This window comes from Bactrocera oleae, chromosome 5 (genome assembly GCF_042242935.1).
Source record: "Bactrocera oleae isolate idBacOlea1 chromosome 5, idBacOlea1, whole genome shotgun sequence".
In the NCBI taxonomy this organism is placed as follows: Eukaryota; Metazoa; Arthropoda; class Insecta; order Diptera; family Tephritidae; genus Bactrocera; species Bactrocera oleae.
The window spans coordinates 73,509,748-73,581,836 of NC_091539.1; the positions used below are offsets into that span (position 1 = coordinate 73,509,748).

The following is a 72,089-nucleotide window of genomic DNA, read 5'->3' on the forward strand; positions in this document are numbered from 1 at the left end:
CGAGACTGTCTTGTAGTTGTGAGGGACGTTTTGATGATAACGCAGGAGTCCACATGTTTTGAGCCAACTTCAAATGGCTTACAGATTTTTAAGATGCAGAATATGCTAAGTGATATGACAGGCTTTAAAAATGCGTTTGATAGCAGTCGAAATTAGGTTTAAAAGCGTTCAATAACTATATGCATATACCGAAGAAAACCGAAGACATCTTATCCCTTTATTTCTCATTTGCACTTTTTTCATTAGCCTTATTTCTCAGTTTGACAGGGATACATGTGATGTTGCATATGAAATTAGGCGCAACTCATTTTCTCCCACCCACAACAAATTGATATTGAATTTCCATTTCGTATTCTCCCTCTCCAGAAACTAATTCTTCGCCTTGCTGGATTATTTATGTGGCAACAGGGAAAAGAAAAATATGTCACAACATCAACCACCCGCTCCATGTATTGCTTGCACGCATGAAAATGAAGTCCCGCAACGGAACATAGTGGCGGCTGAGCGGCCCCCGCTACCTCACCTTTCTTCGAGATAATGCCGTACAAGGGTGTTGGCATCGGAGTGTATTAAGCATGCATTGCCCTAAAGTGTTTGCCAATATATCCACTAAGTATCCTTATCCATATTCTTATAACGTGGTAATCGTTCGCGCAAAAAGCGACAAATCATTTCGGGTTTCCCTTCCGCCCTTCCTCGTGCACTGCCAACGAGTAAGGGACGATGAAGTTGCACGTTACTATCGTGTTCTAGTGCTTTCATATGGATACACACATATTTACATACACATACATAGAACACAAGAGAAGGAATACTCAGAAAGTGTCTAGGTTTATATAAGATGGGTGGCAAAGCGTTGCAAATCCTTTCTGAACAGCTAAAATCCAATGCCGTCTATGTGGGTACTTAACGAATTTGTCATAGTTCTTTTCCATGCCATTTAACCCTTTCAGCTTTTTAAACTTAGACGGCTACCGGTGTTGCCTTCGGACGTGAAATTACGTAAGTACAAGCACAGGCACATCTGTATGAGTGGTATGTAGCTCCGTGTTTTGTCCACTTTGTGGCATCGCCCAATTCGGGTTGCTGGTGTTTTCAATATTGATCCTTGCTTTTCTTAAGGGCAAATGTATAGAAATGAATCTCTTTTTTGCTATAGAAAACATAAAAATAAAAATTGTTATTTTATGTCATTTTTGCGGGTCCGAAATGAGCAATAAAATATTACAACTCCAGAGGGAGGCTGGAAAGGATTTCCCTGCACAAAATCAGAAAAGAAGTAACGGGTAGAAGAATATTTGGAGAGTGAAGCGAGTGTGGCTAGCGAGTATTCAGGCGATAATGATAAATGCGCCATTATGCACTTATCGTAATTGGAAAAGAAAGAGCCCTTGGACACAAGTGTACACTAGCAGACATCGGGGATGGACGAGAAGGCGGAAAAATATGTAAGTATATGTTACTATTTAGTGAATATTTGTGCTTTGTAGATTTGTTAACACTTTGTGGGGAGCCATATTTTTTTATTATTCTTTCAATTAACAACCCCGTTTGTATAAAATAAAAAAGTCTGCATAACAACTATAAGGAAGCCCAATCAAAGCAGGACCCAACCGTAATACTAATTTCAAAAAAGTATCACTTTAATGCATTTACTTATTATCTATCAAAATATGGTAAAAGCAGTAAAGCATTTTATTGAGATCCTTTTAGAGATAATATGAGCAATGTAGTTCATTGTAAAAAAAACTAGAAAAGACTGAACAACTGATTTGTTCTCCCCCTTGGTGTTACACAAATACTAGCTTTTTACTATTGGATCGACAGTAATTTCTGCTGACTTCAAGTTTCTACGAGTATAATCAGAGAACTCTGTCCTTAAAATTTGCAAATTGTGTTAGAAACCAGAACAAATTCTTCGCTTTGCCTCGAAAATGTCTTAATTTCCGAATCCACCAGCAATGTTAATGCTCTCGAGCTTCTACCACCTGCGCTATTAATCTTCCATATCGTTTGATGCCAACGTATGATCATATCATGCTTTAATAAAGCCTTTCAATCCAATCCGAAACTTGCGGAAACATACTAGGCAAACAACAGCAATTGCTCATAATAAAAGTCGCCTGTTAGCAGTAGGGGTTTCGACAATTTTTCATTGGTGTCAGCAAGCAAACATATTAAATTTAAAACTACTGTTGACAATGACGTATGACAGACATGACATTTCACACTCAAGCTCATTCGCCTCTTAACAACTTATAGCAAGCGTTTTCAAATGTTCAGTATCCTTAACAGTTCATAACCAAACTGTGAATGCCACGTTCGTGTAGTTTGTGCCGCGTGACTGATCTGAACCCCCCCCCCCCCCACACACCTTTGTACCGAGCGATGTCGTGTCATCGTCATCCGTCGGAACTTCATTAGAAAGCGTTTAGAAAACTCTCACCTCCAACCACTCACCCAACCCTGTCACATCTCCCAGTTGAATGTGGGCTGCGGAAAATTGCTGTGATGGATTTCCTTGGCATTTCTGCTCGTCAGTTTTCACACCCTTCACAAATTAAACAATTGCCGCGCCCCTCCGATGGGTGGGAGTCCCTCAGCACTGCTTTTGTTTTGCTGCGATAAGGCATCGCAACAATTGTTGACAATTACTCGAACGAACACGACTGCTTGTGTGCCCGTCGTTCGCTGGTATTCCGGGAAGCGATTTAAGCGTAGCTATGCGACAAGCGGCCGCTCACGTTTGCATGCAAATCCGTCGCTAGTAGCCGGGCTGCGTTGTTCTGCTGATTTTCCTTTCAACGTGATTCTCTGTTCGCTGCGCGTCAGCGGCAACGCGGTAAGCAGTAGCTCGCGTGTCTTGATTGATGAATATAACGGCATTTGTTTGCAAACACTTGACACGAGCCTTGATTAAAAAACTCCACTGCCCACATGGGACTTGCTCGCCATTTCTCACTGCATCTGGGCCGCTGCTTTCGCTCCTGCCGCTTATGTGACTCGTCAGTTGTGTGCCTCGGTTGTCAACGACGGTTTTATCGCTGACTTTGTTGTTTTCGGGGATGTTGTGCAGTTAATATCGCTGGGATTATCGCACTTCTTTATTATTTTGTTAAACATGCAAATTGCTTGTTATAAAGTACCAACCGTACAACATACATACTTACACAGTTTCGCATGTAAATTCTTTTACAGTTGCGAGTGTGGACACTCGAAATTATTTCGGAATGCAACAGCTATTTGTCAAGTACCAACCAGAAGTTGACGGCATTTTTTATATAATTTTGCTGCTACAAGTACATAGATAATGCATACATATATAATATATCATCTACAAAAACAAATATGTATTTATCTATATGGCACTATGGTTATTCCAGAATATGAGCTGGATTTCAGCCATGCTCCCAAAACATTACTATTCCAAAATATAAAGCGGTGGAGTCTGTTACCTGTTACTTGCAACCAGACTACAACGATATTGAAATCATTAAAAGTGAACGCGGCCATAATATCATTCCGATTTTAATTTTCTTTAATGTCCATGGTTTGGCTGCTATTCTCCATTAAATCAATTAATCGGCACCTAATTGTAATTTAAAGCCATGATTGCTAGTTGTACTCATCACTCAGCGAATATGCTTCTGCCCAATGAACATTCCCATTGAACTCGTCAAAGCCCATTAAAAAACCTGCCATTTGTATGGTCGCTATTGGTATCGTTGGTATCATATTACATGCAATGAGAATATCAAGAACGTACGCGGCAGCAGAGGAAGATGCTAAATGTATGTAGAAATTGAAAACAGTAGCTGCAAACAATAACAATGGTAATAATAACCGACATGGAAATGTTAATGAGGACCACCAACCGGACGCTGGGCCTCACTGCCACCCGACATCTCCTTACAACTGTTTAGCTCACAGCCAAAGTCATAGTCGTAGTCAAAGTGATCACCTTGGCGTCGGCCTCACACCGTTGAGGCGATCATATCGCTGGTAATTTGTTTCAACGCTTTTCAAATCGCTACTGTAAAAAAATGAAGCGGCCACGATCAAAAAATATAAATTTATAAACGAAAAAAGAAATTAGACGGAACGAAAACGAAAACGAAACTGAAACCCGATGCGCAACAAACGACATCAACCAGGCGGCAAATAGTTGGCGACCGGCTGCATTCACATATACAGGGCAGAGCTTAGTGTCTTCGCGGATCTCCGGCAAGAGCAAGCTAAGTGATCAGAGAAATGCTCACAATGCGATCCTTTCAGCTTGCCGGAGCAGCGATTTTACAGATTAAGATGAGATTATTGTTATAGTCTGACAAAGATGAGGCGAACGGTGCAATTGTATTTGCTTTTGTATGGGAATTTTATGCGATTGTGGTATAACTTCTTTGTCGACCAGCGAGCGAAGCGTCAGGATCAGAACTAAAAGCCAGCAACTGGCTAAACAGCGGCAAATAGTGTTGGTGTCCAGTGTTTTCCTTTCGCAGATGCGTCTGTGCATTACCCCCGTGATGGCGATAAATGCTGTTATGTACATATGTATGTATGTGCTCGTACTTGTATATGTGTGGCGGGCAATTGTCGTTGCAACGAAGCGCGAAATTTAATTTGAAACTCAACTGTAACTAGCGAACAATAAGCATTCAAAAGCAACAACAACGCATACAGACACAGACACACACACACACACAGTACAACATTAGCCACACTCGAAGGGATCCTGTTGCACATGATTTGGTGCACTTCAGAGCGATTTCGCAGAGATGAATAGTCTTCAATGAAAAATGTTGTAGTCAGTTAGTCGACAAGAGTGCCCAGTAGCTGTAAAAATTATCTGTAAATCATTTAAAATTCCACTTATTTAAATGGGTGAACTTAAGGGAGCTACAATTCGGACTCGTGTTTGCAAACAGCGTCGGCGACGCTCAACGAAAGAGACACAATCGGCGGTGTCCCTATTGCCGCAGCTTCTCATCAACAAGCTCATTGTTCGTTGGCTAAGATGCCACACGATGGCCGCCTTGTCGGGCCTTTTGTTGCCGCTAGCGTTGATAATTTCGTGACATTAGTTTTTGTAACCTCTGCAACACTAACAAACACAGTTCACAAGAACACAATTCTACTGTTGTCCCCGTTAAGAACGTAAACGTCAACATCATTTTCTGAAAAAAATAAACAAATTACGTAACTTCCACTGGTTATTCAACCTCCCAGTTATCAACGCTTGAAACTGCAATGGCAAATCACTGTCACCCATCTCTTATGTGTGTTCTCATTCTCCAGCAGATAAGCCGCGCTTACCAACTCCATCAGTTTCTTTTGCTGATGTCGCATTGCCGCCGCATTTGTCTCATTACGTTGACAGCTGTGACGCAGTTATAAATCAAAAAGCGACTATCTTCAATCTGTCAGCGGTGAAATTTGTGTCACTCAATTTGCTGGCGATAAGACTTGGCTGTCGATTGCTTTCCTTGAGTATAAGCGAAGCGCAAAAATGAGCTTCCAAGAGCAAATACGAGTACACACCACAATATTTGCGTGTTTGCGAGAAAGAGACCTGGCAACCCTTCATTCGTCCCACTGCCCGTGGTTTGCAGTCGATTTTATTTTATGTTGCACAATTAAAATATTTTATTTGTTTTCCCTGCAGAGCACTTTCACCTTTTGTGCAAACAAGCCAACAACGGTCTTCCTTGTTGTCCTGCTGGCTTTTGTCGCCGCCATCTTCATGCTGGCATAAGGATGTTGCAATGTCTCCAAGGAGCAATAACTTAATGCTGTAAACAAATTTTAATTATATTCAGCAACTCAGTCGACTCGAAAGCGTGTGAGGAGCAGAGCGGAGAAAGTCTTCTCGTCACACTACACTTATGAAACGCTAAAACATATTTATAAATTATTGTTCGTGGGCAGGCAAGTGGAATTAAGCTTTGTTAAGTACAAAGAACGGATCAGTTTGGCATGTCGGCAATACCTTGTGTTCCTTGGTTACCCGGACGAAGAAATTGACTGCATGTCAGCGAGCTTTTCGCAATATCAAACTCTATTTTAGCCAGTGATATATTTTCAAACAGCCAGATGCCTAATTAAAAGATTTACCTAAATAAATTCTTGATATTAATTTTTGTAACATTAAGACCTGAAAATTTAAAATATTAGCTTAAGTCAACGGCTTTTCCAAAGCAAATGGCCATTTACGGGTAACACATTTGGAGAGAAAGAAGTTGAAGAACTGTTCCGTTGTCCACTCCGCCCCTTTTGCCAGACATCTGCGGCATGCAAGATGACACCGTTCAAAAATAGCGGATTGTGCGTGCTGAAAGTGAAAATATGCGAGCGCAATGCTACGACTTCTGTGGCAACCCGTCGCCGTTATTGTGCACAAGTGTGACCTGGGCACGTTTCTGCAAATAAATTCCTCTGAATATTGCATCGTTTCTGGCGAATACACTGAATGGGTGACCACTTGGAAGGGAGAGCAAATAGCTCAAGATAACGGGGATGTGTGCTTGCCACAAGAGAAAATGTAACAGTACTAATTGCAGCGAATTGTTTTTAATTACGGGAAGTCTAAGATTGTTGAAGGGATTTTTCTTTATTTGGAAATGCAATAAAGTACAATAACTTATTGTAATATGCGAAGGCGTAGTGAGAGTGGATGGATAGAAGATGCTTTTACCGAATTGTTTTACTATTGTTTGCAAGACGAATTTCCAGTTATGACTGCAGTTATACATACCTTATGAACTCGTTCACCAAGATACCGTTACTAGTTCCGTTATGTAACGTTATGTAAGCGTCTGAAACCTCACCGTGCATAAAATAACGCAAAAGTAACCTTTTTGTATTGACACAACAAACAACTGATAAATATGTAGATCATATTTTATTTGTATATGTACATACATATGTAAGTACTGTCTGTTATGTATATGTAAGTACTGTCTGACTGTCTGTTACAAGCAGGTATTACCTATAAATCCTAGAGTGTTTACATATGTATACGTATGTATATTTACTAAACATGTTTCTTTTTAATTCTTTATAACACTAGTTTAGTTTAACTAGGTCACAATATACTTTGTCTCACCTTTGCATTTACATATTAGCCAAGAACTATTTTCGATTGGGGAATTTGGATCGGTTTTGCAGAATAGCAGCCCATTAGCTCCTTTCGAGTCATTTTCCGATGAGCGTCTCATTCCTACATTTGGGAGCAGTAGCACTTAGTAAATACGCTTAGACCTCTAACGCTGTTATTCAGGATATGAGAAGACCAAACTTCATATTGTATTAGTTACATATATAACTAAGTAACTAATGAGAAAAGGGTAATTAATTGAGACAATTTCCACCATACTTAAAAAATTTAATGTCAAAAATCGAAACTTTAATATCATATTCAACGCCATTTAAATCTTTGTGGAGACATTTTGCCCCTTTCCTTCAACCAGTTGAGTAATATTATATTTCCAGTTGTTGTGCGAAACAAATTTGAATGTCGTCCACTTGAAATACTTTTTGGCAATGTTAAAAAAGACTAAAATATCAGGCAACAGGCTGGAAAGTTTTTTCATATCTGGACGCTTGATGATACTCAAAAACAGCGCAACGACGCCGCCGACGAGAATTACTCAAATATCTAGATAGAGCAACTTTTAATCCACATATTTCATAAGCACACATTGGAGTTTCCGAAAATGTATATAAAGAGCTAGCTAGACACTGGTAATGTCGCGAGGGAAATTGTGGAGAACACGTGTTCTATGGCAGGGGTAAAGTGAATGACTGATACGTAAGTTGTGGAGGGGCGGTGAAAGTGATGCAACTCAAGTGGCACTTCAATTGCTGACTATACACACGTAGATATCCGGAAAATACCACTTAATGTCAAAAATATGCCTCAGCCAAACCCTTGCAGACACACCACCACACGCACTCTAAAAATGTCAACATCCGTCAATGCTCAACTCGATTGCACAACACAATCGCTTTAATAATATTGGCGGCTCCTAATGCATGGTACATTGAACTTCCGCATTTCACCACCGCGCCCGCCACTCTTCCGAAAGAACACATCCCTCCGATTATTGTCAACATTGTAATGAATGTTCCTCTAAACAAATCACAAATCTACTTGTAAACATATCGGTGGCAGCAAGTGCATTCCACAAAGCGCTACGCCACGGCCGCTATTTGTTGTGCCACACGTGCTGAAAAGTATAAAACACACGGCAACGCACCAACGTTCGGCTGCTGCAACATAAACAACGCAGCAACATGCAACTGTGCAGTAACGGTTGCTTCTTCAGCGCCCACATCAGCATCTCAGCAGCACAACCTTCCGCTGCAGTGACACCAGCAACAGTCTGTACTGCAACCCTGCGTAAGTAAACATTGCGACGATTTGCTGCTCTAACATACATATGTGTGTATTGATATGTGCTTAGCTCGGGCTGGTGGCAATTTCTTAAGGTAAACAATGGGCGTCAAAGCATAATTAGTATTGGAGTATTTGGACTGGGCGGAAGGGAGCCTTCACGCCATTTGTGAAATGTTGTGATGTTTTTACTCGTATGCATGTGTGCGCAAGCACCTGCTACACGAAGATGTCTCATGTGGAGGAGTCGGTCAGTCACGTGCTGCATTTGCACCATTAAAATCGTCATTGTCAACTCAGCTAATGGTGTGGCGTGCCGAAATTCAATTAACGTGCCATCGCTACAAAATGTCTACGCATGATCATTCGTATTCTACAATCACTGGTGACGCCGCAGATCGCTCCCGGCCCCCCTTCCGACAGCCTGAGGCGATGAAATTGACGAAAAGTTGTCGGCTACAAAAATGTGAAAGACGTCCCCAGAACCCGCAGTTGACTAATGGAAAAATACATATTAAATTGATTTTATTGACAGAGACGTAAATGTTTTGCTTGCTGACGACATGCTGACTACACAGTTATTAATAACATATTTACGAATCGGCCACACATACCTACAAAAGTTCGTACATACAAACATACAAGTATTTACAAACATAGAACTGCTTATTCAACTTCTTTTGAGCCCTAAGTCGGCACAGTGGGATTAATAAGAAGCACAGATGTGTAAATATACAATTTTAGGTTTTCTCAAGGCCTTTGAGATATTCCACGCTCGTCGTACAATTGTCTGCTCGCTTTTGAATAATCATAATTTGTTATATTGGAATACTTTTCTAGGTGAACAAATGTATTTCTGCTCTATGTTTTGGTATTTATATAACTCCATATTTTAACCCTTCTCGGAAACTGAACTTAACTTAAACAGGCAGGGCATTACAGTTGCCATTAGCGTTACTTGAAATGTGGCGAATACCTTATTAAAAAGTATATTTCTCTCACGTATTTCAGCATAAATTGCAGACTTTCTAAAGCGAGTTCTCATCAATGGCACCTCCTAAATTTCCTCGGTGTAAAATCGATTGGTGGTAACGAAAATTAGAGGGGTTGGAAATAGAGCTGAATGCATCTTCCCAGATGAAACGAATCACCAGAATTCAGAAATGCTGGAACAAAAAGTAAACCTTTCTCAGAAATCCAGCTGTAGCATATATTTTTATTCACTTGAAAAATTGAATTTGCACGCATACCATTTGCCTTTGTACCACTGTGGTTAAAAACAGCACTGAAAAGTTTGCCTCACACACTAAATACACATACTTCTTCCATAAGCTCTCGGCGCCTCAAATATCAAGCCACCCAACTCCCATCCTGACATGCTCCCGAAGCATTTCACCCTTCTGCGCGGTGACGCCGTTGGAAGTAAACTAATTGCAGCGTCGATTTTCGGTAGCGTGTGGCATCTGTGTCGCGGCTGTGGATGCGGCTCGTTTGCCTTAATTGCAAACATCAACACTCAGTGTATTATTTTTGGTAATAGCGACGCTCGCAAACGAAACACAAAATACGATGGTGGATGTGGCTACTAAGGCACAGGCAACGGCCAATGTGGGGACAACAATTTTAAATTTTTATTGCGGCCGTGCGGCGAAGCGAACGGTGGTGCGTTGCAAGTGCAGCATGAATGGAGCATGGGAAAACGTAAACGTATTTATTTTTAGCTTTACGCTGGATTCGTCTTTCTGCGGTTTAGGCAAGGCAAGGGAGCTGATGTGCTATCGGCATTAGGAACTCCACACTGATGGCGACTAAACAGAAATGCGTTCGGTAATTTAATTTGTTGACGCTAGAAGCTGTTGCTTTGCTTTCTTGAAAGTAACGAGGTGACAAATAATAAAAACAACAAGCCATCCAACATACCCCACACCTCTCCGAGTGTGTGCCTATTGATGCAAATTGAATAATTGGGCATGCTTGACAAACGGCGCTGCGGAATTGTCAAGTAATTTGTTTACATTCACGTCGAACAACATGCAACATGTGTGGCATGCTCCGTTCAGGTACATCTGCACACATCAGGAGCTAAAATTGTCAGAAGAAGATGCCATCCATTATTCGACTTATGCAGCTGATCGCAACCGACGTCACGCGAGCTTGTCGTCGATGTCACTATAGATGCGAATACCGAGTTTAAACGGCGAAAAATTGTAGGAGTATGCTTATTCCCTTGCATTGGAGTCGTAAATTTCTCAAATTGTTTATTGGCAATACGCAATGCAACGAGTGCTACCAGATGTGCGGACGGGAGTGGAAAGTATGAATTTTCATCGCTTTGTTGCGCTGGTGCTCTGCTTTATTTGTTTGTGTTTTCGGTTATTTACCATAATCCCACTCATCCAACATTTTGTTTATGAACTACAACAATTCAGATGGCAAAATCGTAAATCTCGGAGACATTTGCAGTGGTACTTCGTGGGCGGTCCAATAAAATATTATATGGGCTCCACCAGAAGAGGATTAGTCCGTGCTCATTGGTTTGGGCGATTTACGGCTATGAAAGCTTGATGAGTGTTCTATGAAGCTTTAATTATTTGGATATAATATAATCATTTGGATTTTTGGGCATCAATAAATTTTTTTTTTTTTTTTTTTTGATTTGTTGACTGTTGGTAATATTTGAGGATTTGAAGTTCACTTTGTTTCGGCTTGATTCAAATGAAAAATTAATGTTATATCAATATCTCAAATAATATATGTATATGTATATCTACAAGTTGTTTCCACCTCTGCTTCTATAAATGCATATTTAATTGTTGAGAATAAAACACAACACACTGCGACAAAACTGAACGAAGTTGTCAGATGTAAAAAGCTCGCTATCGCAGCGAGAAATACGATTAAACAATATGGCTCATAAATATTAGAGTTCTGGGCTCAGCTAATGCTCTTTTTCCTACTGATGAAACTGGTTTTGCAACATCGAAACATTGATATTTTTAAACTGGTAAATGACAACTGTCGGCAATAACATCGGAAAAGGTCAGCACCACAATTATCCGCTTAAGCAGCGTATTTTTAGACTGGATATGATAAACTAATGCTTCGTGAAGAAGAGATTTCGCGAAACGATTTGCCAGTTCGCATTTGAATTGACACAAAAATCTCACGCACTGCCAGCGCAGCTGCGTCCATCATGGTAATCATGATGTTCGCAGCGTCGTGGCCATCACAAGTCAAGTGATGGAAATGAGCAGTTCAATGCCAATGTCATAATCATCGTGATCAACGAAAACCACTCGTACACATCGTACGCATTTGCAACAACGAAGCACCAACAACGGTCGACATAATTGAATAAGCGGCGAACCACTGTGCCGTTGCGTACATACCTACATATGTGTAGGATCGGTAAATGGAGTTGCTAGCGGTCGTCAGTAGTATGTGTATAGATGTACTGCTGGTCTCAAGTCGGCTGTTCATTGGCGGCAGTTGGCTTGTTATACCATGTGTCCTTCCCAGCGCTGTGTGCCCAGAAGTGTTGTGTGTGTTGCTGCCACATATCACTCGCATCGAATGCAACGCTTCAAACCGCATATGGCAACGCTAGGCTGCTAAGCATTTTGGCAGTTGCAGATGATCACCTTGTTGCCGACCATCCGCCACCCGCAGTCCGCCTTACGCTTTGCTCGTCCGTGGCTGGCCGCGTCAACTCATCCGCATTGGAGCACCCGCAAGCGATGCTTGTTCGTTGCCCTTGCTGAGGTGGAGGTGGTGGCGTTTGCGCTGGAACCTGATTCTCTGGCTCGTGATCTCGAGTCACGTTTTGGGGTGTGATCGATGCTATTTTATTGGCGGAATTTATACCCGTCGTAGAACAATAATAGTTGTGGTGAGTAACGTGTAGAAATGCGATGCTACAGTGGGGGAAGGGGGCGGGGATTCAGCAGCAAGAGTGATGTTTTATGATACGAGTATAGTGATGTAAACGCTTCTGCGCATCATTGGACACACACGCACATTATGTGTGTGTATGTTTATGCAGTTATTTGAAGTATCGTGCAACGGTTGCACCTTGGCCGATTAGGCGTTGCGCTTCCGACCGAGGCTTGTTATTAAATTTATGCTGCATGGGCGAATACTTGGAAGCCACTCAACCTAGCCACCATGTAGAGGCTTACAAAGTTGGGCAGTGAAGTGGGGTTATCATTATTTCGCACTGTTTACACGGCCTAAACTTTTTACCTACATCTATACTTCGCGGATAATTTGGTTTCATATGGATTTTATTTTCCTTTCGAAAAGCGTGAAATATCTATAAATGAAGGAAATAGAAGCGAGATTTAACAAATAGCTTAACACAAGCGAATCGAACTCAATCAAGCTTTGCAAATATGTCATGGAAATTGAAGAGATATTTCACCGTTTTAGGTCCACTCATTTCATAATTATGCTGCGACTTCGTCTTTGTCGATGTCACACAAAGGAAGTGTTTGTGCTTTCCATGCACACAATTCACTATTCACAAGTTCGTTCCCTTGCTTTATTATAATCAAAATCATGTTATCCATTTAACGACATTGCCACGCATGCCTGCCACACCATTAGCGACTGTGCGTACAAATGCGGCATGCAACTGCGCTTCGGCAACGCCATACAGACGTTTGTGGCATGTCACGGCTGGTTTGCGGAGGGAACGACACTACTAGTCCATTTGTTGCTGCGAAGCCGCAATCAATGACAACATTGTCCCATCAGCGCGAGATCGTTATCAGCGCAAAATTGCCACTAAACGTCACTTCTCTTAAGATCAAAGTGTTGTAAGCGCTCTGTGGCAGTGCAACAGCGACAAAAGCAACAAAAACGGAACAGCGTGAACCAACAACTGCAGGAGAACAACCAAGTGCACCCAGCGACGAGCAAGATTGCGTTTTCGCAGCCGCATGAATTTCAATTAAATGCAGATGCAACCGTGCGCGTTTTACCAGTTGCTGCTGCTGCTGGAGATTCTGGTGGATGTGCGGACCACACCGCCGTGAACAAGCGCCTCAGAGCAGTGACATGAAAACGCATTACACCCGTTAGCAGGCCTATACGCATGTCTATCTGCTTGTGCTTGCCACAACAAGAGTTATGCTCTCACGGGTGACAACAAATTAATTCAGCGCCGAGGCAGCGAAACAGAGTCGCCACAGTAGCTCTGGCAAATGAAAGTGATTCTGATCGGAAGGGCGAAAAGAGCAGTCTTCTGCATACCGACGGCGAAAATCTTGCTTCGTTGGCTGCTTCGATTGTTGTTATGCTGGCGTGACTGTTATCTTAATATTGTCATTGTCACAAATTCGCATCGGGCATGCGCAGCCAGTTGGGAAGGTGATTATCAACGATGAACTCACACATCCACACACATTTGCATACACGAATGTAAAGTACGAGGCTCGAGTACCTTGTTGTGCTGTGACGCTAATGGATTACATGATTTTCGCATTATCGCTTTGTATCCACCAACTAGCGATCAAGTACAATCAGTTGCAATTGCAGCAGCAGCAACAACAACAAAAGATTTAAGCGGCAGCTCTACATAGCATTACAATGCAACAGCTTATCGCAGCCGACAACCAAATGCATAACCTCTTCGCTTAGCCGACCGCCGTTGTTGTAACTGATCGTGCGATGGCATTGCTGCCCAACTCGATGGAACAGTTGCAGAGCGCCGCAGCGACCAATCTGCTGCAACTGTAAGGGGAATACCGGGCCGCCTTGGAGAAGGCTAAAACTGTTGCGAACGCAGAACCTTTGCGCACTCTATTTGCAAAATCTTGTCTTTCGCATTGGACTAGGTAAATAGATTTGGCTTGCACACGTGAGTTAGCTTTTTCTTAGAGGTGCTTATACCTTGCGATAAAGCATTCTTGATAAAGCCTACGAGTTTTGGAACCCTTTTAAGACGTCGTAGTAAATTTTTCTGGCAAAAGTTATCATTTTATCAAAACAAGAAAAAACGTTAATTTCGGCCGCACCGAAGCTATACTACCCTTACCAAATGTAAAAGTTTTCAATGCAATTACTTGATTTGGATCGTACAGTTTGTATGGCAGCTAGTATATGCTATAGTGGTCCGACATCGGCGGTTCCGCCAAATGAGGAGAAAAGGACGTGTGCAAAATTTCAGATCGCTATCTAAAAAACTGAGAGACTAGTTCGCGTATATTCAGACAGACGGATAGACGGACATGGCTACATCGACTCAGCTCGTGCTTCGCGGTGAACCTGTTCAGGGTATAAATATTACAACAATTGACTTATAATTTGAATACAATTACAAAAACGTCAAGTATATTTATTTATAAACGTTATCAGAAAATAACTGTTTTACGAAATTATATATTGGAAACTGCAGTTAATGACATAGTTACTTTCATTGAAATCCTTCAATTGTTTGAAGTTACTTATCTGGCTGGCTCAGGGAATACACCAAAAATAGGAGCTCGGCTAAACACCTATGGAAGTATAAACGTCAATTATACCTAATGTTTTATTACAAATTCATGAATTAGCCGATTTTTACACGCGCCGTAAGTGCACTTATATACATATGTAAATGCACTCACATACATATATTGCCGCCAGAGTGCTTGCTTGTACAATTCTCTGAATGTGGCCATAAAGATCTTTGCGTATGTGTACACACCAAAAAATACCAGGACCGTACAAATTGAGCCGTTGTCAAACAAACTGAACAACATTATCCAATGCCTTTGATTAAGGCGGCAACGTCACAAAGGAATGGATCTGGGTACTGCCAAGCAGGGAGAAAGAGATGGACGACGCTCATCCGGCAGCTGACCACTTCTTACTACTGGCGACAGCCGCCTAGTAAATTTGAGGATCACGCAACTAACATGCATAGCGACACATTTACGACACATCAAACCGACGATCGAATAAAAACATATCCCGCTTGCCGCAGCAATACACAACAACAACAATTATCGAGACGAGAATCAGTACGGCAATAATCAGAGGGTTATATGCCTTAGCGGCAATAAGTCCATTACGGCAACAATCTTGCTGCTTTCAATCATTAGAAGTGTCATAAAACGAAAGAGGATGAGTAAAACCTCTTAAAACCCTTTAAACAGCCGATAACAAAAACATCAAATGTGCTACTACTTACATGCATTTACCCCCGCAGCCTCCCTTTACTGCCACATTACAATTATGTCTTATATGGTACAGTGGCGGACATGCTGTCACTAACGTTCTCTGACGATTTTTGCCTCTTTTATTTTGTTATTATTTGTGAACGCTGAGCAGTTGCTGCAAATGGAAATTTAACTTGTTTGCATCAGCAGGCTTCTGGAGGCAGATATCGGAGCTAGGAGTTCATGTCGTTCTCGATGGCCACATTCGGCGACATGTTGTGCAAACATGCTACCGTATTTTCGGTTTTACGACTCTTGCTGATCGTCAATCAAAGGAAAATGCCGCATTGTTGCATGCCACGCTGCAAGCAGTATGTCTGTAGTACATGAATATGTATGCAACTGCGGCGAATGTTGTGACTCTAGAAAGGATCGATTTCAAGGAAAACATTGGCAAGAGTAATTAACACATTTTCCTCCAACCGACGGACACACAAACATGCCGACTTAATAAATGTTGTTTGTTGTCAGTTTCAATGGTGCCCGAAACGTGTTCTATCGCAAACTGACAACTAGCCCTCGAAATTACGACACAAGCTTCTCATAAAGGCAAGCGTTTCTTTCAACAGACAACAATAAATGAATGAAATAAGTTGCTATTGTTTTTGGTTTTTCAGACGAGTTCAATTAACAAGGATTCAGCGCAATCTCAAATCGCGAGCGGAATTTTCTGTTCAAAATAATGCAAAAATATGATATAAAAATGAGTAAGGAAAGACTCAGTTTGTTCTCGGCTGTTATACAAGTAATATACTCTTTCTTTTTGTTAGCATTAAGTAGAGGCTATGAAAAGGGGAATTTATGGTCCGAGTGTAACCATATCGGAACATAGTTATTATTCAATATCGGCCAATTCTCCCATATTAAATGGTCACGTGATTCACTAATTTATTTTCAAATATCGTGTTGAATTTCGGTCAAGACTTCAAACTAAAAGTAATCATGCCAAATCAATTTCTAATGCATCAGCTTCTAACTGCGAATCGCTGCCTTATACCACCTTTATATGTTTGCAAAGACAACTTCATATACACACATCTACACATCACTTATTTCTTAGGCATTTTCGTTTGTTTTCTTTATTTCATTTATTTCCGTATAACTTTGTTCGCTTTGCCGATGGAAAGCCTTTGATGCAACAAATAGTTTAAAATTCGCGTAAAAATTTAACCTCTTCCAACACCCCGCCGGAAGTGACAACCTAGAGGATTGCTTTCCATCGAGCGAGCTTGGAGAGCAGGTTGAACATGCTCAGCAGAGGCATCTGTTTATGCAATAAAAGTCCGTCTTAACAAATTTATGTGCTGCGTTTCAAAATTCTTAAAGCAGGAAAATCGACAATACAAAGCGTAATTGATTACCGGCGCGCCTGCCAACACTTGCCAGCCCCATATTTCATTACAAAAGACTAAACAAATCGGAGCATCCCGAAGTGCAGCCTCTTCTATGCTGTGGGAAGAGAGTATAATGGCGGTCTTGTTGTTTGTTAGATATCCTCCACTTATATATATTTACATACATGTATACACGTGAAATTGTTTCTGTAGAAGTGTGTATGTATGTGTATTAACGCTTTTAGTTAACCGCTTATATCAAAATCCACTTTAATTTTGGAGTCATTGCTAGGTTGTAGTAATTTTAGTGGAAATTCTGATCACATTATTTAGATACAAGTTCACATGTACATACATTTTGTATATATATATGTAGGTACAGGAGTGAGAAAACGTGGAATTTGAGATGGGGCCTTCTAATTATACCTGAGTCTATTGTTGTGATTTTCACTTCACATAAACTAATAATGCGTGTAAAATACAATACCGTTACGTTCAAGTAAGTCTCGCACTCACACACATCTTTCCGATAATTACGCAAACTTTAAGCATTTGTGTTGTTCTATTCGATAAATTCGGATTTAATCTGTAAATGTGTAAATCTCTAATCGTATTGTATCTAGATCAATAAGGCTTGAAAAGTTGTATGGTTTTTTAGAACTATTTGAATACATGACTAGCGCATAACCCCCTCCTCGAGCGCCCAGCGTTACGACAGTGGCACTTAACGATTTCGTTTAGCTCATTAAGTTTTTAGCACATTAATACAAATTGAGCACAAAATGCTCACAACATCGTCAGCACAAAGCCCGCCACCCCGACCATCGACTGCCGACCGAACTCCACTGGGCCGCATGCAAGCAATAACGAATTATCCGCCAATAACGAGATTGTATTCGAACCGCAAAAAAGGCTACCAAAGCCATAAACTATAAAGGCAGCCGCACAACAAACCAAACAAAGCAAACAAACAACAACTCGACAATCATCCAAACAGTCAAAGCCGAGCAACCGAGCAGCCGAGCAGTTAAACAAACAACGCCAGAAACAAGAAAAAAGCTCAAAATCAAAATCAGCAATGGCCAATACAAAAACTCTGTACCATTTCGCTGTTATAATGACTATTCATGTTGTTGTTGTTGTTGTTATTGCGTTTTGGTGTGGGCGCACTATGTGCCAGCACTTGCTCAGGCAACGCGCCTCCAGCGGCGCTGCAGACGCCGAAGCAGCAAGGCCGAGAGTAGGGAAATAAAATCACAACGAAATCAGCAAATCAAACCCGATTTCCGCACGCCTGAATTGATAAAGCGGCAAGGTGGCGAAACACTCACAGAATTGAATCTGCACAACAACAGCTACATTGCCGCACCGAACATTGGCCGATTTGCGAGCTGTTGAAGCGGCGGTGCATCAATAAATTATACAACCACTTTGCTCTGCTCCAGAAATCAAAGATCGTTCACGCTTAAAAGTTGTATGCAAATGTATTCGTGCAACGACGGCGATCCTTACCGGCTTCGTGTAGCGTGGGTGCCAACGTCTCCAACTGTTGACGCGGCAAACACTTTATGTGGATTATCTGAATTCTCGCTTAATAACTAAATCTTACCCCTCCGTCGAATAAAGTTTGGCAATTGTACGAAAATGAACCAGCAAATCGAAATCGAAAAAACAGTTGAAGGAATCCCGACATTTTCTGCATTCTGCGTGACTTATATTATATTTCTGTTCCGATAGCGTCCAGTTTACTGCCTGTGCATTGTCCATTGACCGCAACCGCAACCGCAACGCCTCGACTGATGTGTACGGGTCCATCCCAATCCAGCCCAACATAACATGGTTAAAAAGCACTCAGCCATTGTCTCTAAAAAGGCGCTAATCACTGACTTAAGTTTCATGCCCACCCCACCCGTCCGCTCCAGTTCGACACTCTGACTGACAGACTGTATTGCACATACGGACACACGCTCGCATCTGCGCATGCTTGCAGTATTAGAGAGGACAGTGACGCTGCTCGTTGGCTCCATGACCATGGAAGTTTTACTATTGTTTAGCGCCTCTGGGCTTTTTACAACGCAGCTCCGCGCATCACTTTTCTACAAGGTTTTCTCTTCACCGGCCGTTACGGCTGAAAAAATGTACACTTGTCCGCCCGCTGTCCGCAGAGTAAATATGAAGTTATGCGTTGGTCGCTCATTTAAGCAGACGCGCATGCGCGAATCCTCGCATAAGTGTTTTGGTCATTTACTTGTGTAATTTATCTTACGCTTATTTTAATTTTAACACCAACTTTTTCATAGAGTTTTTTTCTCGCCTCACAGCAGTGTGAAGTTGGGCTTTAGAGCATCGTGCGTTGTGCCTGACTGCAAGCTGCTGCCTGATGAACCCTTTGTCGTTGAGCTGACTGAGGCCGGTCAAGTCCAGATGGAGTCGCGTCAAGTCAAAGTCGCCCCGCCAGCGAACTTGCCAATACCAAGTGTCATTCCATGCATCCATTCACGTGTCGTTGTGGCTCTTGTACGCCCCTAGCCAGAGCTAATGCTACTGTTGTTGTTTTTATTATTGCTGTCGTTGTCGTTTTCGTTCTCATTGTCTTTGTCGTTGTTTTTGTCATTGCCCATTGTTCGCAGACGCTGTTAATTAGTTTTTGTTGGGTGTTCTTGTCATTTGTTGTTTTTATTAGCAATCACATAGAATATTTGTTGGCTAAGTTAACGAGTTAAAGAGGCGTGAATTAGACTTTCCGGCCTTTTGCCAACAACAAGAAGTGCACATTGGTGAAGGGCACATACGCACACAAATTATGTCTATATACTTAGTACATATGCATACTATGCACATATATATAAAACCTTTGAGAACAATAACTGCGGTAGTTGTTGGTGTTATTATACAAAATTACCGCTTAAATATGTCCGTCCATCCCCGCAAATATTCCTCCCAAGGAACAGGGATCGGCTCTAAGTTACAATACCAACAACTTGGCATTCAAATATCAATTCTGTCAATTTGGCACAATTGTGGAGGAACTACAACAAAAACAATATTCATATGCATTCTTCTCAGCGTGCTGTTGAGTTTACGTTCAAAGTGTTAATAAATATTAAATTATCAACAGCTTACAAACTTATTTATTAGGTAATTGTTCGCTTGTTTAAGGCCTTGCAACAACCCATGTGCATGCATACACACGTTGCAACACGCCCTTGCCGCAAATAGCAGGAACAGTAACCGACAGCGGCTTTAATTTTCCTCCATTCATCCGACATCAACGCTCCAACAGTCAATCATTGATTGTGGCATGCAACATGGGGCACATTGTAAACATGTTTATATGTACATACGAGAGCACGAGAAGCCTTCCAATAAGTAGGAGGTAGGCGCAATAACAACACTTTATAAATCAAATGCCTGTGTTGCAAGCACCTTATTCATAACGCGGCAACAGAAAACAACAACATGCCACAACGGCGGTACCCTACTTGCCCAAGATATACATGTGACCCAACAGACTTCTCGCTCCAAGCGAGCGCAAGCCTCCACACTCCACAGATTACATGCAAATATATAGCAGTACACACATGCATATACACACACACAGATACCGCTGCACTGGGGCGAGTGCATTCGTTGATGCGCGCATTTAAGGCATAGAGGCCGTTTAAGAACAAAGCAAGTGCATCTGTACGGCCATAGGAGCCAGCGAGCTGCAGCCCACTGCGCCCGATACTTAGCGCAGCGGACATGATTCACAGCTGCAAGAACTGAGCGACGGTATCGAAATGGTGCGATGCGGGAGCCGAAGTGGCTTCGACAAAGTCTGCGGGCGCACAAAGCGAAAGTGCCGAAAGGGGTAAAATGCAAGATATAGGCACTCGGCGCTGCAAAAGGGCCTTTGATGGAAGTTGTTGGCTTCGTTGCTTACTTGCTTTGAAGCATCGAAAACACATCAAAAAGCATAGAAAAAGGGGTAGCTTTCGCTTTGAGCGAACGAAGTCAGCAGCACAGGCACAAGCACTTGTGAGAAAATCAATTTCAATCATATGAGCTTGATTTAGTGCCTGAGCGAATTTGAAAACCCTTTAATGTTTATACAGCTCCCACTTTGCCCGCCACATGATTTCAGTGCACACATCTTCCACTTACTCTCGCTCGACTTCACTAAAACGCACCTGAGGCTATTCCTCGACCGCACATTTATTTAGATACTGTATATATATATTTATAGAATTGGGCAGTTCACCTCGCCCGTCTTTTCCTTATATAAACGCTAAACGTTAAGCTCATTAGCTAATGTCAACCTTTGCTACGTAAAATTATCCACTGCCTCAAAGGACAACACCCCACCCTGACCACCTTCACCAGGTTCACCAGCCACACCAGAAAAGCGCTTTTATGATATCAGCGCCTTCGGCATCTGTCACCATCAAATTTAACCCTTTCGTCAAACATTTCCCCACCTTCGCAGCGCACGATGTGGTCCGCTTTAGAGCCCATATGTAGCCAGTAAGTAAGTCGTATTCCGCTTGAGTAAATTTGCACAATAAATTGCAAATAAATGCAATTAACCAAAGTAAATAAGCAGACGGTAACCGCAACCGTAACTTTAATGAGAAAATTTCCAATTTGCCTAAAACGAAAAATCTATTAAATGTTAGCTTCCTGCCGTTTTCATGGGCGAGCGATGCCCCACTCAGAACGCGGCTACATCAAAGCGCCCGAGCATTAAAGTATCGAAAAAGGGAAATATGAAAACATGCAACAAATTTGCAAAACCATAAAACACGGAAAAAATCACAGAATTCTTCTAACGAAAAATATGTAAAACGCACCTATAAGCGTTCACAACGCTGATACACACACGCACACATACGGCCAGATACCCACGATACTTTTGTCTGTCCGCAGTATGTACAATGCGTTGCGCGCACTTGCCGCAGAAGTAGCTTCTGATTTTTTTATATTTTTCGCATTAAATTACCGTTTCAATAAAATAAGAGCATTTTCATTTATTAACGAAAAACAACGCGAGTTCATCCTTCGTCCTTTGCACACAAAAACGGGAAAAAAACTAATCAGCCTAATCGTTGCATCCTCTTGTTGAAAGTAAAAAAAAAAAATATAAAAGCAAATAAAATGAACTGAGTCAATTATCCTTTGGCTATTTCCACTTAGTTGCTGCATATTTGATTTCGTTAATCGATTGACTTCGCTTTCGTTCGTTAAATTGAACTGATTCACCATTGTGGAGAAAGCCGTTATGCAAATTGTACTTTTAAGATAATCGAAGCTAATGTCGGAGCGTTCACGCTTTTTCGTTGGAAAGGGGAAATGTTCGGGATGCCCAGGTGATTAAGAAAAGTAAGAATTTCATATACTTGTAAGACAAAGAGTAATGTTCTGAACTATACCACCTAATCGGAAGCTAGTAATACATATTTATGTTCTAAAGCCGATTTGGGCCTATGGAACGCAATTATGACGTTGCTCATGACAAAACAGTATTACTTGCTTTAGCGGTTTCAAAACAAGCCTTGGTATGTTGACGTAAATTATGGGTTAAACGAAATAGCGGTAATTTCAAGCTCTCACGAACTGAGATTTAGACTGCATTTTAATGAGGAGGCTTCCAGACTCATTGAATATGGTTAGCCAAAAAACCGTTTGAAAAGCAAAGGGCTAACCTCGAGCGATATTTAAGGATAGCCATAATAAGGAAAGGTTAACGGTGCTGTTGTGCTCAACATCTGCTTGTATTAAATGGACTTTCGTTTGCGTGAAAGAAACGTCACCTGAAATGCCTAAAATGCTGTTGTGGAACCGAGTTTGGGATGCAACCCGCTAAGACCTTGCGTTGTTATTATTGTTGTCGTAATTGTCTGAATGTTGTTGCGTATAACGGAAATTTATGTATGCAAATACCGTTACAAAATGAAATCCTCCCGATGCACCTGCAGTAACTTGAATCTTTGTAGTATATGTGTGTGTACATATGTATGTGTGTATGCGTGCATTGGGCACCTGCAGCCCTGCACTAAACATTCCGTTGCACTCGGTTTAATCCTTTAATAATCCTTCATAAGCGAATGGATTGCACGCAACTCAGACCGACGGCATGCATGTATGTGTTCTCTGGTGTTTATGCATGCACAAATTTATCTATGTGCATGTGTGTGCATGCGCTCATATCACGCATCCTCTGGCATCCTTTGCGAACTGCAATTTGCACAATGTAATTTAATTAATGGTGAAATAAATATGTAAATTGTCTGCGGCACATGACGCACGCTCTGGATATGATGTTGATAACAAACGTGGCAAGCACACACACACACACACACACAAACACATGCAGCGGATATGTCGGCCTATGACGACAGCCTTGATGGCGATGATGTTAAGTATGAGTTGTTGTTGTATCTGCTGGTGTTTGAGCGATTATATAGTCCCCAGCTCGGCTGCCGTTGATTGTGCAGCGCTTGTTGTTGCCACTGTTTGGCCACATGACCATAACTGTGCACGCACTACTCGTAGTTGGTGGCTGTGGCTGACGGTCTGCCAGTCCAGATTCGGGCGGGGTTACAATGCTTTGTGCATTTGCATATACGACGCGTAAGTGGCGTTATGTTTGCGAGTGAGTGTGATGTTTGTGTGTGTGTGTGATTGTTTTGCTTGTTGCTGATCATGTTGATGACAACGGGCTTTTCGCAATTACGCACACATACACACATATACGCATCGTTGTGAATAAGTCGACGCATATGCATTAAGCAAATATTTACATAACGCGGCAGGTACATATGGTATTTACATACATATATAAGTGGAGGGCACATGGGCGCATGTATGTCGGCATATGTGACTTAGTGCTGCATTTATTGCGCTTTTGACGCCCTCACATGCCCGTGCGTATATTGGTGGCTTCGAGTGCTCCCTCTGCTGTTGGTTTACATCCAGAGCTTCCCGAATGACATGAAACTAGTCGGAGAATGAATGAGGTACAAAAAATGCCCAAAATTATTAATTACTTTTTAAACCAGGGCTAGTGCTTCACAATGCACTTGAAGCTTCTTGTTCATTTTGAGCTATCATCAATAGCCTAGTATCTTCCTGATGGGCATCTGAAGGATGCTGATTGTATAGAAAAAAAGACAGTTATAAAGTAGTCCATAGCTACAGGGTGTGTACCCCAGAAAACATATATGTAGTTGCCATTCGTACTAAATTCAAACTTGGAAAAACAACCGTAATTTCTTCCATTATTTAATAAACTGCGTCTAACTTAATGTTTGCTTAAATTAAATTCTCTATCTCGAGTAGGAAGGCTAATGCGGAATAGACATAAACTCACTTCTGGGTTCTTGTTTTCTGGCTTAACATTGAAATTTAGAAAATCCGTTTAAGGGCGTCAAATGTTTCTTATTTTCTACAAAATTCGCTGATTTGTTTATTGCTTTTGAAAACAACAAAGTTTATATGTTTGCAATTTAAAAGCATTCTTTTCGGTTCTTTGGTGCCAGAACTAGTTTGATGAGTGTTTGTATCTTACGCAGCATCACCACAGGCAAAGTACATTGCTAACCATCTTTTAAATACATTGCCATTGAGGTTAGCAATGTTCTTGTGTGGGCATTTGCTATCATGACATAATCATTCTCGAAATGGCGTCGAGGAGGTATGTTTGAGCTCTTGAACTGTTTAAAAATTTTATGAGGATGATACAAATTTATGTGGTTAATGGAAAAGTAGATTTCTTCTCTTTTCTACAAATGTATTTTTTGGAAAAATAAGATTTCATCAGACTTAAAAAATGGTTGCATAAAGTTTATTTACCAATTCAATAGTTAATTATGAGCACTGTTATATTATATTATCATTTAAATATTACACATAACATATGTATGTAGGTATTTGGTTAATATTTTCCATGTTTTCTAAAAATTTATGTTTTGAATATTACTTTGCTAAATAAGAGTTTACGCAACAAAACCTAAAACACGAGCATTTCACCTTTGCTGGCATCATGCGACCCAAACTTTGCATGAACATGTTGCCTCTTCAAAATGGAGATGAAAACAGCTCTGACAAACCACCAAAATGACTGCTATCATTCCATTGCTAGCAAGCTGCACAGGTAGCTTAAAATTAGCAATGGGCAGTCTCCATTGGCAATATTGCTAGGAATACAGATTTTTAGCAATCATAAATTGCCTGGCGCGATGCCCTGTTACTATGGATTTGTAAAAATTAGCCCAGAATTAAGTCGGCGTAGAATCTGAACGTTTAACAAAAGGCCCAACTTATAGCGCTTTTAAGTGGAGGTATCCTTATGCTCACTGTCAAAGTGAAAATGTGTTAGAAATTAATTTATGGTTTTTAGCTTTGAAATGTCAAAATTTCACACGCTAACAGTACGTTGACGTCATCGACCGAGTGAAGGGGGCCAAAGAGTAATGTGATGGGTAGTGACGCGCTTGATTTATTTTCGATTAAAAACTCTTTAAGTTAATTGCTGAAGTAGCCACTCTCCCTTCCCATTGTTTTACTGTTTTCGTAGATTGGTGGTCGCCAATCAGGCAATCGGTGGACCGGTCAGCAGTTGACGAAATTCGGTGGCAGACTTGTTTCGACTTCTATTCTTCTTCGTCGGCGTCTGCTTCTACTACCGTCAACAATTCTATGCCCACTTCGACACAAGTTAATCTAAAGTGAGTGTATGTGTGTGCATTGTTATGGTGGTGGTGGAAGCAGCTCTAATGGGGTACAGCCCGATCGGCTAGTGATTAGCGATCATATCAGTTTGGCGTTTAATTTGTTTTCTCTGAGCGGCCACACTTATGAGAAGTCAACGAAATTTGTAGCGATTGCTTGACAGTCGGTGCGTCGTCACCGAAACCTTTTTTATGCGTCGCGCTTCATACATAAATGAGTATACTCGCATTCGTAATACACATGTGTTACCTCTGTTTATACTTCACCGAATCCAATCGAATAGTTGTCGCCCAACAATTCGAAGTTTTTCTTGAATAGTCGCTGCGTTCGGGTCTGCCTTATTTGTAGTTGTTGATTTAATGTATTTATCTATCAGATTTTAAATCCGATTGGCTTCTGTTCGTCGCCGGCTTGGAAGTGTGTGGAGGCATTCGCCCTGTGCTTATTCTCGTATTTTTATTGGGCTTTCTGTGCGTGTTTATTTTTATTTCTTGGATTTTTAATGCTTTTCGCTTTAAATGTTTTCCTTAAAAAGTGCTCAGCGAACTATCGGGTACACGGGCGACGTACTTTAGGTGTATAGGTTTGTGTGAATGTGATTGGTGCTTTCGAGGATGTGTCTGTGCGTATTTGTCTTGTTTGATGTTTTTTGTTTATCCGCTATTAATGTTTTTGTTTCGTTTCTCGAAAATAAAACGATTTCGATTTCATTGAAAAACAATAAAAATAGCTTAAGAAATTAAAGGTGTGATCTGCTACGAAGTGTGAACACATTTGATAAATTCATATTATTGGCGTCGCTCCCGATATCCGCTGTAACGTTTGAAACGCTTACGGAAGAGACAGTGGTGTGATGAAACTGTCGAGATATATATATGGACGTGTTCATATAATATATCATTCTTACGCATATGCACTTGCATTTGGAGGAATTTTCGTTATAGGCAAATTGCGCTTCCAATATTTATTTTCGTTTCATCGGCGTTTTGTAATTCAGTCAAAACCCCCATCGTTTTACTCAATTAGACTTAGGTGTTTCATAACAGTTTTTATAGATCACCGATATTTGTAAGTCTTTGGCCAAAAAGGCTTAGTGATCAATCTTCTCAAAGTGATGCATATAAACGACGACTTGGATGAGCGAGTCCTTAGCATCTGTATGTACATGCGTATTCAAGATTATACTAGAGCGTTGGATAAAGTTGTAAATATTTGATTTTGTATAATTTGTTCACTATTTACATGCATAACATGAGAGCAAAGTGCAAGACGACCAGGCTTTCAAAGCAGCGATTCGCTGTTGTTGCAATAAAAAAACATACATACATAGTTTCACATTTAGAATGAATTGTCAAAGTAAGCCCGTTACGTTGAGTACAAAAGCAGAGCGGCATAAACGTTCATAAAGCCGTTTCCTGCACCACTTTACTTGTCAGCCTGTAAAGTCTGTGACTGTCAAATGTTCTCAAGTGCGTATCAATTGTAATTCTTTCACGTCAAACACATTTGTAGCCGTTCCAACGTGCCCACATCAACACAAACACACATACATAACACACACATTTGTACAAACGAGAAAACTTCACTACAATATTAGCCGCAACACTTAAAATTTTAAAGTAGAAAGATTTTCAATTGGAATTTTCGCATATCGCAAGTCAGCGGGTGCTTCACTTCATCCGCTTCCACACGGTTTGGCTACAGCCTCGTGTTGCAGGTGAAAGTGGCGGGCAAAGCGGCAGTGGCTGCGTGAAAATGCTTGACAGTCTGGCGCAAAAAGCCGTTTGAAGCCATAATAAAAATTACAAAACCAAATAGATCCCACGGGAGTCGATTGTCTCGCATGACACAAAGTGGCATAAAGGATAATTTCATAATGCATGACACGATATGATATGCCACAGAGAATCGTATATGTGAGTACTGATCTTTCTGTTTGGTTGACTATATGCTGTTCATTTAGCATGCTGCCCCTTTCCGCAAACGACCTTCAACAAAGCAACGCGTCACATCACTTGACATTTTCATGCTGTCGTTACCGTTGTCTTGCGACGTCTTGCAGTTTGCGGTTTTACTCCACCACAAATGCAAATAAATATAGCTACAAACACACACTCACGTACATTGAGTCAGCATTTGCCAAATTCATATGGTGGCATACACCCAGTAGGAAAGCAACTAATTGTACTCTTTGAACCCGAGCGGGGGTTTTTGAACAGTGGTCCTATTGTACACCCCTGGGAACTAGTGCATTTTACCCGTTTGTACATCATGCGCTTTATATCTTTTTCTACAGGGTATCGCCAAAAAGCAGTGAGTATGCGCTTGAACGTGTGCGTGCTATTGATGTCTATGTATGTGTGCGATTTTATGAAACTGCCATGAAAAATTGGATTATAAAATTCTATTTGCCACATCTTTTGTGGCTGCGGCGCTTCCCATTTATGCGCTTCTGGGTCGAGCGTCCCCGTCGCCGTCATCATACTCATTGTCCTCACTTCGAATGCCACTGCATGTCGTTCACGCTCGTTTCTCTTGAAATTGCGCAAAATTTGACAGTATTGCACGTTTGTGGAGTTGTCAGTGGTACTGTCAAGCCAACGCGCTTTGAACGACTCGTTACGCCTTTGTTGGATAAATTTTGAATATTCTACTCGTTGCGTCTATTGTCAGTACCTTTTGTTGCTGCAAGGATGTGTCATATTTCATAGATGAATGACGACATTTAAATTTGATATCCTTTTGGTTGAAATATCTATACATATCTATTGTCGTACATATGTAAGGAGTACAGAGCAAACCATTACAACTTTGAATTTTATTCTCTACAAAATACTCATTTAATGAAAATAATCAGGTCTATGTCTGAATACATCATGAGTCGACGTCCGTAATGTCTGCGGAAATATGATGACTAAATTAAGGTTGATAAATGCGATTCTTCGGGAGAGGCTCTGGTAAAACCGTTCAAAGTTTTTATTTATTTATGAACAAGTTTTCTTAAGTTTTCTTCTGGCGATTACGAGTATTGTTATCATTTGATACTCTGGTAGTATGGTGATATGTTGTACGACCAAATGCTGGGTGAGGGCGTACGTCAATTGTGGATGTGCAGTTTTTTCTTTACGCCCCTAAGTTATTGGGTCTAAAGTTAAGTCTCTAAACGTTTCTACCGAACGAGGGGCCAGTTGTTCAGTGGTCGCAGTAAGCCTTGTAACGAAAGACATCACGAGGCAGATACACATGTAAATATTGACGCACCTATGTATGTATGTATGTACTATGTATTTCTGGCCATATGGAATTCATTTCATAATTTCACTTGACATCGAAATGTGATGGAAACGATTTTATTTCATTCCATTTGTGTTGTTGTTTAGGCATTGATTTTATTAGTCGACATACATATTCAGTTATGTATGTGGATATGTAGATTTGAACAGTGTAGTTGGGATTGAAGCTGTGCCGCCTGGAAATGGAGGGCCGCCGTTTTTGTTTACATACATACATTTGGTCGAATATTATTAGAAATAATAAATTAATTATTTATGAGTGTTTGGTTGTGAAATCTATGAAATGTTTGCATTATTTACGACAGATTGATCGCCTCACTTCCCTCGCCATATTGGTGCCAATGAATTTTGTGAGTGAAATCGGTTGCCTTTGATGCCTGACACATCAGGGAAATATTAAGTCGTAATAAAATCGGCCATCGCCGATTGATGAGATATTCGAACACGTAAATCGTGGCTGATGTGGATGAGTTATGAGCACATAAGTGTCTAATGGCGATCTCTCAAGTACGGGACGAAAGACTCTATCCTTTATTGTTCTCAATTTTTACTTTTCGCTTAAATAAAAACTAAAAACAAAATAAATCGTTGCCAAAAATTTAAGCGGAGTGACAGGACCGGTTGGAATATAAAAATAAAGGTCAAAATGTCGTGATCTTCAAGTACTTTCCTTTTTATCACCCTGAAACGCGGTAATCCTCTATATATGGTATACAGGAGAATATCGGAAACTGTCGCATCTTACAGGCTTAAAATATTTTGTATAATTATAGATTGTATCATTCATACCTTGAAATTTGCAATACCAAATGTATCAAAGTTTATATATGGCAACATATCAGTCACTATTATATTATATAATAATATGAAGTTCACAAGGTTCATAGCGACACAAAGTAATGCCACTCGTCGTGTTGCAACATACCATATATGGAAAAATTTGGATTGGTATCATAATTTTAATTATAGATAACCATTTTTGTATAAGATAATTCAAATACTCGAAAAAAAATTACTTGATAACATAGAAAAATTAATTCGCCATTGTTTTCTTAACCGAAACTTCCCCTGCCATTTATTATTTCTTCAAAAAAGCAAAAAAGTGTTTTCTGTAATTTTAGAGCGGATTCCTTCAATATTTTTTAGCGTTAAGTTCATAAAACTCGCAGACTCATAATATTGACAACATTAATTGAAAAATTTTTTGTTTGTGTTTTTATCTTTTTCATAAAAATTTTCTTTTTATTTAATACTTTCATATTGAATTTGCTAAGTTTACTTACTGACTTTGGCTAAACATTACCAACGCCATGATATGTTGAAAACTCTTAAATTATACTTTAAAATCTAAGATTTGCTCGTTGTACATCAATTACAGTTAGCTTGGGTAATTCTTTAAACATTTTAAGACAATCGTGTTACTTTAGAATATATTAAAAATTAACTTAACACATTGAGAGTGGGGTTAAACAAAGCATAAATTTACTAAAAAGCTACGACAAATGAGGGACTCATCGACATTTTATTGCAACTTTTCCAAGTGCTTTCAATGAGGAGGTTAAAATTAGAATTAAAATTATGAATACTTTTGCAGGTATAATGAAATAAATTTACAAATTACACAACTAATACTCGTAGTTACAGAATAAATATTTACAATAAAATCCGAACAGCTTTACGACCCACAACTGGGTAACGATAGACTCCAACTAAAATTAAATACAATAGTACATAACAAGGTCACGGTGTTTCTGTTGACTACTAGGAAGGACGGTTGAATGCTAACAACTGAGGTGACTTGGATCTACACCGAAATCGCGCTCGTTGGTATTTCAGTGTATTGAGGCTGAGTCGTTGTTTGCTGCTTAATGCCGCCGTTTATGAACATGGACCGATATACTTCAGAGAGAAGGTTCCACACGGGCGGCGCGGGTGCTGCTGGCGAGGCTGAGTTGGAGCCCACTTCGAGGGCGGGCATAGCAGTCGGAGCGTAGGGCGTTTCGGAAGACTGAGCTGCGGCGGCGGCGGCAGCAGCGGCGAACATTTGCGACTGCAAGAGACGCAATTGCTGTGCCTCGGCTGACAAGACAGAGGAGTGATGGTGCGAGACCGTGAAAAAATTTTCTGCTGAGTCTGTGTTGGCTACCGTTTGTTGCGCCTGTTGAGGGGTGAGATCAAGTCCGTACATATAGTCCCTGGTAGTTTCTTCTTCCGCTTCCATTTTTACAACGACTGGGGACAGACGCTCCTCGTGGACTTCGATGTGATTACGCTTGCGTTTTCCCAACAGACAATCTACCGAGAAACCGTTGGACTTTGATATTGCTGTACGTTGGGGACTACCGCAGTTACTGCTGTTTCCAGACATTGTAATGGTAACAGGACTGGACAAACGCTCTTCTACTGATACGCCGCGTAGCTTGTGAAGGCTGAAATCCAGCGGTTCATTGGAGTCTTCCGTTGTATCGAAATTAACCGCAACATCCTCTTCGATAGACACTGATATCAGTTCTTCGTCAACATCACATGCTACTTCCGCATCGACATCAGCGTTTTCGTTTTCGTCATCGTCGTCGGCATCAATTTCCCTGCAGTAGTCGTCCACATCGCTATTACTGTCACCGTGACTAGTGTTTGAGGCAGTGGTGTGCACATCTAATATATAGCCATCATCCTCACCATCCGCATCGGACGCAGAAGCTGAACCTGTGCCAGTAGAACTAAGTCGTAAGCCTGTCCTCATTTCAAACTGCTCGTGGTTCGCTAACATATGGTGAAAGCCAGCAGCATTAGCAGACGATGGAAAGTCACCAAACATAACTGGCTGATGTGCGCCATACCCAGCAGCTGAGTGTGGCATGAGACCCGGAAATGCGGCCGAAGGCAACAGACCGGCAGGTGACAATGAAAATACGGGAAATTGTTGCGCTGTCCGGCCATCGTGTGGTGAGATCTTGCGGCGGATGTGGGGCGAATGCAGCTTTGGGTTGGGATTGGCGCTGTGACGATTACGAGAACGGCGTGAGCTGAACACCATGTTGCAACCCTCTACAGTGCATTTGTGCATCTCACGCAAATGCACAGCGGAGAAGTGTATTTTCAGGGCACCCTTGTCGCAGAAGGTCTTTAGGCAGAGGGAGCATTGCACACGCTTCTTGCCAGTCACAGGGTTGATAAACTGGGCTGCAAGGTTCACGGGCGGAGAGCCCCACCGCTTCGGCTTGCCCATTGAACCGGCGTTGGGCGAGGTGGCCGGAGAGGCAGCCATGTTCGCAACCGGAATTGGTCCGGGCGCTGCTGCGGAAGAGTGGCCCAACAGGTATGCGGGAGGCATAAAGGTGGATATGAGGTGTTCCATTGCTGAGGTTCGCTGTATTTACACCTGAAATTAGACAAAAAAGTTCTAAATTATTGTAGAAGTTCATTAATTTTATTGACCTAAATGATGTAGAGTTTCAAAAAATATACAACATACAAAAAATTAATTTTGAAAACGTAATTGAAAATCACAACAGATTGGAGTGAGAACCGAATTTCCGCTCCATGAGTGATCTGCTTCTACACGAGTCAGTAGTTGTATCTCACTGCCGCCAAGCATAATCTTGATTGACAGTCCGAAGTGGCTACATATGATTTGTGTGGTGTGTGTGCACATTTTTAGAATTTCACAATAATAACAACAACTATACACATACATATTTAATAAAATGAATGGCTGCATTTGTTTGCGATGATCTGCGCATAATTAGAAAGATGACATCTCCAACGCAGTTAAAAATGCTCCGCGATAAATTCAATAGAAACCAAAAGATACACTCACACACTAATATACGCACAGTGTCACACATACATTGAACTGAAGTGGAGCAGTTCTAAAAGGAGATTACATCATTTCCTCGATGTCAAATGGATAAGTGACGGCGCACTTGAGTCTACTGGTTCGCCAGATTTGACACTTTAATACTTTCAATATGAGCGCCGATGTCAATTTCACAGTCATTCTATTGTATACTCATATATATTTTAATTTTAGCTGGTTAAATATTTTTGAACCATTTTAGCTCTATAACACGACTAACTTGAACAACACAAGTGACAACCAAGCGTAGAGACATCGGTCAAACAAGAACACAGAAATTGCGCCATAAATGTAATCAACAACAATTTGTAGCGAATGGCGAATGTATAAGGATTATCGTGAAGGATGCGAATAAGAAAATCATAAAGCTCAAAGAAATACATTCCTCCCCTTATTCATATATACAGATGTATCGCCGTGTTATGAGAGAGTGAGATTGAGCGGAAAAGTTAATGTGAGCGACCAAAGCCCAAACAATCAAGTTGTGCACACATATTCGCACTCACGCACTACGTATAATCCAAGGCAACGGTTTTGTAGAATAACTCATATCATAAATTCCAGTGATGTTCAATGCCAAGCTCCACAACTGGATGACAGGGGACGCAGAAAGTAAAAAGTACCAAACGCGAGCCTTGGCTGAATATCAGTGGTGTGACAGAAAGACAATTAAGTCCACAATTTGAAAGGGCCTTGTACATAGTGTGTGATCCGAGCGTTGTTGACGTTGGGAACAAACGCGCTGTGTCAATGGTGGCGATTACCTTGGGTCCAGTGTGTCAGTTTCCCAGCAGCGTCAGGAATCGGTCGCGAATTGGAGCTGTCTCTTTCCCCACTCTGGCAGGAACTCTTACCTGTCAGCAGGCGCATAAAATATGCTTTTACGACAACACACAACAGTGGCTGCCATTATTCGTCGCATTTTGAGTTATTCGCTGTGTCCGCCGATCACCAAAAGACCATGAGCAATGACGAAAGATGCCAATTTACAAACACAGGCGCAGCTACACATACCATATAAATGGTGTATTATGAGCTGGAATGTCCATGCGATCAAGGAAGGTATGTGTGAAAATTGTGCGAGAAATGGAGGATTTTAATTGATCGTAAATAATTACGACGTACGCGGGTGCAGCAAATCAAGCTGCGAACGAATTCCATTTACGACAATCAGCGGCGTTCAATATAAAATTGGAATTACGGTTTCTTTTTGTGGCGGCGAGATGTTGAAAGCCAGCGAGGTCAAAGAAGAAGGGCCGACAGTGTAATCCATATTTTCGGTGTGCATCACTTTGTCACCTTCGTGTTTAAATTTGTCTTTTTACCATTGCTTGACCTGTGTCTGTCACACTCAGCTACACGCTTAACTCATGTCAGCGGCATGCGTTGCCAGCTCACATTTGGAGGTATATGTAATATATATATATATATATATGTATATACCACGTATGAGTTACAATGACTTAACATGACATAAATACTACTGTAGTTTGGTGATTTATACAATTACAACAAACAAGTCGAGGCATAAAATTCCAAAGTCTCTCTTTTTATGTTAAGCATTTCTTACAAAGACAAAATGTTTGTCGTCGAATAACGAAAAACAACAATAAAAATACGACAAAGCTGTAAATGTCCGAGAAAAGTGGCAACCGCAGACCGTGTCACTTCGGCCTGCAATGCGTCGCACCGTCTCACCGCCAGCAGAAGTCTTCGCCAAACGAAGATGACACTTTTATCACTGGTAGCTCAATGGCGGTCCGAATTTTTCTTTGGCTTCTGACTCTACTTAGTCGCGGCTGGCAGGGTTTCGGCTGCTGAGGCTAGCTTGATGTTGATTTATTATCGACAGTGATTGTATACGATGATCATTAACATTTAGATTGGCTTTTTCTTGATGTTAGTATGTGTTCATACGTCTGTGTTGTGTTTTATCTCGTCTTAGCCTGTTTTCAACCGCTTAGCTTGTTTATCGTGCCGCCTAACTTTATGTTGCTTTCTAGGTAGCCAGCTTGTGGCCGCTATAAAATCCTAATGAGCTTTCTTACCGCTACGCTGCCGCACCGCTGAGCGTTTTATGATTCTTTGACAAAATCTTTAGATGCCAAATGGTTGACATGAAAAAATAAACGTATAAAAGACATTAACAAAATACATCAAGCCATTTAGAGCAACACCGATCGGATCACACGTTGGTAATTATAAAGTCATAATGCCTTAGATGTGTTGATGTGCGTGTATGTATGAACATGTCTACCTATTGTGCGCACTAATACATCACTGTATGCAAACCTATGTATGTATGCAACGAGGTTAAGGCAAGGCGTAAAATTATTCAAAATTACCGACAAATCACGAAAACTGCAGCAAATTACTGAATTTAATTTTTAATGTAGAAAGTATAGTTCCTTTTCGCCTTCAACAGTTCAAAAAAAAATTATATTGGCTTCGAGCTAAGATCAATTTATATACTGGGTTGTCGCGGATCGAAGCTGAATAACTCTTGTGAACGCTTTCAATGACAGGTTCAATGCGGATTTACATAAAGAAAAAGCGAGTCTGCAAGTGTTTGCAAATTTTACGACCCCATTATAGAGATAAATTCGAGACGCATGTACTCGTAAGAGTTGGGAAGAAAGAAACCTGCTTGATAAGATCACAACAGTTCTAACAAGAGGACAGCACAAACAATTATTACTCGCACAACTATTTTCGGTATGAATATTTACCAGCTAGTATGTACATATGTTAGGCAAGCAGTTAAACGTAATAGTAATAATGAAGCCAACAACACCACCATGGAGCGGGAGAGACGAACGAGGAAGACTTTGGCGATTTGATTTTCGATCAACATTTTGGTGCCACGACAAGTCGTGAAGTTATAACAGAGAGGACGAAGTTAAGGTCTTCTTGAGTTTGAGATATTCGCAATATTTTACATACACACACATATGTATAACGAACATTGTTGGACAGTGTGGACACGACTGCCGAGTTGCCCGCCTTTTGATGTCATAAAAATGGAAGACCAGTAGTTGTAAAACGCTATTATTTAGCTGAAGGCACCACGGGGAGGTGGTGAGGAGCAAATGCGAACTGAGCACTTTAGTGGACAAAAATCACAAAACATTTTTAATGGCAGCCGCAAATCTAAAACATGCGAGCGGTGGAGGGAGGCGGTGCTGTAGCGGGTTTGTTAGTTTTAATTCAAAGTTGCAACCGGTGACCGCGGCCGCAGTGTTGCTGTTGATTTGTGGAGCTGTAACTCGCTTCTCTCCCGATTTTTAATTACTTTTTATTGTCAACATTTTGTGCGGACACAGATGGGAATTTTATGTTTAGGAAAATCGACTGCTACTGGCACTCCTTAACGAAATGCTCCTCTTTAAATTACTTCTCTCGCAATTTGTTTAAAAATTGATATTGGAATATACATGTAAGCATGCATCTATGAATGTTATTAGGACAGTTAATTGGCATCTACCGAGATTGACTGCATTGCACCCAGTTCTGCCAATTGACTTGCGTCGACCTCGCGTTTATAGGTTCACTCGATTGGCTGCTCGGCGGCCTTTTCAATTAAAGCAGTCAGCTTGCCACAAGATGTCGTCTGTCATCTCACGGATGGATCACATCTACTCTTTGGACGCTTGGTTGCTTGGCCAATTGACCGCCACCAAATCCAGTGGCTTATACTGTTCTTGTTTGTGTGTGTATATGTTACTCTCGTTATGCTTGCTTAATTTCCAACATATTTCAGATTTATTGCTGTTGTTACACATACTTTTGGTGTGCGTTTTTATTTTCTTTCCGCTACTCTTTTGACCTCGCTCTTCGGTGATTTTAATAAAGCCATTTGATGGCAGGTTTTCTCACAGTTAAGTTGAATTAATAATAAAAACGATAAACAACATGATAAAATGTCCGTCTGCATATAATTACTTACTAAAACTTAGAAATAAAAGCAAAGCTTAGCAATGAAAACTGCGCTTTTTAGTTTTGAATGGGATCTGGTGCCAATTAGAGCAGATTTTAGTCTTTTTTTGTTTGCTGTAGAGTTTTCGTAGTTGTTAGAAGTTATGAACATCGAATTAATTTATATTGTGACTCATCAGTTTGTTAATTATATTATGTACCTATAAATGACCTTCCCAAATTCGCTTAACTGAAGTCACCCTGTAAACTGCGTTTTTAATAACTTTTTATGCGAAACTGTAGACATTCAACCTTTCAAACCTGATGATAGCCTTAAATTATATTTTACGGTAAATATCAAAAACTCCGACGGCACAGCTTCCACTAATAAACATTCACATATGGGCCAGTAATCTTAACAATTTCTGCACAAAATGTACTAGGATATTAAATTAAAGTTTCAAAACATTGCTCACCTTTTTGAAAAATTCCAAAATCAAGTTCTCTCTTTGTTAATTGTTCCTCCAGTTTTTTTACAAAATTATTCAAACACGTCAGCTGTGCTCCAATATTATTCGCAAAACGTTCGAAAAAGTTTCGGTTTAAGATAAATTTTATGTTCAAAACGGTTTTGCACTTTATAGGTTTTAAAAACAGTTAAATTACTGCCCTGCACTTGTTTTGTCGTATATCATAATTATTTACTTGCAAAGCCAGGCAACACTTGTTTATTATTACCACCGACAGTACTCTATCAGTTAGACACTTAATACAATTTTTTCTTTCCGTTTTTTATTTTCAATTCGTCAAATATGTGTGCATGATTTTTAGTTCTTAGACAACTTGTACTCGTCGTGTTTCTTCGTTTACTTCACTCCTGCACATATGTCCATTTCCTACAAAGTCGTGGGTGACACTGACAGACTGTGGCACATTATGTCGCTGTGAGAATTCAACCAACTTGTGCTGTCGCTGCTTCTCACCGCGACCTCATACCAGCTCACACACCACCGCTGTCGTCGGCCACAGTGACACGAACACCAGCGCAAGCACCTTTCACACAACGCGCTGCTGCTGGCAACTACCACACCAATGCGCTCACACTCAGTCCCTATACGTTTGAGTAGACAGTAATGTTCTTGGTTGACTTTTGTTTGCTCTGCCGCCCTGCTCTGCTATGGCGACTCTGCTTGGGGACACTTTGCTGCGACGCTCTCAACCGAATGTGTTCGTGGGCAATGACGATAAGGACAGCTGCGTCCCGCGATTCGCTGCAGCTGCACATACACGCAAAACATGACAATTCGAGACCTACTGAGAGTGAGTTTGTTTCTGCTGTGACAGTCGTCCAAAGCGACCTGGCATAACTAGCAGAGGCAGCGGCGAAAGAGCAAACACGGCATTCTACTGTGAGCAACTTGGCTAACTGCCGAATGACACAAGAGACAAAACCGTATGGACGTACAAACATCTGTTGAATTGTTTTTGTGCAAACACATCGCCTTCAGTTCGCTGCGTCTGTGTGAATGAGGGGTAGTGCGAGTGTAGTTGGTTGCGTGCTCAGTGACACTCAGGCGGACACATTGGCATTTGTTGTTGTTGCATAAGCGTTGCGTATTGCCTTTTGCCATACCATTGTTTAACCCGTGGAGATATAACACCACGAAAAACTCATAGTGAAGGCGAACCCGCCTGGCAGAGTAGAAGACCACGGACGGTCTGTTTTAAAGAGCACATAATGCAAGCGCTACTGCCTCTATTTCGCTTTAACCACCACCAAGCTCATAGCGCATTCACTCACTCCTCCAGCCAGAAGCACTGAGCGCCTCGAATAAGAGCGCATTCCTGTTGTATTATTTTGACTTATATCAATGTATGTATGAAAGCAGATATCTGCTTATGTGTATATATTTGAGTATAAATATACCAATTCATACATATGCGTTCATTTTTATATACAGACACACCTCTCATATATGTAGAGTCGATAAAGTAGTTTCCATTTGGATTAACTTACTCTTACGCTACATATTACCGTTAGAGACCATTTAATGTTTTATTTCATAGTAAGATAGTCAACGATTATCGTGAAATGTCTCTTAAAGTATATTCGCCAGCTGCAACCAGGTGCATTCAAGCTTTCCCTTCTCAGCTTAAGCAAATTGAGAAGTCGGTAGTGTATACATACATATGTATATGCATCGTTTGTTGCATGACCGCGGAGCACACATATGCGGACATTTGGGCAAACGGTGATACATTAAGAAAATATGTCCACTGGAATGTGCCCGCTCACTGTTCGACGCATGCCTTTTTCTTGCATGCCTTATGTACCTGCATAAGTAAATACACAAAAATGTAGACGAATGTGTGGGTGTATTATATTATTGTCCTATCTTCAGCATATAACTTTGGGGGACGACACAATTTGCAGCAACACACCCGCTTATCCGTCTAATCAAAGCAGTCGTTTACCAACCTGCCCACCGACAGCACCCACATTGTCCATATACACAATCACTATCTTTTTCCCCCTCTCACATACGTTTCCATGGCAGGCACATAAAGTAGGCCATTTCATTCGCACAGTGTCGCATGTTTCCGCGCTGGACCATATTCAGTTGACATGCGACGCTGGTGACCGTCGCATTATATTGTTGGTGTTGTTGTTTTTTACCATAACCATTTACTCCCAGCTATTCAGGCAAAGAGGCAATACACGCTTCTTGCTTCTCTCAACTCAGCACGAACGTAGCACTGTGGCTATTGATAGCAAGGGAGAGCGCACAAACGCTGCTACGTTTTTCTTAGTAGAGAGTTTCGCCCCTTTGCGCCTCTGTGTGAGACAGAGGTGAAACGAGTTGACTTTTGTAGTTTCACATTCGTACGAGTGAAACACCGATTCCCATTCACTTTTTGCAGCGTCGTCGTCAGCTGCCGCCTGAGATTCTGCTGTTCAGCTCACTGCCGCTGTCGACGCCGTTGTAAGCGCCGCTGCGGCAGCGACCATATTGTCGTTTACTGCTTGGTTTTGTTTGACTCACCTCGTTTTTTGTCTTCCTCCGTGAGTGTTGGTGCTGGTTAGCACACTGCTACTATATGGTTGCGCTACCTTTTGCTTTGGCTTCGCCGCTGCCTCAGTCTTTGCGCTGGTCGATGGCGTTGATATTGTTGTTATTGCTCTTTACTTGAGCTTCGTAAATATATAAGGTTATTGTTATTGTTGGTGGTGATTTTTTCCTCTCGTTTAAATTTTGTCATTTGTTGTGTCTCCTTGGTTTGAATGTCTCTTTCACTCGAAGGCATTTTCTAATGGCGTCCAGTCACTGCTTCTCCCTCTGTCACAAGTGAGTCTTGGGTTTAGCTTTGATTTCAGACGACATTTTAATATGGGGGCGAGTACCAATGCACCAATGACATCGCAGATCTGGTGACAAAGGCATTATTGCTATTCGTGACCGACCGATGCTGGGTAGAGAGATCGAGATCAGGCAATGTTGAATGTGACTACAAAGAAGTTATTCAGAACCTAAAGCAGAAGGGAGGTTCTTCTTCCGATTACAATGGCATTGCTTATATATTCAGTTTTTTATTTCAATTCATATCTATGTATATATGTATGTAAGTATGCTGGCATATACTACCTATGTACAAGGAGTTTAGCTACATATTCCTTTAAGTCAAATAGTAAGCTTTAAAAAGGATGGACAGGAGCAAACTTTCGGCGAATATAGGCACGAAGCTGTTTTGCTGTGTAAATATGGCGAAATCTATAAGGTAATATATGTATTTGCCCAGAGAGATACGCAAACGGTAATAAAGACTTGAATTTAAGTCACCTAAATGTTTTAACCTTCCAAGGTACTTTCTTCTTGTTATCCATTATTCACACACATGTCTTCACAATGACGCTTAGTAAATTAGAGATATTTATCTGCTCTCTAAGGAAAGTTGTGTGTCTTTTGCCTGTCATACATACATATTTACTTATGATACACATGTAACGGCAATATTTCCTTTATTACATTTCTTCTATTAAAAATAGCCCTTAGCATTTCTCACTAACTATTCTTTACAAATATAAATTCTGTGGGCTAATACAGTTCAATTTCAATCCGATGTTCCCGACGGTGTTTCCAGCTTAGCACCATTGGAACATTCAAACCTGTTTATCCACTTGGCCCAAAATTTAAAAGGCGGCAACTGTGTATAAAATAGTTTTTTGTCAGAATCGTGCCTCTTCTGATTATGGCACTTGCCGATTACAAGTCTTTTGGAGCAGCCTCTGCTTAGCTCTCAGTTACGACATGGCAGTGTTGAATTGAACAGCTTTGCAGTATCGAGATAAGTAAAAGCAGTTCATAAAAAGTAAACATTCGCAATCAAACTTCACACATATACAATTATCTACACATACATATACTTACATACGTAAACTCATCCTAAACTTCAATTTAATCAACGCAAGCATCTTCATTTCCAAAATAAGTACCCATTGTGACGAATTGTAGTCCAACTTGCAGCTTTGAAAATTTTTAAAAATTCACTCTACATTCTTATGTATGTATACCATGTAAATACGAGTACATACATGCGTATATTTGTGTGTTTGTGCGGTGTCCATCAATGTCCAATTCGCTGCTCAATATTTTCAATTTTATTTGAAGGCATTCATTCTCCTTCGCTTTGTTCCACTTTTTATCATTAATCAAATATTATCTTTACCTGCAACAACTCACCCACTTTCGCAACCCCCTTCGCCGCGCTCTCACACTTCAACTCACGCACTATTCGACTTTGCTTTAAATTGTGCATTTTTGGCGTGTGATTTTTCTCCCATACGCATTTTGAAGCATTTTTAAATTTTAGATGTTTCCACATTTCATTGGATAAACTATTAATCATTTCTTTAGGTTCAAATGCCAAAAAATGGCCTGCGGATTGCCGCTTTCTTACATATTCGATTTGGTGTCAATAAATTGTTCCACTTTGATTCCTTTTTCTCAAGCCAAGCCAACTATGTAACTGCCCAGAGAGTTGATATTAAAAGTTCATTAATAAAAAATAAAAGTAAAGGAAGATAATAGATAAAAGGTATATCAGCGCCTTTTGTGCGCTGCTGCCGAATGCATTCACGCAATTCGAAACACTAGACAGATATGCGTCAATTACCAACTGCAGAGATAATGTGTCGATTAAATGTAAATGTATGAAGTTTTACTCCGACTGCCCCCGTGCGTACAAAATCCATGCTAGTATAAAATCATAAAGTGAACTGTAAACTAAAATGGTAAATCGTCCATATCAACACTTATACTTTCTTCGGAACGAACTTTTTGTGGGGAAAAACCGTTGTGCATTACCAAACGCATGGTGTTTGTGGGATGAGTTTAAGCTTTACTCAGAGTCTTAGCTTAGAGTGATAAATGAAGGAACACAGTTCAACTAGATGAATAGTGTGGAAAAGATTGCATAACAATTCTTATTTTTTTACTAAGTAAACTAACACATACGAGTATACATACATCACTAGCTAGCTTATGACTTAGCACTGAATCATTTTAAAGGGCAACATCTAGTGTAAAGTTTCGAAAAAAAAATTTTTGCTTTTGCATCTTTCGATAGTATGTACTTTTAAATATAATGTAATTATTAATTTTAAAATAATACTTTTCAGTTGATTCAATATTTCTTTAATGGCGTATTTCTCAAAACTAGAATTTTTCCTGATTATTTGTACATGTGTATTTCTTTGTGCAATGATTCCAGCTTTTCGATTGTATGAAAAATGTATCTTTGAAGAAAAAAACAAAAAAAAACTCCAATTTGGAGGAAAATTCGAAATATTTTTTCAGAATATTATATTGATTATTTATATATGAAAATGTCCCGAAAATTTTTAAACATACTATATAATAGTTTTTTTGTTTACAATTCCCAAAAAGCAGCTTCTTTAGGCGCGCCCTTTGATCTAGAAACTACTTATACCAAAAATAAAAATAATTATGTATGTACGACTATTTTTCTCAGTGTGTGATGGGTTTCTAACTCTAACCAAAGCCGCAAACAGCAACCTCAAATAATGGTGCGTACTGTGCTAAAAGCATTATTGCTCCAAATTAGGGGCATTTAGCATTTTCTCCTGTATTTTATTTTATGGAAAACCATTATGCCGGTGAAACAAGAGAGTTTCGTCGCTTAGTCGTAGCAATTAAGCAAAAGGGTTAAAAGACATTTTCTTAATGACAGCAAATCATCTGGCAGTCGCGGGTCAAAGGAAAAAAATAGTGTCACAAAGGAACGAACATGCCAAATAAGGCGATATTTTTCAAGCAAAGTGAACACTACCAACAGGTCCAGACTCAGACATAAAAGCAAATCAATACATTGGAAGCAAGCTTAAATGATCGCCTTTTGTTTTTAAGGGCACAATGAAAGGGTTACGGTGTTCGTGCGACAGTTTCAATTTGCGATCTATGACTATATGCTCATTGTATTTAACCCTTTCACATAACAGCGACCTTTTGCAATCCGCGCTGAGCAGTTTTAAACATTAAAATACATATGTTTTACTAATAGGCAGCCACTGTGTCTAAGAAAAGCAACTTTGATAATGTGTGCACTACTTTCCGCAACAACAACGAAGCTGGGACCTGCTGCACTGATTTGGCAGACCACACAAATGGCTTCGGCAAGCGACCGCTCGGGCAGGTACCGGCTCCGCCAGAAAACTCTATGAGGCAACAAAACAAAGGTATAGCGATGTTCATACTTGACCGAAAACACAGCTCACATCAAGCGAACAACAATGAGAAGCGCGAGTACTCAAAACAAAAACACAGCACTAATAACTCGAAGATGAGAGGTGTGTCACCACTTGCGTGCCCTGCAAATGTGGCATAAGAAACCAGAAATTACAAAAATAATTACGCCGAATAGCACATGTGTACTATAGAATTCCTGTTCACGCAACCAAAATAGAATTGAGTTCAAATCTAATTATGTGATAGAATTAATATCGTGGGAGCGCCCGTCAATCGTGTCCTTTAGTGCCGCATCCGCCCACCGAGTGCCGCTTACTTGTCATCGTACTTCGATTCCCTAGAACAATGACAATAAATCGAAATTTACTTTTCTGGGCTGTTCCGATGTCCTTTGTGATTGTATTGTCCTGCGGTTTTTGTTGTAAAATTGCGTGAAATATTCTGCAAGCGCTGCCTTTTCTCAGCTATTTTCCTGGGCTATTAGAAGTAATAGATATACTGGTATCTGGCCATTTTAGAGACTTTCATACATCCATACGTATAATTCTTTAAGGAATTGCGTCAAAACATATAAAACCACATAGCATCTGTATCGAAATGTTGCGTCTGTACTCCCGACTTGACTTTTACCGAATTCCGATCGCTAAATTCACTCCATCCCTTAGCATGTTTACCGTTTAAGATGTGACATTGAAGTTTATATTCCAGAATTCACCTCATGCGTACAACGAAAGTATCGCTGGCGCCGTACTTTGGAGCAATATATGTTCATATATCGTTTATATATAACCATAAAAGTAATAATACTGAAAATGTGTAAAATTTGATAACGGGTTTCCTAGTTACTATTATTCAACACACCGCAGGGCCTTGTGCCATTAAAATCAAAGCTTAAGGGGTTGTTAACCGCACATACAGGCTCATTAATATCCTTGCGGCGTTTGCGAGTATGACTATGTACATATGTATGTCCGTATACGAGGTTATTACTTCAATAGTTAAAAGTATAACCTACCCCAAAAATTAGTGACAACAAATAATTTAAGGGAGCAAAGAAAGAGTAATACCTCTATTTTGCTATGTACTTACATATGTACATATGTACCATGCTTACATACATTTACTCACAACAGACGCTTTGGCTTTTATGTACATATTTACATATGTATGTATATCTACTTGGCTTCAGGGGAGCGGAGGAGGCTTCAAAAATTAGCCCACATAGGTTTTGAATTTTATGGAATAGTCAATGTACGTTGCGGTTTCTTATTTCTTGGCATTATGGAATCCTTATAAATTTTATTATTTTTAATTAAAAATTATTATTAATTTTTCACCTAAACTCAATTAAAATTTTTCATAGTATTCATTTTGTAATGAGAGGACTGTCGCTTCGCAACGCAGCGCATCGAAAGTTCCTGTTCAAACCGTAAGAAGCTTGCTAACAATTGCGGAGAACTCTTGGCGACAATTGACGGCGATGCTGCCAAATAATAATTGTAAGCAATACCCAAATGAGTGGCAGAGCGAAGTTTGCTTTGTTGAACAATTAAATTGCTGGAAAAGGCGAAAAGCAAAGATGAACATCATTAAAGGAGAACGCGGCAGGCCTCATTATAACCGCGTAAGTGCGTGCATGTATGTGTGAGTGTGTGTGCAGTAGCAATTGTTTGCACGTTGGCTTCCTTATTGCTATTCTGAGCGGGTCTAGCCTGCACTGCTAAGAATACGCGCAAATGACGCCCCACGGTAATAGGTCGCAGACAAACATAAACATAAAGCTGGCTGGCATCAAACACAGCAACAGGAACAACGACCTCACGAACTTCGCACACAATGAAAACAAAAACAAAGACAATAACAGTGAAGTGAAGGAGCCACCAAAGTGTGCGGTTGCTGTAGCTACGAAGTTTTCAAACAACTGTGATGTCGGGCTCGCCCAGCATTCGCCCCTTCATCGAAACTGATCCCCCGAAAAACAGTTAACGGGTTAGCAAGAGTGTTTGCCGTAAGACTCAGCTTGTCAGCGTCTATTTCGGCCAGCCAATGGCTCCAGCTGATACTAATTAATTCCCAAAAGAGAATCAATGCCAATGAAGTTCGGCCGTGGACCACACGCACACTCAAACCCGATTGTACAGGGAGGAAGACGCCACTGCGGAAGGACACATTTAATTCATTTCACGTTTAAACGACAATGGCGATGATGATGTCCGACTTCAGCATTTACTGTCTATCGAGAGGCAGTTTGCTTTGCTTATTCGGTGAATTTCGGGTCGCCCTTTTACTACCTAATAATTTAAGTTAATATAAGCGTAAATTTTGTTGTCGTTGCCCTCAGGCGTACTACCTACACACACATACTTCTTGTGTCTTAACCCTTTGGTTCGCTCCTCGTCTTCATATTTGCTCATGCTTTGCCTGTAAATTTCTAGTGCAAATATTTTGGTAACTTCCGTCGTCTCAATCCAGTTCTCATTACTTAAGGAGGTTCTTATTGGTTTGAGTTTGCTTGAACTGTAACAAAATACATTTCTAATATTAAATAGTCCAAATACTGCCAAACGAAGTATATAGCTTCCAAACGCCCTTGGCAAAAGGAAGACCTTGGTTGTTTGCAACCTCAGCAAAGTCACATTTGGGACTCATTCCACTTAAAGCGTGAATTTCTCCGAATAATCTCCACAAATTTTATTCGAGATTAGTTTGGATAGCCAAGCTGCCACCAGATTATGCTAGACACATACATATGCATACATGTAATTGAAAAACACGCGTGCATTCATATTTTCTTTTGGAAAGTTCAAATTATGGACGCCCCTATTGCTTCTACGACGAGCACAAAGGTGTATGTGCGAAAGGAAAAGTGAAAGGGTTGCAACGCTCACTCGAATACCCGTTATACTGTAAAATTATTATGAAAATCAATAAAAACATATTTCCCTCATTATGAAGGTTGCTGCCATATTGCTGGCTTGTGCTATCATGCACATATTCACAGTCGTATATACCCACATATACGTAAATATATACTTATATAACCAGCCTTTCGCCATTATCGTCTTTCTTCTATACGAAGTTGTTGCCAAAAATGGAAGGATGCAATTACTTAAGACTTTGTCTGGCCTGGCGGCTGAGTTCGCTTTAATTGGAATACAGATCTGTAAATCGGCACAGCGGTCCACCTCTTTTGGAATTGGGGAGAGAAGTTCGAAATTAGTGCGAATTTGCCTATTTGCCGTGGAAATTGTGGCCCATTAAAATGTGGCTAAGGTTTGAGCTCATTAGCCAGAGAAAGACGGAAGCAAGAAAATTGCATTATGAGAAGGTCACCGCAATGAAAGTAATTGGCAGTTGCTCTGTGCTAACAAAATGGTGACTAACAAGTGGACATCGGACATCCGCTGTACAGATTGGAAGGAACACACCTGCTTATTTGAAGGCAACTATCGTAATTGTTTCGACAAGCGCAAACTTTCCATCGAAATATTTGTGCTTTCAGTTGAAAAAAAGATCCAGCAACCAAAAATAGATTAGCTTAAAGGTATATTTTTCAATCAAAATTGTGCGTAATTACCCATTCGAGCTTTTGCATATGCGAATGCTTTCACTCATGTTTGAGTGCCTTACAGCATTTTAAACAAACTTAATATACGGATAATAAATGTACATACGTGTGTTGCCCGAACACGCAAGGACATAATTCATGCGACAGCTCAACGCCATCCAAACCGCACCGCAAGCGAACGAAAAGCAATGATCCATATGTAAGTCCTCCGCTGCTTTATCTGGTTCGGAGAAAATGGGCTTTTAACACGAGAACACACGTTGCAGGGGACACTAAATTGGTATGTCCGCACAGGATATGAAATGAATATCCGTAAATAAATAAAATATCAGTCAAGCTGTACACAAGCAAAGAACACGCATATCCTGCATCCTTCCACGCACGCCAGCGCGACTCTCCATGGAGGTCCACGCCGCCCGACAAATTAACAAACACAACAGCGAAGGCGGAACCATTGTAAATGAAGAAAAAAATATCAAACAAAAATCATAAAAAATGGCGAAATGACAACAAAGTGATTATGTTGTTGCATGTACAGAGGCGAGGCGTGTTTGGTGTAATATCTGGTGTATCATGTGTATCACATGCAGATTACAACAGCACAGCCACAAGCAACATGGCTCAGGCGCCAAGTACCGTTGCGCCGAGCGCGGGAGGCGGGGCAGATTTTTTGCAAAATTAAAATCATAAAAAGCTGAGCCACGGGAATGCAAAACAGATACCAGCAGATAATAAAATATTTTTGCATTTCACAGCAGAGCAAGTGCCTCCCCCTCCTTTCATGCGCGAGGACAACTGTGAAGTGGAGGGCAGGGTGCATTCGTTGTTTTAATAAAACGAGCTGAGCCACTCATCAGCTCGTCAATTTGCAATAAAGTTGTCAGCACGGTCGTGGCAATCGCTGCGGGGACACGACGCGAGCAGCAACAAAGCACGTAAGGTGAAATGCGGGGTGCAGCAACACGGCGCGGCATTGATTGCGTGTGGTAAATTTAGCTCCAACAACACGGGCGGGGGAGTGAAAGACCAACAACAATATTAATACACCAGAATTATGCGCTCGGTCAGGGAATAAAAAAAGGCCGAGAGGAGAAAAAAAAATAGTGCGGCTTTAGAATAATCGGCAAATGGAGAACAAAACACGAAAGCAAAGCATCAATGCCAAAACAATTGCAGAGAAGAATGAAAAAATTTTAAGTCAAATCAAGTGGGGTCTGGTAGCGTGCGAAAGCTGTCATTGTAGCTGTGTTCGCCCCACGCGTGGCCGACACCCTGGGCAGAGTGCAAAACACAGTGCACGGCCGCTTGGTGTCACTTTATCAGCCTCCCAGCAGGCAACTGTTGCTCGCCCTCGCTTGCCGCCTGCGAACACGCCACAGCAAGGACAACGCGCAGCAATTGTTATCATTTTACTTTCCGCCATCCAGCCACACGGTTGTGTTGTTGGCGGCAGCGATGGAGCTGGCATTGTTGTCGTTGCTGTTGTTATAAAAGCCGTAAAAATTGCGGATTACAATCGCGGATTTCAATTACAATTGCCGGCAGTTGGCTGTTGGCTGCACTTCGCCACTCCAACTCCCGCCCAGCCTATACAATTCTTTCGCGCGTTGTGTCCTTTGTGAGTATTTTTTATTTGCTCCGCACCGCAACACCCGAATCGCCCCACTGCATGCCGCTTTGTCGTTAACTATTTGCATTTGTGAGGTTCGTTCCACTTGAAGTGGCTTTATTTGCTTCTGCCTTCGCTGCTTCGCTCCCACCAACCTCCCGAGCTTTCCTTAGCAAATATCTTTGTGCATATACATATACATATCTTTAGCCAAACTTGGCTGCCACTTGAGTGCTTGCTAATTTTGAAAATTCACCGTTTTCCGACTTCATTTACATAGCTGGGGGTTTTCTTTTTGGGGAATTTCTTTATTGTCTTAAGTGCGTTCGATTGTTCTTTTCAACTTGTTTATTTGACTCTTAATTTGATGTGTAAACATTTTTATAACTTTTTGTTGTTTGTTTTTGTGAAATTTGTAGAAACTCTAATACGAAAATGCTCTTTCTTAGCTTTTTAGTTGAACCTCTCCTGCTTATTAAGAGATAATCTCACTAATTATTGGCAAATATTACATTGAGGTATTTCAAAATGCTTTCGTTAGACTGTTTTTGATAATATTACCAAGGCAAATAATGAAAAAAGGGAAGTCGGAGAAGGCTCCAAACTTGTGGCCCAAAGCCCATCAAACATGTGGTATACGGATTTGCTTCTTCTCAAAAAATGCAATGTAATGTTGTATTTGTATGTATGTATTTTTATGTTGAATTTTCGCCTATTCTATCGATTACTGTAATTTTAGAGTCAAAGCAGAACTGACGACAAAAGGCCCTGGGACACTTTTTTATATATGCTTAATGCCCGAAAAATCTGTTTATTGTAGACCTGATTAAGAGAAATCGGCATATTTAACATCTTAGTGCTGGTGAAAGCTACGATATCTCTTTAGGAAGTAAAGTCAACCGTAGCGGTGGTGATCATTATTTTGTGCATACAGTTGTTTTTGTTGTTGTAGCGGCAGAATCTTGCTGAGTTGAAAGCCCTTGGCCGGATAAAATCCGGGTCGATTCCGGTTACGTAGACTGCACTGTCATGGGAAAAGTTTGGGCATATATATGTCGACAAGGAGAGTCCATTTCTGGTATCGGAAAATGCAGGAGATAACATGTGCACAAAGTTTCAATAATACAATACCAATAATACATCCCACCATGGGAGGAGTTACAGTAAAGTAAAAGCAAACTTTATCAATTTTTTGTAGTTGTCACAGCTTCACTACTTGTGCTAAATTTTGTTTCGAACTTTGTTTAATGCTCGACTTATGTATCCTGAACTAAAACAAGCTAACGGTATTTAAAAATGGCGTTGTATATATGTACCAATCAATAATTCACTGAAATTCAGCCGCAAGGACTCTGAAATAGAGCTTTACTGGTAGCGTTGCATTGTTGTGTCAAATGGAGTTAGTTGAAGAGCAGCAGTTGTTACTCATAAATACAGTTATCGAAATGTACAATAAGCGCCATCTAATGCACACGCATATGGATGCATGTATGTTTGAAAGAACGTTTGAAGTGAAGGAAAACTGTTGACTCACGTTTTGCTAATCATTCATGGAAGGATGTGTCAGATATCAGTTCAATATGTGGTGACAGGCCTTCGCCTATTAGAAAGACATCCAGACATGAGCACTCTGCAAGGCCGAGATGCCAGCAATGTGGAGTAATATTGTAATGAATACGCAATATGCTGCAACTTCAAGGGTGAAGACAGCCGCTGAGTAAAGAGTCTCATACTCCTGACAAAGGATAATGACTAAGATCGTATGATGCCATTTTATATTTTTTCTACTTTTCACAAAGTCGTGCGCATCTGCATCCACTTTTTCTATTTTTTACCAGCAGATGAAATTTATAATACTTTATGAGGAAAATTTTCATTTTGAATGTATATATACATATATATTTATACAGCACATAAGCATATACATATGTATGCATATACACATACAACTATAAGCGCGAAGTAATGTCGGCTCGAGTGCTTGCTTGTTTGCATTGCATTGTATGCCTGCCGGAAACCCTCTAGCACTCAGCCATTGTGTAATCCTGCACGCCATAACTACAGACGCTTAGCGTCACAGTCTTCGGAGCAGAGCATGGTCGCTTTTGTTCTGGACCAGTGTTGTGTCAATTATGGATTAAATTTATTTGTAAAAGTATTCATGTTTTTCATTATCATTATGTTTTAATTTCCCTTCAGCGTTCAATTTTTGTTTATTTACAGAAAGGATCGAGCTCATCCATTGTGGCCATTGTGGCCATCCGCCTGCCTCTTGTTAATGACTTAATTTGTTCCTTTTCTTGTTTAGCGCTGATATTTATCTTTCGCTCACAAATCCCTTAGTTTTCGCCAAACTATTTCGCAATGCCTCATAATATACGAGAATATGATACATAGTTTACAGCTCAATAATTCACAGCAAACTTTCGGCCCTGCCGCAATCAATATCTTTGCTCAATATTGAATTTCTCCTTTGGAAAAAACACAAACTATTTACTTTTCCTACTCTAACGTCAGCTAGCTTGATAGACCTTGCGTAATCCAATTATTTGTGGTAAATGCGTTGCAAGAACAACACAATGCCGAATGAGATACCGCATTTATTGCGCTCAGACGAAGAAGAAAGACTACATATTGCACGAAATTCGATTTGCAACAATGCGCACACATACATACAGAAAGATAGTTGCGAATACTTAAAATACGTAATTTACAGATTTTTGATGCATGCGAGTGGTATTCCATTATATACATATGTATGTACATATGTATTTATTTATATAACATACCGAAGTGTGTGTGCTAGACTCACAACATGCAATGTCCACGTTCGCCGCGAGCCTTGGCTTGGACCACATCCAAGTTTTTTCTTCTGCTGCCGGCATGCAAAATCCATAATTGGCCAGTGTATATTAAACAATGGTCCAAATCAAAATGAATACAGTTGAAATTTCAATTAACCACATACCACAACAACGAATATAAATATGTGTATATATATAAATCTATTTCTCTGTACATGTGTATGCGTGTAAGCACAAAGTTAAGCGAATAGTTGAACAACAAATGGCGAAAATACACGAGAGCGATACAGGTAAGCAAGCCCATTATGAACCCATCACCATGACAATAAAAACTGCCATCGAGGGCAGCATCGACCCCCGCCGCAGCCCCAGCTCCATCTGCGCGCATGTTTGCCTCGATAAAAACGACAATCAAAATTCAATTGACGCGCCACTGACACACACGTACGCAGATTTCCGGTTGTCTCTTTTCAAGTTTTGACCCAAAACGTTGCCACAAGCGAAGTAGGTTTAATTAAATGCCATTATATCGTAAAAGTTCTCCGCCAAACGAAAGCACACGCACGCACGCTTAACAAACGCTCTAGCGTTAGCTGGCTGAAGTTTGATGTCATTGGTAATTTGACGACGTCTTCCGAAAGAAAAGGCCTTCATTGTGTTATAATTATTCGGCTGCACAGCCGAGCTTAGGTAGTGGGCAGTTGTGGACAAATGACATGCGACGAATAGGTGGCGTCAATGCAGTCGGACTTCTGACGCTTGACGTTTTAGCCACAATTACCACATGCTCATGTAACTGACCGATCACCGAACGCTGACCGACTGACTGAATAATGATGAACGCGACAGCGGATCACCTTTTGCTTCGACTTTGGCATCGCATCGTTAACGACAGTGACATTGGCGTGTGGCAGCGACTGATCGAACTTCTATGGACCTTCCCGCCTTTACTTTGATAATGACTGCTCGCACCAGTTCGTGACGGAACTGTAACGATTTTGCTTCCCATTCGCGACTATGCTTGCGATTAGAAACGGTTCAGCTTTCTATTGAACCCACCATTTTGACGGGCCGACGACGGTCCAACAGAAGTCAACAAAGTTCAGCTTTAGTACAGTAATGACGATCACATTGTAGCCTTCGCTGCACTTTACTCATGGGCAGAAAGTTCATGTAATCAAAAACCAGTTGATCCATTTTAATTGTCATGAGCCGTTAGCCAAGTAGATTTCCATCTACAAGATGATCACCAAATACTGAGCGCCGACAGCTAAGGAAATTGCAGCTGCAGCACCGGCAGCGGTTGTTGGACTCTGGTGACTTGTCGCTTTTGTTTAGATCTGTTGACAGACACGACTCGCTTTGGCATAGTGCTGCAGCTGGCGTGATCGTGCAACAATTTGGTGCCTCCTTATGAAAATAAATTTCTTACTTAATGAGAAAGAACTCAAACGGGATTTTGTTTAAACGACATCAAGTTGGCTATTACTGAAAGTATCCTATAAATACGTAAGTATACAGAAGCCTCGGACTAAATCATGCGAAGGATATTACCATGTTGCACCTTATTTCTTATATATATTAGTTAGTTGGAAAGGAGTGCGTTCGTGTCTTCATAAACAAGACTAGGCAATATTGTTCACGGACGTTTTCAACTTGCGGCCCCATCGAAACCTACAGTAAATCCCGATGCGCATGCAAAAACACAAATCTACCACATCTACGTTTACATATTGTATATGTATCTGCTACAACAGGTCTAACTCGTCGCATTATAGTTGCATAGATTTCATGCAACATCGAAGCCACAGTAGCCGCCGCCGTAAGTGCACATTTTAGAAACTGTTTTACTAGTTGCAGCAATTGAATTGTTACCATTCATTCAAAGACACATTCATCTTGTCGGATCCAAGCCGGCGGTCCATTGTGGCACCGCGCTGTCACTGCAGCTGCGATTGCCCGGCTGCTAACTGTCTCTGCCCATCCGCACTGCGCCACAACTCTTCCAGCCTTGTTGTCGTCTGTTGGCATTCGCTGAGGTTCGTTTGCATTCGCTGCCGTTTGCTTGTTCAATTGGTGGAACCACACAGATGCAAGCAGATCTCAGCAATTTGCAGTTATTAATTCGTTGCGGCAACCAAACTAGAATTTAACTACTGTCGCCGCAGCTTCCATTCTTAATATGCCTTTGCAGCAGGCCATTGCCCATGCAGACGCGGCTATTTTTTTCTAATTTCATCATCATCTCGCAGGCAAGGCAGGCGTCTTGATTACTGCCGAGTGGCAACTGAGGACTGTCGCTTGATGTGCGTGTCGCGTTCTAATGGCACGATCTAGTAAATGCGTCCGAAATTGTGACCGTGGCACGCAAACTGGTCATTTTCGTATTTCCTCGCGTTTATTTGTGTTGCTAATGTGTGGCCCATGGCGCAGGCGCAACCACAAGCCGCCAAGAAGCAGCAGAAGCGACAAAATCAGAATAGATGACGACCGTTTGTGAACATTATAACTAAATTTGCTGGCTCCCGCTAACATGTTCTGCTTTTTTTTGTGTTTGTTTTGTAAAAGTGTCTTGCAACCAAATGGGTTGCTTGCAGTTACTGAGTTCAGAGGGCATTGAGGAGAACCTCTTTGCTGCAGATAGTTTTCGAACAAGAATTCCTTGCAACCCAGATTTATCTAGCACTGGTTGCCTAGTCTCTTTACAACTTCAAGTTCAAGACGCTGAGAGAATGCGTTATGGAATTAAGTTCAAAATATTTCGTAGAAAACCAAGTAGTTAATAGATGGCCTCCAGCACATATTTCATCTTTACCCCTCGGCAATTCTTAGTCAAGTTCGGCAACAACATTGAGCACTACTTGTTCTTCTCATGACTAAAAAAAACTAAAATTGTATCAAAATAGCCACCATATATGATATAACGGAGCTTATTGTAGATTGTGAAAAAATGTTTATTTACTAAGCATCATGAACTCATCTGAAACTTCACGGACAGTTTTTCTAAATTAAGTGCACCAGATGCTGCCACGTCGACAAATCCATCAAACATTGGTCTATGCCGGATTTCGTTTGATTTCGAACAAGAGCAATAACTCGTTCATTTAACTTATTTATATGGAAGGGAACGGCATTTGGTTTATTTTTTGTCCTTACGACATTACACTGCTGGCACAGCAGGCGTGAATGTGTGTACTGCACTGGTCTGATTAGGTATCCATCAAAATCCGTCATTGTCACCGTCAGAGCCGCCTGTTGGACGCGGCAGTCAAATGTCAAACCGTTTTGGAGTCTCCGAAATTCAACCTTCACAACCTGTATCCAACAACTGTTGCCACATTCAATCAACCAGAGTTGACATGCTCAACTGACAATCCACATAGACATATGTACATGTATGTATGTAAATACGGATGCGCTCGCATGCCTTCACTTGGTTTATTAGCAAACGTTTTGTTGAGTGTCAGAGAGGCGATGTTCGAATAAATATTTCTGACACATGTCAAATTTGTTCTCACGTTCGGTGTGCAGTCGAAGTAGCTTTTGTTCTTGCCACATTAAGATTGATAAGGATTGTGTAATCGAAAGAAAACGGCGATAAGTGTTGCATGTCACTAAACACTGCGTAGTTGAGTTTGCTGCGCTATCATGGGGTTCCAAAGCACTTCTACTTTTATTTGCCTTCAAAGGAGCCTATAAAAGCAAAAACAAACGTTCCACTATCACCTTCATGTTTAGGTATTGTGGTGGCCCAAAGCGTCACAGCTCTAGCTTCGATGGCAGCGATATGCCGACACGTTGCGCAACTTATGGATAGAGCAAATGCAATCCAAAGCATTGAGTGTTACACGCATTTCATATATAAAGTGTAACCCAGGCGTAACGCTCACCGGCTAACTAGTCGCCGTCGTCAGTAATGGGGCAGTTCGCGGTATTTGCATTTTTCGCTGGCGGTGCTGCGTTGACCATAGCTTCTTATCAATGCTGAAATCTCGACAACAACAGACTCAGTCACTGTGTTGCATTCAACATGCCAACGCCATCAGCGCGTGTGCTGCAGCGAAACCACCGATCATTTCGATAACCAACACTAACACCAACACCAAACCAACAACGCTTTTGCAGCAATGCGTTGCGCTTACTTGTGTTGCAAATTGCTTTTATACTGTCCAGATTCCATAGACACACGTTCACAACCACAACCGCGACGAGGTAATGGGAAAACCTTGTAATGCCATTTCTGAGGATCGCGCAGGACGAAAGTGATCCGTGAACCATTGCCGGGCAACACTGAGCCGACGAGCAAACACTTTTGTCGCCAAATTCAAAGGAAAACTATTCGTGGTGGTCGCATAGAGCAAAAGTGCCGCGGTCGTTTTCAAGCCCATATTCCATACCCAACTGACACTGATCTAATTTAAATTTTACGCTTAGTTGACTTTAATTTGCTGTATCCTTCTCTTTGTTTCCACACGGACTAGTATGACTTAGGAGCTCTGCCCGTGGAAGCATTGAACCACTTGCAGAATCTCTAATGTACAATTCGCAACCTGCAGTAATCAGTTTGCTGAACAACAAAGAAGCGGTGATTTCCTCAAATGAATAATTATCAAAGACAATTGGAAGGCCAGAGAGTCTCGTGCATCGAACAAGGTGAACAGGACACATGAGGTGCGGATCAGCCTTTGTTGCGCTAAGCGCCATGCGCTATCCACCTACACATACCTACTTATCTAAGACGGGTACACAAAAGAGGTAAGCAAAAAGGCTGATAATTACGGTTGTGAAACAAAGCAGCTGTTTTGTGCGCAAATTAAACGTCAGCTTAGCAGGACAAAGGACACGGCAGCATTAAAAAGAACAATCTATTATCCCGAGGGCTTATACGGAGCACGATTAATCGCCAGAGCGGTTGTCGAAGTGTGACACTACGCACAGAGGCACTTGATCGACACTTGTCAGTTGACTGCTTCCAGCTCCAGTTTGAGTCCCAAGCGGTAGATGCAGCTTCAGAGTCGGCAATGGCAGTTGCAGTTGTCAAACGAGCAAGCAACGTGTACATCAATTATCACAGCAGAAACAGTAACTACTTCAATAGTTGTTGCGCGTAATGCTTTGGCTATCCTTTTCAGGACTTCTAAACGGCAGCACCATTTCATTAATCAAACAGTTGGACTTTCGCAAAATTACAGATACAATATACATACATACATTTCCTTTAGAAGCTGCCTTAGCGCCGCTCTTATCCCTTGGGCTGGTTCGTTGAGCGCCATTTGATTCACCTGTGCCATATTTTTTACCGATTATATCCTGTTCGGAGCTGCTGTAACAGTATAGATTGCCACAAAACTATCGCAGAACGGCAATGCAAGAATAGCCGCCGATTTTCCGGCTTGGCGGTCACAGATGAAAAGTGACTTTCTTAGAACTTCTTTTCCTAGTCACGCTGATTGTGGCCTGCATTCGCCGCCCACCTGTGGCGCTCATGCTTTGGGGGAAAGAGTGTGACGTGTGATAGTAGCGGTGGCGACGGCGGTGGCGCTGCTCTGCCGATTCACTTATGAATATTATAAAATTAAAATTGTACTCAACATATACACATACATACACACAAACATATGCCTATAACCAATCAGTTCCATTTGATTGGGCAACGATGACAAAGCAAGCGGCCCTTTAGGCTCTACACTATACCATACATGTATGTAGTTCCAAAATCATAATTAATAACAATCATTCATTATAGTTTACAATATTTTTGGCATTCTGCTCTCATGGCTTTGTTGTTGCAATGATCTGCGTAAAATTTTACTTTCATTGCTGCATAATTAACTCGTAATGCAATTGTTATTTTTTAAGGGCCGCGTAATAGCAGGAGGCTCTTCATCTTGCCTTTGTTGGCCTGTCACTGCAAGAATTCTCCAAAATGTGACTTTTGTACTAAATCGATTTTCCATAGACATGCCTGGAGAGTGAGTGATCATATTTTGGGCTGCGTGCGATCTGTTTTTTTGGCGCTGCGTTGCTGCTCAAATCAATTCGGGAATTTTCATGCGATGAAGAATTTATGTATATTGAAGATATTGCTAGAACAGTTTCTCATCATCAACTCTGCATATATTGTTATGTACTTAAGTATGTATAGTTATAAGTATTATCAGAAACTCGCATTCCTTAAATGGCTGCCATTTTCAAATTTTAACTGATTTCTGGAAATCAACGCTCTGCTTGTTGGACAAGTAGTTAAAGGGTACGCTGACTGCTTTGCATGTTTCCACCACTTTTATGATTTTAAATTGCAGCAAGAGAAAACATATTTGTGTGGATATTAAGCAATTATTCGTCAACCCTTAAATATAATTTAATATGGCGCGACATTCCATTATTTTCGACACTATGCATTAAAATCGAAACCAAAGGCTTTGTTGGTGGTTCAAACTCCCTTGCCGTGTTACTGTAACGGTGGGAGTTGAAGCATGACAGAATTCCATTTTTGTCAATATAGATTTGAATATATACATATGTACATAAAATATTACGCTTGGTACACTTAAGAGAGTAATAAATTTCTTCTTTGGTCACACAAATATTTTCTAATCACAGAATGCTGAAAACTGAGAAATTTTCAAAAGAGACAAGCCTTCTTGAAAAGATTTTGGACCTGCCGTGAGTGAAGCACCTCTTCACAGTGTCAATCAAACCTTGAAAGGATGTCCCTGGATTGCATCTATGAGTACCATTCAGTGCAACATGTATGGCCACACATCGAGGATAACCGTTGGGCCAGATTTACATAATTGCAACTGGATAACTTAAAGGGTGCTGACCCTTCAGAGCTTTCAGGCACACTTAATGAAATAATGCAAATACAAAAACTAAAAATTTCAAAATACAATGCCTTTCCCTCAGGGCTGTGGCCGTGGCCGTGGCCGTAGCTGTTCCTGACTATTTTCTATTTTCTGTTTGATTTTTTGCTTTACTTTTGATTCTGGGCTTGGCTTTTTATTAATAATGTCCTCAGTGCCATTTTCTCCCTTGTCATGCAATATTGGTCCAGCCCCTCTGCGCTATTGTTGTTGCTGTTGATGTATATATGTACATGAGCACTCGTATGCAAATGAACACACGTGTGCACACGCATAGTTTCAGCTTATGAGCGGCTCATTATGATTTTCACATAATGAATGTTGAATGTTGTCATTGCAAACGACGCTGAACCACCACCGAGCCATACGCCGTCGACAGGACAGGACACACACTCGTTCATCACCACGGATCATCAGCGGAGGCATATTCATAACAACCTTCGACAGCAGCAACCGTGGTAAGGGCATCATCAACCCTGCCGGAGCTGTGGGTGCACTCCAACCGAAAGACGAAAGGGTGATTTCCGGCGCTCGATCCTTGTCACACACACTCCCGTACATATGGAGGACTTATTAAGTCCTTGTCGGCTTCATATTTCAAGGCTCGTACAGGCTGGCAAATAACAATGCGCGCAGCGACAACAATAACAATACGAGTACATGCGGAATCGCAAAGGATTACAAGTTATGAGTTATGAAAATGAAAATGAAAAACGCCGCTCAACGCGTACTTAACATCAGAATTAATAATACTAGCGCATCACACAACGATAAGCGTGCAGACAACAACAAAAAGTAAAACAACAATCACGTAAACATTGCCGCTTAGTCACAATAAAGAGTACGACAATTCGGAGGTCTCACCAAGGCCAGATTTATATCCATTCGCATACCCCTTCCCACCGCTGCCCCGCATCATGTTCATATTCATAATTTTATTTGTCGTACACACGAGGGTTCGGAGGTAGAGTCCAGCGCTGCAATCAACCCCTTTCTTGCGCTGAAGCCACTGCAAGTGAATGGATATACGTCACAATGTTCATAATTTAACTCACCCGGATTGTTTTTGTTTAGTGCTCTTAACGAATATTGAAATGGGCAGAAGTATGTCATTAACTCGGGGCTTTTTGTGCTCGCTTCCTCTTTGCCTTGCTAATTATCCTCCATTGATCTATATATATCATATTATACATATGTACAAGTAGGTATGTGTATCACAGTTACATTCCAAGCGCATATAAATATATGGAAGTATAAGTACACAATGAATATACTTGTACATACATACATAAAATATATAAAAGTAAGCTTGGTGACGTTTATATAAAAGAAGAGGTTATGAATTGCGCCAAAACAAGGACCCAGAAGTAAAGACCATATCGCACGTGAATGTTTGGATTTACTTGCTCTCTTGGAAAAAATCTATAATTTAGGATGTTTATTCGGCCGATCTGAACGCCTATAATACGAATAGTAGAATTGAACTCAACATAATTGAAGTAATTTTATTTATCTTAGGAAGACATGAAAACAATTTTTTGAGATATAAAATTCCAGACGTCCCTTCAACCTGTTGATAATGTGAATTACCTGATGCTAATCCTTGATAGAATGCTTCCATAGAGGCCAAATATTGAGAAGAGAGTAAAGAAGACATCGGTTGCATTATACTGTTGTAGAGGAGGTATAGGGAAGAGGTGGAGACTCTCATCAAAGGTAGTGTTTTGGTTCTTCCAAACCGTAGTAAAGCTTATAATGTTCTATGGTGTATTCGCCTGGTGGAAGGCGCTCGAAAATGCTATACTCGCTAAGAAGCTTGCACGTTTCCAAAGAGCGATTCTCATCGGCATATACAGTGCACTACGGACTGCACCAACTATGGCAATTAATGCGACATAGCACCCTTGGATATTGCCGGCAGGGCTATTGTTGCGAAAGCTGTTATATGCCTCAGAGAAGCTGGATATATGAAGGGCTGGGAATGTTGTGTCACTGGAGGCTACTCCTTGGGGCTGTTTTTCTACTCACATACCGACGATGGATATTTGAACGGGAAAAATGCGCTGGATAAGAAGCGCAGTGAGCTTTTTCACGGTTGAATCGAAGCTAGGAGGGAAGGCTGGAGGAAAAGTCGTCTGTAAGGAGTTCTATCTCAAGTGCAGTTTTTTTTCAGGAAGGTAAGCATTCACTCCAACAGCAGAGCAGCAATACTAGCATTGAGCTTGCAAACTGTGCGCTCAAAATTAGCAAGGAGTGTCTGTCCTCACTAGAATAGCCCCAAGATTCTTCACAACGAGTCCGATCGTTTGGCTGCTTGTACCCCTCTCACATTGGAGTGCGAGATCCTTCTGACGCAGAGTAGAGCGTAGAAGATTTACTAAGTCATGTCATTTTAGTCTCTTCGTAGCATGTATTTTTCAATTCATCAAAAAAATTTATTTTTACCAAAACTTCCCTTTTAAAAATTAATAAATAAACTATAATAATTTGCCAAATGTCCAGCGAAGGTCTTCATATAGGAAGTCGAAGTCGATTTGTGTTGGTTCGCCGTATAATGATGTGATGCCATAGCCCACTATGATCAGCGAGAAAATACTATGCATTTCTCACAATTCAAAGTAAATTTTTGGTGATTTAATGAACTCCAATTTAAAGGATATTTCAAAACTCATCTGGCATACATAGAAACATAGGTAGATATTTATGCAGGTACACTTGTATGTAATAATCGTTTTGATTAATGTCATCTCGCAGAGCGGATAATGACAGAAAGACATTGGCGTCAGCGGTCCTAACCTCTTTGTCTGCAGCATTGTTCCTCATTACGACAAAACTATTGTCAAGAAATAATGACAGTCATTAGAAATTTCAATGGGCCCTAAAGGTGCATCAGTACAATAATGTGTAGATACGAGTATGTATCATGCAACTACTCAAAGTTTCTGCTTATAAGTGTTTAAAAAAGACAAACGTCAATCATATATGAAATCCATCAGTAAAATCCAATTCTTCCAAACATACATACCTATTTTATTGAAACTAGAAATTTGACGAATAGCTTAGCAGAAAATTACAGCATGTGACGGCTCTGGCAGTGCTAGGCGAAGAAAGTCCAGAACACAAAATAAGAAATAAGCGGAGCAAACGAATCGCTCATTTGCTATGCCCTTGCCTAGCCTCTATCATTAGATTGATAAACAGTCAGCAACAAAATCACACATTGGTAATTGTCCATCTCCGGTCCCTCAGCGCGCCACATGCCGCATGCATACAACTACAAAGTACACCGTAAAGTCGCTCTCGAACGCGTAGTCATTTCTGCGCACACCTTTGCATTTTCGTTGGTTGCGTGTTTCTCCACGAGTAACACCGTTAGTGCGGTTTGCGCCCCAACGCTTTCCGAGTGCCGTCGTCGACGCTGTGCTGCACGAAGCGTTGCACGTTTACGTTCAACCTAAAGTACCAGCCAGTTAAAGCAAAAGTAATAACAGATCAACAAATAGTTTTCGGGGAGAGGGGATCATTCAAAAACGCTTAGTTGTTGCTTGTTGAGGGAAATTGTGTCATTTATCGATTCGACATGTGCAGGATAAATCGTAGCCGTGTGAGTACGTACGTATGTATGTTTCGGGCGTTTGTTGTTTTTGGCCAGTTGCACTTTTTGCTGGCTCTGCGTGATGTCCTTTCAGATTTGCCGCCTACACAATCGGCAACAGCAGCACGAAATGTAGTCGAAAGCAGAGATTAATGCATTGCACAGTGTTTGACAACCTTTTGCTTTCCTGTTGTCCTCTTCGATATTCTTTAAGATTTGGCAGCAGGTATCATCACCACTACATTCCCGACGACAATTTTATACATTGTCATTTATGTTTTGCTTGTGAAGTTGTTCTAGAGTTTGGTGCTGACTTCTTGATCCTTCGCTTTCGACGGGAGTGCTCACGCACACATGCACCGAGCATTGCTGGAGTGCACAATCTCTGCCACAATCCACTTGAATCGACTGATTGTCATTTCAATTTCGACCTTTTATTGTTTTCTCAATTTCGTCAAGTGTTGCACGCTTGTCACATTCTGTCAATTTCATCTGCTTTGCTGCCATGTCCGTCCGCCAACCAGTTTGTGGATGCTATTGTCCCTTAATTGGTTTCGCTGATTTCTGTGCTCTTAAGTTGTCGCTTTGAGACTCGAGGCGGTGCCTGACTTGTGTGACAACAAGTGTCCTGTTTATATCTGTCATTCGGGTCGCAAATGTTTGGGTATGCGTGTATTTGTGACACTCTCGAGTGCACCAGCGTCAGGTAATCTAATTGTTTTTATGTTATTTGGGTGCTGTCGTCCAACACTTGCTGTGACGACCCTTTCCCGAGCCAGTGCGCATTTCGTTCTTGCCACTTTCGCATTCTTGGTGGGGTTCCTTTTCTTATCGCAATATTTGCTTGTTTGTGCGTACTTTTGTGGTCTCGTAAATACTCATAAACGGTTGCTTAGAATATTTATTTTCGCTTATGAATTTGTTTTGATTTCTTTTGTGGTTCCTTTGTTGTGGGTGTACAACTGGCACTGGGCCTTCGCACTACTTGCTCAAGAATATAGATGAATGCATGTATGATCTTAAGTACCGCACAATGAATTTTAGTATCTTGCTGCTTCGAATGATGAGGTGTTAAGTTTTAAATATTTTTATGCATCATTGTTTACAAAGCAATTAACATTCTGCCAATGCGCTGGATTTCGACAAATAAGACAATAAATGCTCTGAATATTTTTTGGTTTTATAGAAAATAACAAAGCTCCATGAAAATAAATTAGACTTAATTGAAATATGTTCAGAGAATTTTTCATGAATATGTGCTTCAAACTTTCCGCGTTTTTCCTAAATCTTTTTCTAGAAGGTACTATTTCTGTAATGTGCAAATGGTGCATTTGAAATGGAACTGTCAATCATTTTTAATATTAAAACTGTTATGGAATCTATGACTTCATCACTTCATTTATTTTCTTATTTTACATAAAGAATGCTCATTTCAGGACCCAACAATTGGTTGAAGTTTAACGGATTATTACTGATATTTTGAACTACTTGATTTTTTCATATATGGTATGTAAACCGTATTGTGATATTATTGCGGAAAGATTTCACGGCGACAATAATGTGTTAGTTAACACTGACGCGTAATGGCTTTATGTTATTTAATATAGACCAAGAACTCTGAGTAAAATCTCAGCTTCTTCTTTACCATAAACTATTCTAAGCGTTCTTTCACAAACTCGAAGCAGTTTTAATAATGACAAAAATATTTTGAAAGAGTCCTAAACTGTTCAATATTCCTCATTGCCTTTACGAGCAGCCCTTGTTTTCAAGCGATTCAGCCCTTTGTCGTTTCGTTGCGAGTGAAACCCACTGGTCCACAGCACGCTTATATATTTGCTAAGTCTTTTGCCGAGCTTTTTTGCATGTTTGTAGTGTGTGACTTGGCCTTGTTTAGCAAATTTGAAGGTCTAAAACTTTTGAGGTGTTTGATATGGTTAAGACTCTTTTGTAAAAGAGTGAAATATATCAGTGAATCTATGAATAATTTTAGTTAATTAGTAATCAGCAATTTTTCGTTTAATTACAATATTACGAATATTTTTGCCGATTTAAAACAGGATTTGTCCAAACCTATAATTTATCACTTCTTACTTATACCATTTATACTAGCGTAGTATAACAGCCGATTTTTATTAGGTATGCCGGAGAGGATTTCCAATGTCGTAGATAAAAAACATTTTTAAGTGTTTCTTTGGAGTTTAAGGTTTGGACTAAAAATTCGATATACATATCATTAGAAAGTACTCGAAGCAGAGCAAAGTGGTGCCATTGCAACTAGTTGCAGTTGAAAACATTCAGAGCCGCTTTTTTCACACACATAAACCACATCTTTTTACATTCAAATAGATTTTTTTATGCTTTAATCAGGTTTCTTATACACCTTAGGGTTAATTGTATGAGTCTTAGAAAACTCAAACATTTTAACGCCCGATATATATGAAGCGATAGATTTATTTTTTTTCATATTAGATATAACTGTACATAAAAACCACTGTGCACTTTTATTATTCATTATTCAACGATACATGCACTTATATAAGTCTCACAAATTATGAAATCATCTCAAAAAGAACACAAAGCTAAGTAATTTCCATAATTTTTGTCCCACAAGGTGCTATTCAATTAAAATCCACCCCAATCCATGCTGGACAGTTCCCACCGCATTTTAAATGAGTTATACTAGTTTTTCATATTTCAGTAACATTAATTTCGTTAATTTTCGTAATTATCCGACGGCGACAATCCGCCGACCGCTGCAGGTTGGCATTAAATGTGCGCGTCAACGATGCCAATCACTTTGTCTTATGCTAATTTAAATATTTTAACTTCTCTCAAGTGGAACCACTAGTCAACGCTAGTGAGTGCCTATGCATAGACCCCGGAACACAATACACGCCACTTCGGGTACCGTAAAGATAAGGATCGCATGCGATCACTTGAATGCCGTTTGTTCACAAACAGACTCGTATACCGAGCTCATACTTTGAAAGTCCGCTAGTTAAAAACGCGTCGGGTGACATTCACGCACGTCACACGAGACAGGATGGGGAAGTAGCAAGTTTGACTGACGCTATGCGAGCACTTGTCACTTGAATGTATTACAATTTGAATTCCACATGCAACTACTTGGATCTGAATATACATATATATATGTTGTTATTGTTATATAATTCAAAATAAAAGTTTTGATAAACTAGGTCGATATATGTTTTTTATAGGTAAATACAATACTTTGTAAGTATGTATGCATGTATGAAAAGCGAAAACAGTGTATGTATGTAGCTCTACAAGTACTTTTCAATTAAATGTATGTATTAGTTAGTGACGTAATTACTTCAAAGCGCTTGCCGGTACCTCTCCCTGACCCCCTGATCATTAGTCACTGCGCGGGATACGCTTTGGTTAGCCCACAAGCCCGCATCAAACTCATTTGTAGCTGTGTTCGTGTGCACTGTGTATGTGTGAGTACTCCCAAACGTAAGGCTGAGTGTGTGTCAAACAAATACTTGAGAGCCAGTACCATAGGGATGATCCACCATAAAAATGAAAAATGTTCCATGTGCGAGGCGTGTGTAATCGCGTATTTGTGATCCAATGTAAATACCAAGGATTGTTGGCGGGGAACACATGTATGTGCGTGTGTATTGCTTTTTGTTTCGACACAGATAGACGCGCAAACAATTGCCACAGTTGTTGCACAGGTCCTGTTTACCGCATGTTTGATTATGGGACAGCAAACTGGCGCAATTAATTGTATTTCATCTTTGATGAATTCGTTCCAGCGCAGACGTGAGATGATCGTGCCCCTGATCACGGCCAGTGCCCGAATGCACTTGAAATCAGCGGCGTAGCTGCTCTCGGAAATGGGCGAGCACCACCGAAACAGAGAAGCAAAACGAAAGCATATCGAAAGTACAATAACGGAAAACGAAGCGAGAAATAGACACAATCGAATAGGTATCTGCATATGTACATACCATACATTGCCACATATGTACTTAGGTACATACAAGTATATTATGTGTTTGTCCTATGCTAGAAGAGTGATAAAGGAGTTACTAAGCAGATATTACAAAGAAAACAAATGCAAAACAACTGTTTCCCAAATGTAAATAGGCAAGACATTGCGTCATTTCATAGCACTAGTGATGCACCGATGCCTGCAACAGGATAATGAGCGCGACAACTCAACACCGTAGTGACAATTGTACCATAATGATTGTGTACAAGCCTTCCGAGAATCCTTCCGTTCTGCGAAGAAATCAACGACTTGCTAAAAGAGAGTGCGATCCATGTGAGGACCGCTTTTCCTTCATGAGCCACGAAATACCTCAACTGTTATTGATCCTGAGCAAACAATCGGCGGTAAACGATCCGCAAACGGAGACGAAATGGTCTGGTGTGGCAAGTTGCACACCGTTCACGATATTTCGCACAATTAAGGTTGTGAATAGCCAGATCAAAGTGACGGCGTCGACTGTGATGACGTAATGGCAGTGAAAAATCACATGTCTCGTTTGTCAATGTGTGTCCTCGTTGCAACTTGCCGAAGGAAGTCGCCGAAATCTCCATATCCTTATCGCGGAGACGGCCTGCTCTTTGATCCGGGTTGCTCAACGCCAAAACTGCGATTTGTTGACTCAACACGCGTCTACAAAATACACACATATGTTCCCGTATATGCCTACGCGTATATTTACATCAATGTACTAACATTTGTATGCAAATACGAAAATCAGAGCGATTACAATGTTTGGCTAACCTTGTCGCCATTGTGTGTTCACATCCGAAATTGTAGTCGTATGTCAAACAGTGACATAGAAAAGGACATTTGCCAAACGAAACAGCAACTAAATGATTTTTCCAGTGAATCGCCAAGTCTCCCTAATCGTGGCTTACCCAGTGATAACAGCGTTCAAAGGATACACACAAATTCATTGAAGAAATTGTAAAATAGTGTGCCATGGCCCATAGCTAACAGCTTTCCCTCGAATGTGATTTCGAAAATCTACATAATAACGTCAATATGTGCATAAATTCTCAGAAACTTGTGTACTTCATTTGTGTATTTAGATGTTCAAAGGAACAGAAACATATAGATATGAAAATCGTCCAATCCAAGTGTATCTTAAAAAGTTATAATTTTAATTTAGAAATAGTTTCGTATACAACTTACCTTTAAAACAAGAAAAAACGTTAACTCCTGTTGCACCGCAGCTATAAGACCCTTGAAAAGTTTTACATACAAGGGCTCGATTTTGATCGATTAGCTCGTATGACAGCCACATAGGTATATGCTATAGTATACCATCGTTGTCTTAGACAAAAATTCATGAAAATTTTCGTGAAAATATCTTGGCAATAATGACATATGCTATAGTGGTCCGATTCGGCGTTTGAGAATAATTGGCAGCTTTGTGGTAAAAAAAGAATGTATGGCAAATGTCAAAAATGAGGGAGTTCACGTAACGTACATATATACAGACGGACAGACGAACAGAAAGACGGACCATGCAAAATCGAATTAACTCGTCACGCTAATCATTTATATATGTAAATATGTACGGTTATAAATATTGCTCTTCGTGGCAAACTGCATATACTCTGTTCAGCTAGAAAATTTTATAGTGAGGGCGAAGGGTCAGAGATTACTGGGTATATTACTAGGTAATTTTCTGGGTTTGTTGTATCCATTTTTGGCACCTTGTGGCAACATGAGCAACACACACTTAATATCACTAAGATATATGGTTTATATATATATTCGGCATAAGCGAACCGGAAAAAAGAGAGAGAAATAATATTATTCGGCACGTGGGGTCTAGCTTGGTTGGTTGGCCAATATATTTCCCCCAAAAAGTGAGAATTTGACGTAGCTGCCGTTTTATTTCGCGTACTTTTTTATTGGTAATGCCAACGTCTGTATGCCAAGTTACATGTATATGACAGATACCCGAATATCAATTCGTTCGGTCTTTCTAACCTTGATATATTGTACATACAATACCTACATGCGTAACGTTATACATACCTATATATGTTTATACGCCTATTACTTATTCTACGGTGGGACACGCAACTTTAAACTTTATACAACATGTTGTGAGGGTATAAACATAAAATTACATATACCTGTATGTATGTATGTTCATATGAAACTCATACACATACATATTTTACCCCAAATTCATAGCTCTGCGTATGTTCATAGTCTAGCCCGCTTCTTCTCTCTTCCATTTTCGATGCGAAAATCTATTTTAATTTACAGCAAACACAAAACGCCAAAAACAAAGGAGCAGCAACCACCAGAGAGCAACAAAACAAAGTCGTTCGAAGCTGCAAAAGCATTCATTGGAATTGAATTAACAATTACAGCAACCGGTTATTGTTGGACAAGTGGACACAGTCACAAAAACAAAAACAAAAATTTTGAAAAGCCATTGTACAAATGCACGTGGAAAAGGGTTGTGTTATTTAGAACTGACTCGGGTCACTCGAGTTTGGGTGGAAGACGTAGATGTCAGTAAACATGCAATTGCAAAAGCAAATATGCGCGACTCAAATACATAAATAATATGCATGGCCTTCTATTGTGGGTTGTATGCGTTGTATGAGAAGAGCAAGAGCATGACTACCACTTGGAGAGTCGCTCGTCTATATCACCGCTGAGGTCGAATCAAAAGACACAGTAAAAATTTCGAGCTGGCCTAAAACTGCCAGAACTCGTCACTTACCGGCGTTGTACCACGAAGCTAAGACACTTAGAGTACTAACAGAACCAAAAATCCATCATGCTAAAAGTAACGACATATAAATTATAGTTTATTGGAACTGCAACTGATAGTTTACCTATGGTTGGGGTGCATCGGCCACTTTCAGAGATCCATGTTCTTCGCATCGCACATTTTGGAACCTTATCTTTTCATTTCTAAAGCATAAAATACAAAACTGTGAATATAATAATTTGTATGTCTGTTTTTTTTTTAACCATTCCATTCGTCCATTGTACCAAAACCAAAGGACATATGCAACTAACACACTGATTACAGTAATTCTTATCCAATAACTGATATGGTACCATAGTAAGAGAGAAATATTCTGAATCAAATATCAGTTGCAGCCGAATTCAGTACTGCCTTAACAGTTTGAATTATTTCATTAGATTATTATGTTTGTAGTAGTCATCTCATCTCTTGCTTTATTCGAAAAGGCTGACGCGAACATTTTTAGTCCTTAAAGATCCATCTAGTATGTAGATAGAAGTTTGCATGCGCGAGTCGGAGTCAAGCCGAAAATTCCATGCCCTTTTTAGTTCCGCACTTAATTAGGTGTACAAAGGATCTGTCATTTAACGATTAATATTTGCGCTGAAAATAACGGACAATGGGCAAAATTCGAACCTGGCAAAGTTTAAGCGAAGCCTAAATTTGAAATAAAATAGATTTCACAGTTTGTAAATGCTTTGCCTTCAATGCAAAATGTTCCTTTATGAGAAAACTACATTACCTGAGTTAATAACAAACGCCACAAGGGCTATTGCTCACATACACACTTGATGAACTGTCGAAATATTGTACAATATATCACTCGCTCCCAAATACATATTTAATTGTTGAAGGAACTTGCACTTTCATTGTTTTTCTTTTAGCCACATTCCATGCACATTTCCTTTTCCTGTTGTTGCCACCATTCAAAATCTGTTTGTCATGTGTTCACTTTGCACCGGTTACGTTTTTGTCGTTTCACCGCTTCGTCGATTCCATTGTGGAAGCTTACTAACCCACTGGAAGAGCCGCTTCCGATGTTTAGCTGACGCCAAACCTATTTCTGGCATGTTAATCACCAATCAATATTGAAAACCATTTCCTTGATTAAAAATGTATCCCTGCTCGGCTGGGGGAATGCGTGACGCGCCGCCACCCCTTCCTAAGTTCCTAAGTGACTGCAATACGGGTCAATATTTGCAGTTCTGGCGATGCACATATACTTACATACATATATGTGTAGGTATGTGTGCGAATTAGAAAGCTCGGATCCTTAGGTCAGAGAATTTATGAAAATATTTGCATAACACATACATATACCATATGTATGTACATCCAAACATATGTTTCATAAGTACGTATGTATGTATGCATACAAAACAGGAATCAAAATCAGCAAAAACGAATAACGGTTTCAATATTTATAAAAAATTCCCCACCGGACGCTGGAGACATGTTCGGTCAGATGGTCCACTGACAACATTTACTGATATGTGCATATACATACATACTTATGTATATGGTGTGTGTATGTGAACTATTAAGAATGAATTCTCAAATGTAAATTTTGTAAAAAAAAATTACATATTAATATTTTTTATAGTTTTTCATATATTGTAATTTGGAGGCATTTCGCTATGTTGCGTTTTTCGAATTAAAGAAGTTTGAATGGCTTGAAATGGGGGACTTGAGTTCGAATTTACATAAGTATGTACAATATATCAGTGCCTCTAAACACACACACGCTTGAGCACATTCTATTGTTTACATAGATTGAACACTCACCCACACACTTACATATGTGCATACATAATAATGTGACTGCATGCCCCTGATTTTCGAACATGCGACAACGATATCCATTAGTGGATGACGCCGTGAAACGGCTACAGCGACGACTGTGTCTAGTGAAGCCCAAATCGGCGTTGGCGACGACGTCTGCGGCGACATCACATGTGATTGACAGGCAATGACAAGTGATTTTGTTGCCATTGTGCAGCCCCCAACGCCACGGACCCCGCATAGTCCGAGGTCTGTATTCACCTCATCGCTCGAGACTAATTGTGTCGTCAAAATACAATTTTGACATTATTCGCATTTAAAAGCACTACGCACACCAGCAGCGGGATAAGTACCTTCACGCCTGCTACTGATGGAGCCATGTACTCGTAAGTATGTTCACACATGTGGAGAACAACTATGACGATGACGATGCTGTTTGCTTTTTGTCAACAAGGCTGGTTCGGCGCATTTAATTAAATAAATTAACATTTGCCGCATTTTTCTTTGCTTTTTTAAGTGATTTTACTTAAAACATTTGACAATTATGACAATTTGACACTCTGTCTTTCAAAATCAGTCATTTATGGTATTTTGTTTGTTATGGAATTGTAAATGTTTATGGAGTTTTGTCATTTGGCGGCTTCGACGTGAGAACTCTTGACAGTTGTTTGTGTGAATGCTCGACATATTTCCATAAAACATACAAGAATACTCGTGAATTACCGAATTAGGATATAGTTCCACACCCCTCAGGACATTTGACATAGCGACTTTTCTCGACTTAGTAACTGATTTCAAATACTTATGAGAGATCAAATCAAATATAATTAAAGGGAAAAATGTTAAAGTCAAATTAGTTATTTTGTCAACACGCAACAGATATTTTGTATAGGTATGTATCAAAATCCTGAAATTAAATGTGACTCATCTCTATTCCCAAAACGTATGTACGAGTATATACTTTTTCTACGAATTTTTGTTTACACAAGAAAACTTAAACTTTTGGAGCAGTTTACTTTATCATTTTATGCTCTCTAACATGGGAACTTATTGGTGAGCCTAATGCGCAGTCCACGGCGTTACGGCATTGCAACATTTTAAGATCTCGTATTTTACTTTTACGACATTCTTTGCTGCTGCCAGGCACAAAGCAAACAAAAAATAAACAAAACACGGCCAAAAAGTGCCCACAATGCGCCACCTGCTCTATGTCAATTGGCGCCTCTTGCCGTAATAGCCAAACACTCATGGACATAACACACACAAACACATACCTACACACACTAACCCATGTGTACATATCTACTTGTATATGCTGTACTTTTATTTATAAACAGACACACATAAGCACTGATCAGTCGTCAGCGCTGGATCGCATCCAGAAATAGACTCCCCAGTGAAAAACTATTGTGAAAGAGGGCGGTGAACACCACAGAAATGAGCAAAATACACATTCCTACAAACCTATAAATGAGTTGAATCAAAATCAAACACACATCGATGTTCATAGGTGCGAGCAGATACACCCGCTTCTTATTTACATGCTTTTTTAAGAGCTGAGAAGACAATTGTTATAATTCTTCAGAGTATGCATTAAAACAAGACGGTGGGCGCAGTCTCGGTACGCTCA

The 72,089-nt window shown here is 40.5% G+C and overlaps 1 protein-coding gene across 1 annotated transcript; it reads right to left on the minus strand.

The window, feature by feature from the left end:
* Positions 1–30,133: 30,133 nt before the first annotated feature.
* Positions 30,134–38,134, minus strand: disco (disconnected). The gene is made up of 2 exons (XM_014230502.3): positions 37,184–38,134; positions 30,134–32,315 (listed from the first exon to the last, which is right to left on the minus strand). Exon 2 carries the CDS (start codon positions 32,289–32,291, stop codon positions 30,738–30,740), a length of 1,554 nt encoding a protein of 517 aa, XP_014085977.2. The 5' UTR covers positions 32,292–32,315; positions 37,184–38,134; the 3' UTR covers positions 30,134–30,737.
* Positions 38,135–72,089: the final 33,955 nt, after the last annotated feature.

Bases quoted from the DNA above. Each gene is read 5' to 3' on its own strand.
- disco (XM_014230502.3), bottom strand. From the start codon at position 32,291: ATGGAACACCTCATATCCACCTTTATGCCTCCCGCATACCTGTTGGGC.